This window comes from Grampus griseus (assembly GCF_964374135.1).
Source record: "Grampus griseus genome assembly, chromosome: 1".
Taxonomy (NCBI): Eukaryota; Metazoa; Chordata; class Mammalia; order Artiodactyla; family Delphinidae; genus Grampus; species Grampus griseus.
Genome location: NC_139017.1, coordinates 157,788,013 through 157,851,211, shown reverse-complemented (window position 1 = coordinate 157,851,211; position 63,199 = coordinate 157,788,013). Strand labels below are relative to the sequence as shown.

The 63,199-nt window shown below is 42.7% G+C and overlaps 1 protein-coding gene across 1 annotated transcript; it reads left to right on the top strand.

The window, feature by feature from the left end:
* Positions 1-11,403: 11,403 nt before the first annotated feature.
* ZBTB8B (zinc finger and BTB domain containing 8B) lies at positions 11,404-29,514 on the top strand (the record flags this gene model as incomplete). The annotated part of the gene is made up of 4 exons (XM_082679552.1): positions 11,404-11,465; positions 15,971-16,988; positions 25,821-25,999; positions 29,197-29,514. The coding sequence occupies exons 2-4, from the start codon at positions 16,010-16,012 to the stop codon at positions 29,512-29,514; spliced, it is 1,476 nt and encodes a 491-aa protein (XP_082535678.1). The 5' UTR covers positions 11,404-11,465; positions 15,971-16,009.
* Positions 29,515-63,199: the final 33,685 nt, after the last annotated feature.

Sequence of the window (63,199 nt, the reverse complement as noted above, 5' to 3'; positions counted from 1 at the left end):
TCTTTGTCGATATTGTTTTGACTATTCAGAGCCCCTTGCAGTTCTGCATGAATTTGAGAATCAGCTTTTCTATTTCTGTAAAAAAGGCCATTGGAATTTTAGTAGGGATTGTGTTGAATCTGTAGACTGCTGTGGGGAGTATTGTTATCATAATAATATTAAATCTTCTAATCTGTAAACATGGAATGTCTTTTGATTTATTTAGGTCTTCTTTTTTTAAAACATACAGCCACAATATGATTTTTAAAAATTTTTTATTAGAGTAGAGTTGACTTACAATGTTGTGTTACTTTCTGCTGTACTAGGTCTTCTTTAATTTCAGCAATATTTTATAGTTTTCAGGGTACAAGTTTTTCATCTTCTTGATTACATTTATTCTTAGGTATTTTATTCTTTTGAACGTTATTGTAAATGGAATTGTTTTCTTGATTTCCTTTCAGATTGTTCATTGCTGGTATATAGAATCAAAACTGATTTTTGTGGGGTGTCCATGCTTTCTTTAAACATACTTATTGATGCCCACAGCATGTGGGATGCTTGTAGCTTGTGGACTACGCTCTAGTATCCCCTGTCAATGCTGATCCCACCAGCTGAGATGTACTTACCAATATTCATTTCCCACTTTCTTTCTTACTAACACCATCCTGAGATAGCAATGTTCCCAGCTAAGAAATTATATTCTCCAGCCTCTCCTGGAGACGGGAGTGGGCATGTGACTATATTCTGGCTAACAAAATCTAAGTAGGAATTATTGGGTAGGGCTTCCAGGAAAACTCCTTTACAAGATGGGCTAGCTCAGTTAGTATATATCTTTTGCCCTTTTACATTCCCCTTCTTCCTTCCTGGAGGTTGGCTTTAATGACTGGAGCTCTCTTCAGTTATCCTATGGCCTCCGAGGGAATCTTAAATATGAAAGCTGTGTGCTAGATGACAGACAGAAGAACAGAAGGAACCTGAGTCCCTGATGATTTTATGGAACTGCACAGCCCTGGCTGCCTACCTCTGGACTTTTTTCATTAGAAAAATTAAATCCAGAATTTAAGTTATAGATTTTTCAGATCTCTATTACATAACAATTCCTACTTTAATCAGAATTTCATATCTGTTGTTTCAGGAAACAGAACCTAGAGAAGGTGGAATCAGGGAGGAGGTAGGGTCTGAGGCAGTGAAGAAACAGATTTTTGCAGGCTGGAAAATGTGATTTTTTTTTGGCCGCGTCGTGCGTTTGTGGGATCTTAGTTTCCCCATCAGGAATTGAACCCCGGGCCGTCAGCAGTGAAAGCGTGGAGTCCTAACCACTGGACTGTCAGGGAATTCCCAAGGTGAACTTTTTAATACAGAAGTGAAATATATATATATGTATAACTGAGTCATTTTGCTGTACAGAAGAAATTAACACAACATTGTAAATCAACTATACTTCAATAAAATTTAAAAAAAAATAAAGTGACAGAAGTGAAATATTTATTCCCAATGTTGCCTGTCTTATCTTGGAAAGCAGATCATAAACCAACTGAGGCAGTAGCTTTAGGGGCAGTGGTAGGAAAATTCAGATTGTTGGTGTGTTTCTTTGATGGAAAGAGGAACTCACAGTAGAGCCAGCCAGTTTGCAAGAAGAGATGATTGGAGCATAGCTTTACTAAGGAAGGAACTTTGCCTAAAAAGCCTGAAATCTAAATTGACTAGAACTCCATAATTGGGTCCCTTGCACAGCTGAAAAAGCCATCTGCTTCTGTATCCCAAATTGGACAGGCCATTGGTGGTGCCAGCAAAGTGCTTACCTTGGAAGGAGATAAGACTGTGGCTTTAAGGCCTTTTTAAAGCATCTTTCACCTGCCAGCCCTCGCGAATGAGCTCATCTATTGTTTCTATGACAGTGGCCATTAAGTTAAGAGAGGGGTTGATGGGCAGAGCTTAGAGGTCAGCAATAACAAGCCAACGACTCTAGAGGAGAGTTTCGGCTGTAGTTGTTTGTTTACATATGGAAGCAAATTTACCGGAAGCAAAGAGACTAGAAGCTACTAAGTTCTTGAGGGATTGTATTTGAGGCCATTCCTGGGTCCTGGAATCTACATCACCAGGAAGTGGGCTGCGCTGGTCTATCAGTTAGGATCCAATCTGGAGACAGAAAACATATCAGTTATTTTAAAAGAGAGCATTTTATATAAATAATTTTTAAGCAGATGTTAGAGAACCAAAAAGGCAAAAAGAAACTAAAGTATCATAAAAAGAGTAACTTCAAGAAGCAGTTACCGGGACTTCCCTGCTGGCGCAGTGGTTAAGAATCAGCCTGCCAATGCAGGGGACAAGGGTTCGAGCCCTGGTCCAGGAAGATCCCACATGCAGCGGAGCAACTAAGCCCGTGCGCCACAACGAGCGTGCGCTCTAGAGGCTGCGAGCCACAACTCCTGAGCCTGTGCACCACAACTACTGAAGCCCGCCCACCTAGAGCCTGTGCTCTGCAACAAGAGAAGCCACTGCAATGAGAAACCTGCGCACCGCAACGAAGAGTAGCCCCCGCTTGCCGCAACTAGAGAGAGCCCAGCCCGCGCACAGCAACGAAGACCCAACGTAGCCAAAAACAAATAAAATAGATAAACAAATTAAAAAAAAAAAAAGAAGAAGGAGTTACCACGCATACCGCTGTGGCATTACAGGGAAGAGTGTGGAATCATTTCAATTTAGAAGCTGGAAGTAGGGTGGCCAGATTTTGCAAAGAAAAACACCGAACACCAGTTAAATCTGAATTTCAAATAAACAATGAGTTATTTTATATGTAAATACGTCCCAGATATCACAGGGGACATACATATACTAAAAATTATTCATAGTTTATCGGAAATTCAAATTTCTCTGGTGGTCGGTGTTTTCTTTGTGAAGTCTGGCAACCATGGCTGGAACCTAGACCTCTGAGAAGAGGAAATTCAAATTTCTCTGGTGGTCGGTGTTTTCTTTGTGAAGTCTGGCAACCATGGCTGGAACCTAGACCTCTGAGAAGAGGAGCTGCTTGCAATCCTGGTATCTCTGAGAGGGGCACAATGAAATAGATTCCTGAATGTTAGAAAAGTACAAACCCAAATCAACCGCCGCTACTGGAACAAACTGCAGTGTCCAGAGTGAAAAATCATTGCTGAGGTGATGCTGGAGGGAATAAGAAGTAGACAGGAAGAAGGATACACCCTCACCCTGTTCCAGAACTGCAGTCTCCCTCTGGGATCCGCTATTGGCAGCTGGCAAAAAAGAACTGTGTTTTCCAGGAGTCTCAGCTCTGGCCTCACGAAGCAGAGCTTTGAGGGTGGGTTTGAAGCCGAGAGACTTCAAAAATAAAAGCTGGGCAGCTGCCAAGAAGGACATTTTCTCCAATGCCCACCTCAGATGTGGACACAGAAAACAATGGACTAAGAAGATCCTTCCAGAGAAGAGATCCAGGTGCTAGCTGGCTGATGAGCTCATCAAGAATTTACAATATCGACTGTGCAGGGAATCCTCACTATTCCTGCCCCAGAGCTCTTAATAAATGCCTTGGACAATTGCCATGACTTCTGGAGGTTCACAATCTCTTCTTTTTGAATGATAGTTGTTGTTTTTTTTTAATTGCAGGTTTCCTGTTTCTTCTCTATCATTGTATATTGGGAGTGTTGAATGACAGGCAGATCATGTTTTCTGCATCTGGACTTGATAGAGAAGACTGCACATCACACAGAGACTTTCAGTGAGATGCAATAACTGAATGGGACTTTAGGTGGTCTGTCAGGAAGGAGATGAGCATATTTGATGTTTGGGAAGAAGAATGAGTGTAGATGTTGGTATCTAAAAAGGTGGACTGTGCAGAGATGGAGTAATTACCATCCTACATAAGTTCTTCCAGAGAAGAGAAAAAGTGGGAACATTCTCCAAGGCATTTTATGAAGTTGACATTACCATGAAACCAAAACTGAGGATAGGACAAGAATAAAAATAAAAATTAAAATTAAAATTGAGATCCATCTCAATCATAAATATGAATGCAAAAATCCTAAACAAGGTATTAGCAAGTCAAGGGACTTCCCTGGTGGTCCAGTGGCTAAGACTCCATGCTCCCAACGCAGGGCTCCCAGGTTTCATCCCTGGTCAGGGAACTAAGTCCCACATGCCACAACTAAGAGTTTGCATGCCGCAACTAAAGATTCCGCATGCCGCAATGAAGATCCCACACGCGGCAGTGAAGATCCTGCATGCCGCAACTAAGACCCGGCACAGCCAAGTAAGTAAGTAAATAGGTAAATAAATATTTTTAAAGAAAAGATTAAAAAAAAAAGATACTAGCAAGTCAAGTCCAGCAATTTATGAAAAAGTAAATAAATCATGACCAAGTTAATTTTATCCCAGGAATGCAAGATGCATTTGACAATTTTAAAAATCAATTAATATAATTCATTTAATTTGCAAATTAAATGAGAAAAATCATACATTCACCTCAATAAAGGAAGAAGAAGTGTAAAGTTCAACATCTATTCATGATTTAAAAAAACAAACTGAAGAGTGGTAATAAGAGGAATTGAATTGTTGAATCAGACTCACATAAGTCATAGTTCTTACCCTATGCTAGACTAATGATCTAAAGGATAAAAACAATTACAAAGCATAGGCAAATTATTCTTCCCTTGGAGAAGTCCAATACTGTCAGATGCAGCTCCCCATTTAGAGAGAGTGTCCTTTCTCTCTAACAATAAGATGTGTCCTAGTTTCAGATTTGACAGGTGAGGTTTGTTCTGAGCAATGTGTAGGAAGCCATTGCTTACACAGAGGGGATTATTTTGGTTCTGGAACATCTCCATCTTACACCTGATTAATTACACTGCTTATATTCCCCATTCTCCATGCTCCCCATAAATTCATAAATTCCAGCGTTATATATGGTAAGCAGTTTAGACAGGGCAGGTATATCCTATTAAAAACATCTCATAGGGCTTCCCTGGTGTCGCAGTGGTTGAGAGTCCACTTGCCGATGCAGGGGACATGGGTTCGTGCCCCGGTCCGGTAAGATCCCACATGCCGCGGAGCGGCTGGGCCCGTGAGCCATGGCCGCTGAGCCTGCGCGTCCGGAGCCTGTGCTCCGCAACGGGAGAGGCCACAACAGTGAGAGGCCCGTGTACCGCAAAAAACAAACCAAACAAAAAACAAACCTTTTCATAGATAAGGATTCTCTGTTATTTTTCTGCTAGTAAGTACTATTAATGTGTTTACCAAGAGCATGAGTTATTAGCATTTTTACAAGATTTGACCAGAGACATTTCTTTCCCCCTAGATCCCAGGAGAAAGAGGGAATGGGTTGCAGGCCCTATTTCCTTCCCATTAGGGAACTTCCTTAATGCCATACAGGATATTTACAATAAATGTACTTTGTATATTAAAATTCTCCAGGAAATTCCCTGGTGGTCCAGTGGTTAGGATTCCATGCTTTAACTGCTCAGGGCCCAGGTTCAATCTCTGGTCAGAGAACTAAGATCCCACAAGCCCACGGTGCGGCCAAAAAAAAACCCCAAACAAAAAATCTCTGTAATAAAAAGTAACTAGCCTTTTTCCATCTTCCCAAAACAGAAATCAAATATAGTTAATGTATACAGTCTGGTAGTTGGGTATGTCCGTATGGACTCCATGGTCTTAAACATGCAGGCATGATTGTCATTCTTTATTCAGTCTGTGGAGAATATATATTGTCCTGTTGTGACTCTGTTCAGTGATTTCGTTGTACTCAAGCTCTGGGCATCAGTCTATTGGTCCTTGTACATCTCTGTCCACAATACATATGGCACCAAGTTGGGAAACTGAACACCTTGAAGATGAACATCCATAGAGAAGGCAAGCAACTTAAAGGGACCTGGGGAAGAAGCCAGCTGGGTATCATCATAGAATGCCACCTTTTTAGAAACCTCTTTTTCACAGCCTATGGATTGGGCCACCTAGGGTAGGAAAAGTGTTGTTTTTAGCCAGCTGATAATTCCTAACCAGGCATCATCTGAGGGATACTCACAGGTCAGAAAAGGAGGCATCACACATTTCTATCCTACTCTGTTTTTATGCAAAGCATTGACATGCGTTAAAAGGGAGTCTGCTCCTCACCCTACTTGGCACCCATCTGGGTAAAGCACAAGGTCCCTGGTGCTGTGCACGTATTAGTGGGAGGACTGTTGTGGTTCGGTGAGGACCGAACCTGGGTCAATGTCTACAATGTCTGATCTTGGGACATTGGGTCAAGTACTTGCCCCGCTGGGTACTTGCAACTGGCTGTCATCGTGACACTGGCCCTCCATCCAGATGGAGCAAGTGCTTCCACAGGGCACCATCAGGCCAGAATATGTCCTGATGTCAGGGGTAGGGGATTTGTTTTTTTCCTTTTTTACAGAGCAAAAGTTACCTTGTGGGTCTTCACAGTTTGTCCATAACCACTAGAGGTTTTCATGAAGGTATCCTTTGCAGCACTCCAGAAAGAGTGCTTCTTGACAGAAGCAGACTTGTAACATCAGACAGTAGTCAATAACTTGTTAGCTACCAGAAAGTGGGGGGTATACCCTGATACTTAAATCAATTGCTCTGGTGTGGCAGAAGCTAATAATCAGCAGCTCAAAATATCCTATTATATTTTTAATCAAAATGATTAAAATGGCAAGGGAAACAAATGGTACCTGTGGCATCAGTTTTTCATGTTTCTTTGGGAAGATAGAGTTGATTTTCTGTAGGAAATAGTTTTGCTTTGTAGCTCCCAGGTTTTATAATCAGTGTCACAGTGCTGTGCCATCCATGGTGTTTGGTGTACTGGATATTGTTGATCGGCACTCAGCATCCTTTCTTACCTCCCTCCAGTGTCCCTGTGCTGCAGAAACTGGAAAGCTAAAATGCCATGCCAAGATTTGGAAGGTGGAAGTGAGGTGGGGGCCATCTTCCTGCTGCTTGTTGCTGATGGCAAACATGGCAGTGGAGGTGTGAGGAGTTTCTGCAACTGGGTTCCAGGGTACCAGTCACTAGCCTTGTGGGTTGAGAGGCTGTTTTGGAGGTAGTGGTGGTACCTGGATTGCAGTGATCCCTGAATACAGTGATCCCTAGATTGCAGTCACAGAGGTGTGTTGTTAAACTCAACAGGTACAGTGGTGGCCTCCTGACTTCTCTCATTCCTGATTTCAGCAAAGGTAGCAGCTACCCTACTGGGATAGTTTGGAGATAGTCCACTTTTCTAGCCTTCTCAAGAATTGGTATCACCTAATTTCTTATATGAAACTTTTTGTGTTTAAACTAGCCAGGACGGTTTCTGCTTCCTACAACTAAACCCTGAATGATATACTGAGGTTCAGGGTATTTAATTCTGAAGGTTTTATTGGTCTGGAGATAATGAGCTCCACAGCAGACTATATCAAATCCAGGGATCGTAAGAATATCTCCTATACCTCATTGCTGCAAATATCCCCTTTTCAGGCCACCCTAAAAAACCCCTTTAAAAAAAGCTTTTTTCTGAAGCATAGTTGATTTACAATGTTTCAGGTATACAGCAAAGTGATTCATATATATATATATATATATATATATTCCTTTTCAGATTCTTTTCTTTTATAGGCTATTACAAGATATTGAATATAGTTCCCTGTGCTATACAGTAGGTCCTTGTTGTTTATCCATTGTATATATAATAGTTTGCATCTGCTAATCCCAAACTCCCATCCCTTCCCTCCCCCACCTCCCCTCCTCTTGGCAACCAGAAGTCTGCTCTTTATGTCTGTGAGTCTGGTTTTTTTTTCGTAGATAAGTTCATTTGTGTCATATTTTAGATTTCACATATAAATGATATCATATGGTATTTGTCTTTTTCCTTCTGACTTACTTCATTTAGTATGATAATCTCTAGGATCATCCATGTTGCTGCAAATGGCATTACTTCATTCTCTTTTATATATGTACCACAACTTCTTTATCCATTCATCTATCAAGGGACATTTAGTTTGTTTCCATGTCTTGGCTATTGTGAATAGTGCTGCTGTGAACATGCATGTATGTATCTTTTTGAATTATAGTTTTGTCTGGATATATGCCCAGGAGTGGGATCACTGGATCATATGGCAATTCTATTTTTAGTTTTTTTGAGGAAGCTCCATATGGTTTTCCATAGTAGCTGCACCAATTTACAATCCCACCAAGAATGTAAGAGGGTTCCCTTTTCTCCACACCCTCTCCAGCATTTATTTGTAGATTTTTAATGATGGCCATTCTGACTGGTGTGAGGTGATACCTCATTGCAGTTCTGATTTGCATTTCTCTAATAATTAGAGGTGTTGAGTATCTTTTCATGTGCCTGTTGCCCATCTGTATGTCTTCTTTGGAGAAATATCTATTTAGATCATCTGCCCTTTTTTTTTTTTTTTTTTTTGCGGTACACGGGCCTCTCACTGTTGTGGCCTCTCCTGTTGCGGAGCACAGGCTCCGGACGTGTAGGCTCCGCGGCCATGGCTCACGGGCCCAGCCGCTCCGCGGCATGTGGGATCTTCCAGGACCGGGGCACGAACCCGTGTCCCCTGCATCGGCAGGCGGACTCTCAACCACTGCACCACCAGGGAAGCCCCCATCTGCCCATTTTTTGATTGGGTTGTTTGTTTTTTTTGTTGTTGAGTTGTATGAGCTGTTTGTATATTTTGGATTAAGCCCTTGTCGGTCACATAATTTTCAAATATTTTCTCTTAGTTCGTAGGTTGTCTTTTCATTTTGTTTATCATTTCCTTTGCTGTACAAAAGCTTGTAACTTTGATTAGGTCCCATTTTAAAATTTTTGCTTTTATTTCTATTAGTAGTATGTATCTGTTAATTCCAAATTCCTAATTTATCCCTCCCCCCCTTTCCCCTTTGGTAACTGTAAGTTTGTTTTCTATGTCTGTAAGTCTCTTCCTGTTTTGTAAATAAGTTCATTTGTGTCATTTTTTTAGATTCCACATATAAGTGATGTCATATGATATTTGTCTTTCTCTGACTTACTTCACTTACTATGTTAATCTCTAGGTCCATCCATGTTGCTGCAAATGTCATTATTTCATTCTTTATTATGGCTGAGTAATATTTCATTGTATATATACCACATCTTCTTTATACATTCAACTGCCAATGAACATTTAGGTTGCTTCCATGTCTTAAAAGCCCCTTTATTTTAGTAGCCTGGACTATTATTAAGTTATCTAGCACAGGGCATATGTGTCACAGCCATAAAATTTGATACCTTAAATTTGGATACTGAATGCAGGAAATGTAGAATTACTAACACAGGGTGAGTTTCATATATGGTTGTAATTAAGGTTAAGGCACCAATTACATGACTTCCCAGGTTAGAAGATATGAGAGGCTGAGCTTGGAGATGCCTCCCTTCTGATGACTTCTCCACTGCCATGAGGATCAAGCATCCTTGGGTCCTGAGCTGGTCATTGGGAACTGGGTGACAAGGAGAGGCACCCTGAGAGTAAAGATGTAACTGCTGCTGTCCTTCTCTGGGTGTCTGCTTTTGCGAGGGATAAATAAACTGCTTTTCTCTGATGGATTGTACAATGATGTTTGGCTGACATTTTACCTCCTAAATTATCTTTATCTAAATTATCTAAGTTTTTTTTAGAGTGAGCTGCAGTTTAGTCGTTGACAAGCTCTAAAATATATTCTAAACCGGCCCTCTCCATCTCTACCACCTCTACCCTAACCTCACCGATTAGCATCTTTTACTGTGACCACTACTATCAGATCATATCTCTCCCTTGATTACGTTCCTTCAAAGGTATCTCATCCCATGTAAAACAGACAAAAAAATCCAAACCCCTTTACTTGGCCTACAAATCCCTAGGTGATCTGGCCTCTGCTTCTCTATCCATTCACATTTCCTGTCACCTGTACTGGCTACATAATTTGTGGGGCCCCGTACAAAGTGAAAATATAGTGGTCTTTGTTCAAAAATTATTAAGAATTGCAAAAGGGCAATTAAGGCAGCAGAACATTAAACCAAGCATGGGGCCTTTCTGAGAGTGGGGCTCCGTAGGATCGCACAGATTGCACGCCCATTAAGCTGGTCTGCCTGTCACTCCAGGGGTCACTCCAGGGGTCATCCTCTTGTTTCTATTTTAGAGCCTTTACTAACTCTTCCTCTGCCTGGAATGCACTTCTGTTTCACCTTAGCCTGGCTCACTTCTTCTAGTTAGGGTCTCAGCTGGAATGTTACCAACCGAGAGAGGCCATCCATGAACTTCAACCTAACCTAGCCACCGAATCATTCTTTGTTGCTTTACCACCTGTCTTAACTCTTTGGCATGTACTTTACCTATTTCCTTTTTTAAGTTGTCTATTTATTTATTGGCCATCTGTCCCTGATATGGGTTGAATTGTGTCCCCTTTCACTGCCCTAATTCCTATGTTGAAATCCTAACGACCCAGTACTGCAGCATGTGACCTTATTTGGAAATACGGCTGTTACAGATGTCATTAGTTAAGATGAGGTGGTTCTGGGGTACAGTGAACTCCTAATCCAATGTGGCTGGTGTCCTTATAAAAAGGGGAAGTCTGAACACAGAAGTGTATGAGCATGAAGATGGGCATCTACAAGCCAAAGAAAGAGGCCTGAAACAGATTCTTCCTTCAAAAGGAACCAACCCTGCCTACATCTGGATTTTGGATTTCTAGCCTCCAGATTAGTGAGCCAATAAATTTCTGTTGTTTAAGCCAGTTTGTGGTACTCTGTTACAGCAGCCCTAGCAAACGAATACACCCTTCATTAGAACTAAACTCTCTGAGAGCAGTAGCCTGGTTTGTCTATTTCACAACCGTCCCAGAACGTGCCTGTACTGTTACTTGGAACATGTCAGTACTGCTGTTTATCAGTTTCACTTGTATATATAAACCTGAAATCCTTTCAAGGGAAGAGAGTATTGCGGGTGTTGAAGAAAAACCTGTTGAGTACATTAAACCATTTCACTCATTTCCAGAACTTTTGCGGAGAGCGCTGGCGGTTGTAAAATGTGTGCGGACTGACAGGTCATAGCTCTTACTCTCCAGGCTGTATTAATATCCACGACGTGCTTTTAGCTCTTCGGACAAAGAGACCGTTACTTCGCAGGTCCCTCGAGTGGGACTCAGAAGACCGAACCGAGCTCCAGCCTTTTACAAGCGCTGGTCCTTGCCCCTTTTGGCATCTTGGTACTTGTAGTTTTGTCCACTGTATCTTTGCCCGAAAAATGAACGCTGAGACCACAACTCCCATCACCCCGCGAGAACTGGAGCCTTCAGAGCGCATCCTCTGGAGGGGGCACCAGAGCCATTGACCAACCTTCTGGCCCAAGGGCCCGCCTTCCTCAGCCCAGGAGCACCCATGATTAGTCGGCTGCCCAGCCTCTCACCGGAGGGGGCGACAGGTGAATGAAAGGGGGGCGTGCCGGTGCGCGTAGCTCGGCGGCGGCGGGGCTGCAACCCGCTGGAAGGTGAGAGCTGAGAAGAGGGTTTACGCTGCCGCTTTCATTGGCTTGGGGAGGATTCGGGGCGCGGGGAGGGGCCCGAGGTGGACAGCGGGCAGGGATGTTCCGCCTCGGTCGGCCTCTCTCGGACCGTCCTGCCCTGGCGAATCCCCGGACCCAGCCGGGCGAACCCTCACTCGATGACCGACCCCCTCCCTGCCCTCCTTCCCTGACATTGGGTTGCCCCCTACCCCGGGCGTCGTCCAGCGGGTGGTATGGGCACGCGCTCATTCTGATGGCGCCAGGTCGCTGGGGCAGTGACCGTCGCAGCGATGGTCACTTTGTCCGGGAGAGGCCATGGGAGGGGCAAGGCCTCGGTTCTCACCCTCAGGGGCCAAAGACCATGTACAGTAACGGGTTCTGGTGATTTCTGCAGGGTCGCCTGGCTCCGGACGGGGAAGGATCCCCTTGTCTTGCGATCAGTTTAGCTGGTGAATCAACGATAGTTGACCCAGAAATACTTTCTGTGAAAGTGGAAACTCTTCTTCCGAGTAGTTCCCCAGCACTCCGTGCGTTGGGGAAAGGAGTGAGTGAGTTCTCCAGCCCTTCTCGCGGTTTCCTGGAGGGTTTGGGAAATCAATTTGGCATAGTGGTTAAGGATGTCAACTCCGGGATTCAAACGAATCTCCGTCCCAATCCTAGCTTCAGCGTGTTATCTGTAAATCTGAACCTCAATTTCCTTCTCTGAAAAAGAGGATATAATGATTTTATCTACTGCACTGAGTTATTGTGAGATTAAAATTAATTAATGCTTGTGAAGTATTTCTTACAGTGCTTCATGAGGAGTAGCGCTCAGTACATGCTAACAATTGATGAGTGGGTTTCCATGATTCTCCTGTTGGTGATACTGGAGGAGTGTTGTCAGAAAGAGTGGGTGGAGTTCAAAGCTGCTTCTGGCACTGGAGTGAAGACAGTCTTGCGATCCCCTCGGGGGTATGTCGGAGTTGGTTGCAGGTACTAGTGTTGGCATCTGCCCTCTCCTGGAGGACATGAGCTGTACTTGGTTCATTTTTCTATTCCTAGCATCTTCCTTGTGTCAGGCATTGCTTGTAGCCAGTAACTGTTGAATTGGAACCGTGGGAAGGTTGGGAGTGTCACTGCCAGAATGTGGATGAATGTGCTTCTGGGAGCAGTGTGCCCTAAGAGCTTCCTTTCCAGGAGAAGTGGTGCTCCTCAGCATGTGCCAGGGATGCAGAGCACTGAAGGCAAGTGGGACTGATGTGAATAAATACTTCCACATTGTATGCCAAATGCAGGATTGGAGAAAGGTTTGAAGAAAGTATGTGGATAGAGTTTTGCAAAGTCAGGGGGTATTTATACGACCAGGTAGAATCTAGAATGTTTGCAGAGAGGAAGCCAGAGGAAATGGGTTTTGGGTATTATTGCTGGAAAGGAGCATCTTACAGTGAAAAAATGCAAGTACCTGGGAGGAGGCCCTGTAGATAAGACCATTCTACAAGTTAAGAAGTATTGGGCCCACTTAGGTATTTATCTCCCTGATTTACCAACTCCTTATCCCTCCGCGCCTCCTTCTTTTTCTTCTTTGCTAAGAAGGAAAGGAAAAAAAAAAAGCAATATATGCACACAGTAAAAGATCCTAACAGTACAGAAAGTTTATAAATGAAAAATGAAGGTCCTTCCACACACCTCTTACCCCTAGTCCCTCTCCTCAAAGATATCTGCTGTTAATTCTTGCTCATAAAACCTTCCAGAAAAAAATTCTTACATATACCAGCAAAAACATGTACATAGATTGGATCATACTGTACATTTTGTTTTGAATCTTGCCTTTTTCCTTAATATATCTTGGTGACTTTTTTGTATGAACACAGACAGCTCTAGCTCATTGAATGCATGGTTGCATAGTATTCCACTGTGTGAATGTACCTCGTTGATTTAATTTGTCCCCTACTGGTGGACATTCAGATTGTTTCTACTTTTGCACTTGAACAGAAACCTCATGCAATGGATATCTCTGTACTTTTGACTTGATGTACTTTTGGGAATACATTCAAAAGGGTAAGTTTTTAGCCATGAAATTTTGGGGACAAAAGATGTGTACATTTTAAGTTTTGATAAATATTGCCAAATTCCCCTCTAAAATGGTGTTCCAAAGGACAGTTCCATCAACAGTGGATATTATTACATTGAAAAATGTGATTTTACCAGTCTGATAGGTTTTCTTTCAGTTCTGAGGAAGAACAGAATGTGGTATTTACATGTAGCATTCTCTTGTGTCTTGTTTTCCCCTTAATATTTTGATTGCCAAAGCCAGGAAGGTTTGGAGTGGCTGGAAGAGGTGAGAATGACAGTGAAATCTTAGTCCTGTGAAAACTTTCAGAGCTGATTTATTTGGGAAGAGTAGAATTTTTCAGATATCTGACAGTTCTCTTCCTTTCTGAATGAAAATGTTAATTATAACTACTTTGGATGAAAAAAACAATTCCCCAAATTATAACTTCCTTGAGTCTAAAATGAATATAAAAAGAATCATCTTGATGACTTAGTCCCACCTATTATAGCCCTGGGCTATAATTTAGTGATGTCCTCAGGCCATTTTGAATATGTAGGAGCATTTAATACCCTTAGTCAAGTGGCCTCAGGCTGATATTTTGAAAAAATTTCTGGGTCTGTTTTTTATAACTTTTTTACCTTTTCCTAGCTGTCAGTTCTCACTTTTAAGTTTGTCGATTTACTTGCTTAGAGAGGCTCCTCTACTTCTTTCCCTAACTGGTTCTCTAGTTTCTAAACTTAATGCATCACTTGTTATAAATATGTGTAAAGTAGGTGTAAATTGGCATTTAACGAGGTTGTTGTTGGTCTTTTATGAGTAAAGTCTGTTCGGTTAACACATAGGCCTTGAGGGATCTATTTGGCCAGTGGAAAGAGTCTTTCTGGGGGGTGGAGGTGCCTCATTTCTGTTGGGTGAGGTAATTGTTGTGTTCCATTTGTAGAAAGAAAGAGTGCTGAAGAGTTGTTAGCTGTGGTTGGCAGCTCTAACTAGGCCTTTTGGGATTCCGATAGAGGGAGAAGATGTAGGAACTTCTCAGAGCTCAGTGGGTCAGTAAATAAAAGGGGTAAGTTGATGGATGGCTGCGTGCTTTGTGTGATGGGAAAAGATGGAGAGGAGAGCTCGGGGTAGGTCAGCTTCTGTCTTCCTCATTAGCAGACGGATTTTAAACTTGATTTATACTTGTTCTACTTAGCAGGTAAGAAAGGAGTATTCCTTTGTATTTAGCAAACCTACTTTGTACAAAGCACTCTGCCAGGGGCTGTGGGGGAAATCTATGAAGTAAGACACGGCTCATACCTTCAAAGGGCTTATAGTCCACTGACAGAGAAGGTCCAGGACATAAAAATACAGAGGAGAGAACCAAGGGTTGTGGAGTCAATCAATTAGGAGTGTCTCTGTTGTAAGAGATAGAAAATCCAACTCAGACCAGCTAAAGCAAAAAGGGACTCAATTGGCTTCTGGCACAGCATGAGCTGGGGCTCAGATGGTGTCCCTGGGCTCCATCTGTTGCTCCTGCTTGAGCTGGGCTGTCATCTGTGTTAGTCTGGTTCCCCTTGTGGTGTGGCAGCAGCATCCCTCACATCCCACATGCCCACAGAGTAGAGAGTGCTCTTTTTTGGAGACCCCAGCAAACATTTCATTGCTTTTCATTGGCTCTGACCAAGTCACATGGCCGTCTCTGAGCCAGTCACTGTGGTCAGAGAGTAAGATGTGTTGATGGTTTTAGCCTATGTTACCTCTTACACGTCCGGAGCCTGGGGATGGTGCCAGCGTTATGCAAAGCACGTTGGCTGTGGTTGGGGCCAAGAATGATTCCACCAAAGACAAAAAGGGCACTAAAACCATAAGAATGGAGAATGCACGCTGGCTAGCCCAAGCATCCACTAAATGTTTCCACAAACTTATGGTAATGGGTGTGAGCGGAGACTGTACTTGCCAGTCTCTAAGTTCTGTATTGGGACACTGGAGACTTCCCTGGAGACTGTAATTCTTAGATTCAGGTATTATCTATATTTTGAGCCTTGAAGAAAGTAGAATGTAATTTATAAGAGCATGAACTCTGGAGGTTTTGAGTCCTGGCTCTGTTGCAGCTGGATCATCTCCTATCCTCTCTGAGTCTCAAAAGTACAGTATTAATAAGTACAATATTGTAACGTATAATATTAGTACTTACTTGTAGGGTTTTTATAAAAATTCATTGAAAGAATCCATGTAAAATACTAAGTACTGCACCCACGTACAGTTAGGAATAGTTACTTTTCTTGTTTTCATCAGTTAACCCAGTTAGACAACCTTTGATTTTTGTTAGATCCCAAACAGCCCATATTATAAAGACATTACTCAACCAGGGTTTATGGAAGAATTAAAAGAAAAACAAAACAAAACAAACAAACAAAAAACGAACATCTTATTTATAAGGTTGGGATTTGTGAATTAACTGGAAAAAAAATCTTGGCAGAGATCCAGGTTACTCCAAGCGGCAGCAGCTGGTGGAGAAATGGAGATGCAATCCTATTACGCCAAGCTCTTGGGGGAATTGAATGAACAGCGGCAGAGGGACTTTTTCTGTGACTGCAGCATCATTGTGGAAGGGCGGATCTTCAAGGCCCACAGGAACATCTTGTTTGCCAACAGCGGCTATTTCCGAGCCCTGCTCATTCACTACATCCAGGATAGCGGGCGGCACAGCACCGCCTCCTTGGACATCGTCACCTCCGACGCCTTCTCCACCATCTTAGACTTCCTCTATTCTGGGAAGTTGGATTTGTGTGGAGAGAACGTGATTGAAGTTATGTCGGCTGCCAGCTACCTGCAGATGAACGACGTGGTGAACTTCTGCAAGACATACATCAGATCATCCCTAGACATCTGCGGAAAGATGGAGAAGGAGGCCGCTGTGGCTGCAGCGGTGGCAGCAGCGGCAGCGGCAGCGGCAGCAGCGCCTCATCGGGTGGACAGTGGAAGCCCCAGTTCAGGCAGGGAAGGGACCTCCTGTGAGACCAAGAGCTTGGTCTCTCCAGCCGAGGGGGAAGAGAGTGTGGATCGGCCCAGAGAGTCCCCCTGTGGTGATGGCAGAGGCTGCCACCCTCTGGCACTGGTGGGGAAAGACAGCCAGGGCAGTGGCTCAGTGGACAGTGACGGCTCCATTCGACCCAAACAGATGGAGCCCAAGGTGGAGTTCGATGCCGAGGAAGTGGAGGTGGAGGTGGGTGGACAGCTGCAGCAGCGTACTGCCCCGCTGAGCCTGGCCCACGGGGAGGAGGGTTTGCCCAGAGGCCAGGCGGTCGACTTGGCTTACAGTAACTACCATGTGAAGCAATTCCTGGAGGCGCTCCTGCGCCACAGTGCTGTCCAGAGCAAAGAGGACGCGGACCAACACTTTTCTCGGAGTTTGGAGGGAAGACCAGGTGGTGCAGAAGTAGCAGCCATGAGTTCCATGATGGATGTGCAGACTGACTGGTATGGAGAGGACTCAGGTGAGCTCCATGAGCCTCCATCGTCTGCCACTCATTTAGCACGCACTTGTGTGCCCTCTGGTCTCCCACTGTCATCCTCATCACTGGCACTGTCACTATTGTCATCCTCATCACCACCATCACCACTGTCAGTGTTATCACCATGTTATCACTGCCACCACCGCCAGTAGGTATTAATTGAGCACCTGCTGTGTGCAGGGCATTGCCTCTTCACGTATGTTTGTCTTTTACCTCTGCAACTAGAGTATAAGCATGTTGAGTGCAGTATGGAGACATGGAAAGAACCCATTCTCTTCCACTAACCAGCAGAGAGACTTTGGTTAAATCATGAAATTTCTTTGAACCCTTTTTGTTCAGGAGATAATCACCCCCACCTTGCCTTTCTCACAGGGTTGAGGACCAAATGAAAAGGTTTTCAGAATTTTTTCTCACATATGAGAACATGTTCTATACAGGTAGGAAATTTATCCTTCTTTGTGTCAATCATGGTGCCTGGCCCACGTAGACACTCAGTTAACATGTTGTAGTTGATGGTGTGATTTACTGGAGAATATTTTAGAGTTGAATTTGGTTTCATGTGAGTAAATTTCTTGTATCCTTTGGGAGACTTTTTAAACAGGAGAAAATCAAACAGAAATTTAATAACATGAACACATAGGAGAGACCCAGGAAAACTGAGTCTGTCTGGAGACTTTTAATTTCTTTCTTTTTTTCATTTTTACAGTTTTTAATGAAAGATTACTTCATTCCTGCATCTAAATTTCATTTTAAAAAAAATCAAGAATGCTCTGTATGTCTGATTAAAACTTGACTTGAAAAACTTGAAAGTACGGTTTCTGGTCCTCAGAGACAGTGGCTTAACCAGCATGTAAAAGGTAGTGGTTTTTTTCAGTGACTACACTGTGGGAACTTGTTGAAATCTAATTTCCGTGTATATAGTAGCACTTCACAGACTGTGTCCCCCTCTCCCATCCAGCAGCCCCTCATAATGCCACATGAGTTAGGTAGCAGAAGTGTGGAGAAACTGAGACCCAAGCGGGTTTAGTGAGTTTCTTAAGAATGCAGAGCTGGTAAATGTCACAGCTAATACTAGCAACCCTGGCTGGCTTCGTTTCACTCATAAAACAAACTGTGAAGGCAGTACAAGCGATTAGAGGATTTCAGTGCACTGGTTTAGTCTGTCAACCCCTCTGCCTGTAAGCACAAGTATCAAGAAATAGTAATTCAGCTGTACGTCACCCTCATTCAAGTCCATCTGTAGAGGCAGCTTTCCAGCTACAGGGATCTGTGGCAAGGCAGCCATCCCAGCCGCTTGCCATGCCTGTTGTCCGCCAGGTGTTGATTCGGTTCACCTGGCTCTGGGCTACATTTATTCCAAGCGCCAAGGCACAGAGTAGGACTGATTTGTTTGGTTATTCCTTTATTTGCTCAAATATCTGAGCACCTTCCTTGTGAAGATACAAAGATAAGTCAGATGTGGCTCCAGCTCTCAAAGAACTGATGGTGTCTTAGAGGAGTTAAGAGGTGTGTAAATGGCACTGTGTGGTCCAGAAGCAGAACTGGCTTCCTACTGGTAGGTCAGAGAGGCTTTATGAGAGTGGCATCTGAGTACTCACTACTATATATAAAAGAGATAAACAACAAGGACTTACCGTATAGCACAGGGAACTATATTCAGTATCTTGTTATACCTATAATGGAAAAGAATCTGAAAAAAATACATGTATATGTATAACAATCACTTTGCTTTACACCTGAAACTAACATAATATGGCAAATCACACTATATTTCAATTTAAAAAAAAGTGGCATCTGAAGGTAAGAAGAGAAGACATGGGGAGAAATTGTAGTCAGATCATGGAAAAACTCAAATGCTAAAATGTGGGTTTCTATCTGTAGGCACAGGAGAATTTTTAGTAGTTTCTGAGCTTGGGAGTGGACAGGAGAGATTAATTTGGCCTCAGCACAAGATGGTGCAGAGATGGGAGATGAGGGCAGGGAGACGGTCAGGAGGCTGTTACAGTAGTTCTGTGTTCACATTGCTCATCTCTGACACTAGCAGACACTGTCAAAGCACATGGTCCTCCTATAATCTTCTCCCCTGGACCTCCCATCCCCAGCTCCAGCACCTGCCATTGCTTCTTGAAAAGCTCATCTATATCAGCCACCTCCACTGTTTTACTTCCCAATCTTTTCTCAGCCCACTGTGCTCTGACACTACCACCAACTCCCCCTTCCCTGAAACCACTGTCATGAGGTCAGCTATACATTTCCAGGGCCGATCCAGGGAGTGATTTTCAGGTGTTATCTTTCTTGACTACTCTTGGTAGTTAACTCTGATCTTTCCTTCTTGAAATTCTTTCCTCCCCTGGCTTCTGACACTACAAGTACCGATTGCTCTTACCTCTGCCCATTCCTTTTTTTTTTTTTTGCGGTACGCGGGCCTCTCACTGTTGTGGCCTCTCCCGTTGCGAAGCACAGGCCCTGGACGCGCAGGATCAGCGGCCATGGCTCGCGGACCCAGCCGCTCCGCGGCATGTGGGATCTTCCCGAACCGGGGCACGAACCCGTGTCCCCTGCATCGGCAGGCGGACTCTCAACCACTGCGCCACCAGGGAAGCCCCTGCCTATTCCTTTTCAGCCTTATCATGGGGTCATTTAATGTAAGTGTGTCAGCATTCCACCATTGCCTTGCTTCTTCAACATCTTATTCCTGTTCATTCATTCATTTAACAGAGATTTACTGAGCACTTCCTATATTCCAGGCACTATTCATCGCAGTGAACAGAAGACAGTCTTTGTCCTCATGGAGCTGATATTCTAGTGTAGGGAGCCGGACAATAAACCAATAAGGACATTTATAGTATGAAGAAGAACTAAAGCAGGGACAAAGTTGATAGAAAGTGAAGGGGATGCTGTTTTATTTAGTGTTGACCAGGAAGGCCTTTCTAACAGGTTGCCTTTAAGTGAGCAAACTGTAGAGATATCAGGGAGAACATTCCAGGCAGAGGGAAGAGAAAGGTACAAAGGCCCAGGTGTAGGATTGCACTCAGCAAGTGAATGAAAGGAACAGCAAGGATGCTGGTGTGGCTGGAGTGGAGTGAGCAAGGCAGAGAGTTGTGGGGGATAAGGTCAGAGAGGTTGAGTGAGGGCGGACTGGGTAGGGTTTTGAAGGCCATGAGAAGGCCTTTGAATATTACTCTTAGAAGGAAATCCACTAGAGGATCTTGGCAGAGAGTGACTTGAGATGACATATATTAAAAGGATTCCTCTGGGTACTGTGTGCTGTCACCTCCTAAGTGGGCCTCTTCCTTCCGCTCTTGCTCTCCTGTTGACTAGAAGGGAGCATAGGTGGAAGCAGCAGGACCGTTTAGGAGGTGACTGCAATAACCCAGGTGATGGCTGTGCTCCTTGAATCAGTGTGGTAGCAGTAGAGAGGTGAGATGTGGTTGGATTAGGACTATACTGTCTCTGAAAGGTAGAGCTGACCAGATTTGCTAATGGCTTATATAAGTGGTATGAGAAAAAGAGGCATTAAAGGTGATCTTAAGGTTTTTAGCTTGAGTGATTGATTTAAATGTTATGTTTGTGGTGCCTTTTGGATATCCCATTGAAGACGTGCAGTAAGTAATTACATCTATATGTTCGGAGTTCTGGGGAGAAATCAGAGCCGAGATATAAATTTGGGAGTCATTAATGGGTCCATGAAATTTAAAATCTTTATGTTCCATGAACCTATAGATCTAGAAGGAGAAGACAAGAGATCTAAGGACTGAGCCCTGACCCAACATTTAGAGGTCAGGAAAATAGGGGAACAAGCTAAGGAAACAGAGAAGGGGCAGCCAGTGAGGTAGGAGGGAATCAAAAGAGTGATAGATGCCAAGAGGAGAAAATGTTTCAAGAAAAAGGGGAAATCAACTATGTCCGGTACTGTGTATAGGCAGATTGAGAACTGATCATTGGGTTTAGTAATGGAGAGGTCATTGATGAGCAGTATCAATGAAGTGGTGGACAAAAGACCAAACAGAGTAGCCTTAAAAGAGAACTCAGGGGTTCTGAGTTCTGGCTGAAAGGGCATATGAGGTTAAGGTTTTTATTAAGGTGGAGGATCTAAAAGCATTTCTTTACTGATGAGAATGATCCAGGAGAGAGGAAGATAAATGATAATGGAAGAGTGAGGGACAATGGATAGATCGAGGAGAGATGGGGGTCCCATGTATAAGTGGAGGGATGGTCTCGCCTTGGATGGGAGGGAGAACAATTGATTCATAGTAACAGGAGTGAAAGTGGATTAGATGTGTTCATATTGGAGGTTGGGGGGTGGCTGGGACCATGTAGACGTTCTCTTCTGCTTGCCCCTCCTTCTCAATGAAATAAGAAGCAAGGACAGCTGCTGACAGTGAGGAAGGGGTAGGAGGGGTGGGAGATTTGAGCAGTGGGAAGGTATGAAATAGTCACTGAGAAGAGTGGGAGAGTGAATGAACCAGGGAAATACTTAGGGTTCTTGGGCAGAACCAAGGGCTCTTTTTTTTTTTTTTTTTTTTGGTACGCGGGCCTCTCACTGTTGTGGCCTCTCCTGTTGCGGAGCACAGGCTCCGGACGCGCAGGCTCGGCGGCCATGGCTCACGGGCCCAGCCGCTCCGCGGCATGTGGGATCCTCCTGAACCGGGGCATGAACCCGTGTCCCCTGCATCAGCAAGCGGACTCTCAACCACTGCGCCACCAGGGAAGCCCCCCAAGGGCTCTTTTGATATTATAGTAGTCAGATGGTGATGGTTGGATTGATTTAAAGTGAGACCGGAACAGAGTTGTGCATTTTTTTCCAGTGACGTGAACTTGCCTTGTTTCACCTACAGAATAGGCAGAGAGTTATATTGAACTAGATGAATACGGATAGAGGGAGACAGTGGACCAAGGCAGCTGAGGGCATATGCAAAGGAGTGATTTCATTGATGGGCTATAGGCACTCAGCTGGGGAAGAAGGGGAGTGAGGACTTGAGGAGGAGAAGGGCAGTAAAATGGAAGTATAGTCCATGGCTTGGACGTCCCTGTAGAGAAGGAACACCTACGGGGTGAGCTGGAAAGATATAAAGCGGTGACTGGAAAGTGGAGCGCTTGAAATGTGGGTTATGGAGTGAGTACAGTTATTGGCAATATCTAGGCCTGGGGCCATGATTCTCATCCCTGTCTGTACATTAGACTGGGAAGGATGCTTTAAAAATATGATGCTTGGGTCCCACCCCACCCATTAGCTTGGGATGGGGATTGGATATCAGTATTTATTTTCATTTTAAGCTTCCCAGATGATTCTAATATGCAGGCAGAGTTGGGAGCTCTTTGTCTAGGATTGGGTGGCTGAGGTGGAGTGGAGGATAAGGACTTTGGAAGAAAGGAGGTCCAGGAACAGAGAGGCCAGGGTATGGCGAGGGTCATTTTCGGTATTCACACCAAGAATTATGCCAGGAGTTGAGCCTGAAGGCAATGTGATCAAATCTCCAAGGAGTGAGGGGATGATCTAGGGGCCCCTGGATGACTGTAACAAGGATGAGTAGCAGTATCATCTGATGGGATGAGCTCCAAAAGATCTTAGGCTTTTTAAGGAAGGAGGGAGGGACAGTGGTCTGGAGATGACAGTGAAGCACAAGGAAAACCACCCTCCCCTGATCCAGGGTGTCAAGGCAGTGGGTTAAGGGAAGCAGGGTGCTTAGGGGAGAGCCAGACCTCAGTTAAAGCAACCACTCCAATCTGCTGAGGACTCTCAAAACTGTATGCTTCTCTTCTTTCCCTGAGCTCCAGATGTATCTGTCTAATCCAGATATTCCCCCCTGGATGCTCTGAGCCTGCCTCAAACATCGTAAAACCCAAACAGACCTCCTCATCCATCCTGCACCTGCTTTTCCTCCTGTGTTCCCTGCCTCGGTTTATTCCACCGTCACCCACCAAGTCAGCTAACCCAGAATCAGTGTCATTTAGAATCTTCTCTTTCCCTGCTCTCTCCTCCCCAATGTGGTCATCGAGTGCTATTAATTTTACTTCTCAAACCTTTCTCCTTCTCTCCACCTCCACAGCCCTGGCTTTAATTCATGTCATCGCTCATCCCCTCCCACCTGGACTTCCTGCCTTTAATCTTGCCTCTCTTAAATCCTTCCCCTGCATTATCCCCAGAGGGATCCTTTAAAGGTCAAGTCTCACCTTGTACCTTCCCAGCTTAAAACCCCACCTGCTTAGAGAATAAAGTCCAAGTTCCTTAACATATCAGCTTTGCAGAGGCAGGGATTTTTGTCTTTTCTGTTCACTGCTGTATCCCCAGGGCTTAGAACACAGCCTGGCACATCATAGGTGCTCAGTATAAATTTGTTGAATAAATGCATGAATGTGACCTTCTTGACCTTTCCTTGCCCTTTCCTTGGCTTCATTCCTCATACCTCTCCACTCCACTTAATATTTCATATTCTCATTTACCTCTGTGCCTAAGCATGTGTTGTTCCCCTGCCTGAGATACCTTTCTCTTTCTCAAACTCCCAGTGAACTCCTATTCATCCTTTAAAACCTTGCTCAAAGGTCATCTCTCCTGTGAAATCTTCTCTGAACTCCAGGAGAGAATTCATTACTTTATTTTCTACATTTCTTCATCACTTTGAACTTTGCCTGTGTTATATTATATTGTATGAATTTGTTTCCATGTCTTTCTCTCTTGCTAGACTTAACTTCTTGAGGGAAGAAACAGGTATCTTGGTAAAGATGCACCTTGACACAGTGCCTCGCATGTAATAGGCATTCAGGTGAACTGTTTTTTTTTTTTTTTGGAGCAATCAGATCATAAGAGAGGAAGGAAAGTGTTGCAATAATTCATACTCTTCTGATGGAAAAATAGTTAACAGTTGTTTTTTTCCAAGGATTAACACTGGACCCATTTTACTGAATGTTTTTATAGTCGGAAAGAAGGTGATAGTACAATGCCAGGCTGATGGGGATAAATGACGGGAAGAGTCCACAGTACCAGAGGAGTGAGCAGGAAACTGGCATCTCAGCACCAGTGTGATCAGTGACAAATAAATAATCCAACATATATATGCAGTGTTGAGCCATGAGCTGCTGCTTTTATTCTGGGAAACAGATTTTGGAGTCACTATAGATTATGCAAAATGTTAAGCATTATCAGGATGGGAACTAGAAACTAAAGAGAATAATCTTCACCCGTACATAGAATGATGTTGGGTTCTCACTTGACATTCAGCTTGCCATACTTTTGGCAGGACCTCAGGAAAGGTAAAGCCCTATTAGGTGTCCTGAGAAGGTCCCAGAGAAAAGGAGTTACTCTCGTGTTGAGAGAGACCACAGGAGCCTGGCCAGCTTAATCAGAAAAGAAACACCGAGGTGATGATGATGTGACAAAAATGGTTAACATTTATGAGAGCTTACTATATGCCAACTGCTGTGCTTTAGGCATTACCTCATTTCATTTTTACTACAATCCTATGAGGTGGGAACTATTATCCTCCCTATGTTACAGATGAGTAAAGCACAGAGAAGTTAAGTGAGATGTGCAAGGTCACACAGCTGGTAAGTGGTAGAACCAGGACTTGAACTCAGGTTTCTGTGCCTGGAAAGCTTGAGTTACTAGTGCCTCCACATATAATATGATGTGATCAAAGTCTGTAAAATTCTGAAGGGCATGGATAGAGGAGACAAATCTTGGAATACTACAATAAGGGTAACTCAGGAAACTTGAAAGGAACAGTTTTTATACATGTGGGTGATAATCATGTTGTCACCTTAACGGGTGTATGAGCAAGGTGGAAAAAAAAGAGTTCTAAAATATTTAAGTGAATTTTTAAGATATTTGATGATTTCAGATATATAGAGTTAATATGAACTCCAAACAATGTAGGGTCTGCATCATAGCAAACCACTTCTACACATGCCTGGAAGCTATTATTAGGAGCTGCTGTCAAAGAAATCATGAATACTGACCCAGTGGTCTGTTCCATCATAATAGTTTTTTCAAACTTTTGAGGATCATTAAATCAACTCAGGAGGTTTGTATTAGCCAGCTCAGGCAACCATAACAGAATACCACAGACTGAGCAGTTTAAACAACAGAAATTTATTGTCTCACAGTTTTGGAGGTGCAGAGTCCAAGATCAAGGTGCCAGCAGGGTTGGTGTCTGGTGAGAGCTCTCTTTCTGGCTTGCAGACGACTGCCTTCTTGCTGGTCCTCACATGACCTTTCCTCTGTACAAGAGTAGGGAGAGGAAGCCATCTCTGGCATAGTTTCCTCTTCTTATAAGGACATCAGTTCTACCAGATTCGAGCTCTACCCTTACGACCTCATTTAACCTTAATTACCTCCTTAAAGGCCCTGTCTTCACATATAGTCACATTGGAGGTTATGGCTTCAATGTATGAATTTGAGGGGGATGAAATTCAGTCTAGAACAGGGTCTCAATCATTATTGTCCTAAAATGAAATCAAAGAGAATAGACATTATCAGAGTGAGTATTATTTTGGGAAGCTTTTCAAGTTGTCTACATGAAGATATATGTGTTCTAAGGTTGTAATATAAGCTGTGTTTTCTAACTGTGAGCCACAGAGAAGTTTCAAAGCTGAGGCCTTACAGCATTCCTTGCAATCTTATATCAGAAGCCCACCTTCTCCTCTGGCTGACTGGGAGCCAGAGTGGCAATTTGCAGACACTGTTTCGCTGTTAGCTGCTGGTGGAGTTGGGGTCCTTCTTCTCGACCTGGGCTGGTCGAACTCCCCTGCTCTGGATCCCATCCATCGGAGGGCGGCCAGTGTTGTTGCTGCTCACAGTACCATTTGGTTCCCCAGGTGGTGTGCTGGTGGTGCCCATCAAGCTGCACAAGTGTCCTTTCTGCCCCTACACGGCCAAACAGAAGGGCATCCTTAAGCGTCACATCCGCTCACACACAGGGGAGCGGCCCTACCCCTGTGAGACCTGCGGCAAGAGGTTCACCCGCCAGGAGCATCTGCGGGGCCACGCGCTCAGCGTAAGTGGAGGAGCTGGCGGTTCTCTCGGGACGGTGGGGTGGGAGTGGCGGTGGTTCATGACGTTCGTCTAATGTGAGGGCAAGGCCAGTCTGTATTTTTCTTCTCTGTCCACTGGGGTATTTCCAGAGAATTTTAAACATGTATTTCTGCTACTAAATTACACCTGGGTTGGTGGCACTTAGAGAAAGTTAAAACTTATATGGTAACAGACTAGTTTGCTTAGGAGGAAAGTTAAGAAAGTTTAGACTCTAGTCAGGAATGGTTGTCAAAAGGTAGAGAACACTGAGGCTTAGACAGGGGATTGTGGGTCTGTTCCCTGTGGTGTGATGCCAGAGGTAAGCTGCATTCTCGGTTTCCCACCCAACCTCAGCACCCCGGGCTGGGGAAGAGATATACTGCCACTTATAGGGCTACCTGTGAGCAGCAAAGAGGACCCAGCCCAAGCGGACCTCCCCTCCCACTGGCTGCCGCCTAGGATTCTGTCTCCCATGTGAGTGGGTGATTCCTACCTGCTAAAAAGCATTCAGGCCATTTAGAAAGGCATTGCATTTAAGATCGACTTTGAGCAAGGCAATCAGTCTTTGGAAAATCCAACATGAAAATGGTTTGGATTTCAAAAGACACTATCAAGAATGTGAAAAGACAACCCACAGAATGGGAGAAGAATCTTTGTGAATCATTTATCTGCTAAGGATCTAATAACCAGAATATATAAAGAATTCTTGGGCTTCCCTGGTGGCACAGTGGTTGAGAGTCCGCCTGCCGATGCAGGGCACACGGGTTCGTGCCCCGGTCCGGGAAGATCCCACATGCCACGGAGCGGCTGGGCCCGTGAGCCATGGCCGCTGAGCCTGCGCGTCCGGAGCCTGTGCTCCGCAACGGGAGGGGCCACAGCAGTGACAGGCCCGCGTACCGTAAAAAAAAAAAAAAAAAAAGCTTATAATTCAACAATAAAAGGACAACCCAATTAAACAATGGATGTGAATAGACGTTTCTCCAAAGAAGATAAACAAATGGCCAATAAGCACATGAAAAGATGCTCAACATGATTAGTCACTAGGAAAATATAAATCACAGCCACGATGAGATGCCACTTCACACAAACTAGGATTGCTATAATAATAATAAAAAAACCAAAAACAGATAGTAACAAAGTGTTGGCAAGGATGTGGAGACACTAGAACCCTCCTATTCTGCTAGTGGGCACATAAAATGGTGCAGCCCCTGTGGAAGAGAGTTTGGCGGTTCCTCAAAAGGTTAAGCATAAAGTTACCATTAGGACCCAGCAATTCTACACAAGAGAACTAAAACAGACATTCACACAAAAACTTGCATACAGATGTTCGTAGCAGCATTATTCATAATAGCCAAAAAGTAGAAACAACCCAAATGTCCATCAACTGATGAATGAATAAACAAAATGTGGCATATCTGTACGATGGATACATGTTATTCAGCCGTAAAATGAAATGAGTTCCTGATACATGCTACAACATGGAACAACCTTGAAAGCATTATGCTATGTGAAAGAAGCCAGTCACAAAAGGCCACCTATCATGTGATCTCATTTATATGAAATATAAAAAGTGGGCAGACCTATGGCGATAGAGAGTAGATTAGTGGTTGGGGCATGGGGGATGGGAGAGGCATGACGGTTAATGCGCACAGGCTTTCTTTATGGAGTGATGAAAATTTCTGGAATTAGATGGTGGTGATGGTTGTACAACCTTATGAGTATACTTAAAACCACTGAATTGTACACTTTAAAAGGGTGAATTTTATGGTATGTGAATTATGGTTTTGAAAGAATCCAGATTTAAGATAAATACAAGGTTACTGACTGCCTCTGCTCTCAGTGCTGGCCCTAGCATACTTGTCTGAGAGTGGCCTTACCCCAAGGCCTTAAGTTTTTGTTTGTCTTTTTTTTTTCTTCAAATTATATCTCCAGTCCATCTTGACAACAATAGGTCCCTGGGTACCTTTAAGATGTTTCATTGGTTGGAATCCTCATTCCTTCTATTTTTCCACCTTGTACGAGGCCCAGTCTACTGCAGCCCAAAGACGTAGTCTTCAAAGGCTCCATCAGGTTGCAAGGGTCACATACACACTCGGGTTGGCTCAGGCATTGGGGGTTTAGCATAGGAAGCCCAGGAAACCTCAGGGGAAGCAGGGACATAGGTCAGGATGTAACGGCAACTCCAGCAACCTGGGTATTGTTGTTGACCCTTCTTCTGCATCAGCCTCTCTCTGTCACTGCCTCTTGTGTGTATCCTGCATCCAGAGCTCTCTAAAAGAGAGGCTCTGATTGATTCACAGATCCCCTATTGGCTGGAGTTCCTGAAAAGTGCATGCATTAGAAAGATAGCTCCTTATACAGAGGGGACCCCTGGGACTGCTGCCCTCATAAGGAGCTGCACGGAGTAGGAGATCAGGTTCTCTTTTCTAGTATGCAAAGCTCTTTTCATAAGTAAGGAATGCATTTATCAATGAAAAAATCAAGGGTGAAGCATCTGCTGACACTTTTAGAGAATACCCTGTCTGGCAAATCTGCCTTCCTAATGGCTAAACAATCCAAGGTACGTAAGAGACCATGCCTAAAATCCTAATCGGTTCACTGAGTGCCCTTTATGTGCCAGGCACTAGGGATATAGTAACAAATGTGACAGAGGACAGAGAACATGAATGAGGATAGTCCGTGACCTCCTGGAGCTTAGAGTCTAGTGAATTTTACCAATGATTTGTTAGAAATAAAATAAAGGGAGAAGTATAGGTGAGACTGTATAGCTGGGGGACCTAATCTGGCCTGGAGTATCAGAGAAGACTTCCTTGAAAGTCATTAGTGGGAATTCCCTGGCAGTCCAGTGATTAGGACTCTGAGCTTTCACTGCCGAGGACGCGGGTTCCATCCCTGGTTGGGGAACTAAGATCCCCGTAAACTGCGCGGCACAGCTAGGGGGGGATAAAAAAGGCATTAGTAAGGAGGGAGGGGTGACCGTGGGGAGGAGGGCACACTCCACGCATGTCCGATGGCCCTGGGGTGGAAAGGACCTTGGTGAGGCTGAGACTGGCAGAGAGAGCAAGAGGGAGAGTGGTGAGAAATGAGACTGGAGGGTCAGCCAGGGGCCATGTCTCATGGGGCCCTGAAGGCCATGACTCAACCCCTTTTCTGTGACATTTACTGTGCTGGTGATTTTAGGTCCATAGGTCCAACCGTCCAATTATCTGCAAGGGCTGCAGAAGAACCTTCACAAGTCACCTGTCGCAGGGGATGCGGCGCTTCGGGCTGTGTGACAGCTGCACCTGCGTTACAGACACACATGATGATGATGACGAATTGATGCCCATCAACCTTAGCCTCGTGGAGGCTTCGTCCGAGAGCCAAGAAAAGAGTGACACAGACAATGACTGGCCAATCTACGTGGAGTCTGGTGAGGAAAACGACCCCGGCGGAGAGGATTCAGATGATAGACCCCAAATTCAGCCCAGCTTACCAGATGGAGAGATGCTTACGTAGCAATAAATTAGTGGAGAAGAGGGTTTAGAATTTGTTCTTGCCAGTCCTGTGGTTGAAAGCCACCCTTTGTCCAATTTTGTGGAACCCTGAGAAGAACATTTTTTCACTGTTATTTGCATTTCTGTTAGACTACATAGTGGAGGTTGGATTCTGTGACTCAAAGGACTTTTTAGTGCCGCCCTTGATTTCTGAAAGCTTTCTGAGTGAATCAAGGTTGGCTCTGAGGTGTCCCGTTTTTCCTGCCATGCATCCAAACTCTGGTTTGAAGGAAGATAACAAAATCTCCATACTTTTTTCATAGTGTCTCAATCTTTCTGCATTCCTGTGTCGTCATCCTCTTGCTCTGAAAAGGTGGGCAAGAATATATTAAGTTTTGAGATCAATCTTACTTCTGCCAAGCCTCTTCTAATGAATTCCATACTTTAATTTTCTGGTGAAGTATTAAGGAGAAAGTTTCCTTGATATAAGGCAGACACGGTCGTCTGGCTATATGACTGTAAAAATTACTTTCTAAATCTAAGATTGCAGTGTTAAAGGCTGGGGGTGTTTATGTGCAGACAAGCATGGAAATGAGCTGAAAGTTTCCTTATGGCACTGTGACTTGCCCCGTTGAATTAAATGTTAAGTTAGCCCCGGGAAGGGAGCCTGAGAGCCCAGGTCTGGGTGGTTTCCCTGTCTGGCTTGGGATTTAACAATTCTGTGCACACAAATAACCTGTTTTATGATCATAAAACAAGGCATTTGGGCAAAACTCAAAATGCTCCTATGCGTTTTCCAGCCATTTCCAAGAAGCCACTACTGTGTAACCTGGAAATGCAGCCACCACTGACATTTCTTTACTTCGTTTATGAATAGAACTCTAATTGGAGGGAAAGGGTAAGCCAGTATAAGCAAGTTATATGTCTAAATTGTTTACCTTTTGAAAGATCCTTTGGAGGGAAAGGGAAGGTTACTAGAAGAACAGGTTTTTAAAACGAGTCTGCTTTTCACCCACTTTGCAGCCATGCAATTATTCTAACAAAAGAGACTGTACTTCTTTAAAAGTCGAAAGAGCAGGAAATATTAGGGATTAAAGATATTTAAGGCACTTTCATAATTTTGTCTTATGTTAAAGTATCCAAAATGAATTTTCTTCCTTTAATTTTACTATAGTTGTATTTCAAAAGACAGTAAAAAAAAAAAAAAAAAAAAACCACTTTCCTTTCTGCCTCTTGAACAAAAAGAGATAATCAAAAAATTGTAAATTGGCTTGTAAATAAATGTTAGCATTGAAGGGTTCAGAGGTGTTTAAACTGTACTTCTCAATAGAAGTTAGAACCCTAGGATGGTGCTAGCCCCAGACAGCAGCTGAATTCTTGGACCCCAGTCCACACAGTAGGACCACACATTGGCCTGAAGTAGACTGGAAGTTTAAAAACCGGTCTATTAACAGAGATAGTCGGAAAATTATTGTTCTAGATCAAGAATTCCACATTGAAAATTTTCAAGGACCAGAAACACTTCTTACCAGAAATGAAAATATTAGCGTTGTTTTAAAAGCAGGACCTTAGCAAAAGGGAAACCTAAAAGGAGGTGTAGAAGATATACTTTGCAGGGAGTTATGTTTGATATTTTCGTTCTCTCCGTTCAAAGCATTTCTGATGTTTTCATATGACTTTTCTACCTCACAGTTCAACGCTCTGCCTGCTTTCTCTGGCAGAGCAGGGATCCTCTCTGGTGACCCCATAACCTATTCACATCACTGGGTGCCAAATAAAAAATTTTACATTAGAGATTACACTCTAAGACAGTGATTTTCAACTGGGGGTGATTTTGCCCCCCAGAGTACCTATATCTGGCAATGTCTGGAGACATTGGCTGTTTGCGTGTTGGCATTGGGAATAGCTGAATTCGGTCACTGAATTCTATCACTTTTAAAGGAGATAATTCCTCTGTGTGGACTATCAGATAATAAACTGTCCTCAGTTTTAAATTTATGTTCCCATTTGGTGGTCAGTATTTATAATCTACACAGTGTCTTTGAGGTTTAATTTGTGGAGTTGGTGATATTTTTATAAGTAAATTTACAATTGGGCCCAACGCAGACCATTAGTGATTTAGTTTATATTTGGCATCTTTCTGGCATATTCACTCCAAGTTTGCAAAGGAATTTTTTTTCTAATATTACATATACTGCATGGATGGGAACAGGATTTTTACTTGTAATGGGATTGAAAAGCGGCACCCTTGGGAAGTTGTTTCTTTTGGGAGAAGGAAACAGGCTTTCACAGGGGTTGGAAAGGAATATAAATAAGGCCTGGATCTGTAATACTTCTAGAAATGACATAGAGCATCATGGCTTCTGGTCATTTGGCAGAAAGATGCCAGTCTGATGTAAATATTTTGGTGGTCACTATACTTTGAATATTCCTTAAGAAAGCTATTGACTCAGTGGTCTGCAGAATGTTGTGAAATAGAGTATCCTGGAGGTTCAGAATATTATGAAGTGTTTTTTTATTTTGTTGTTGTTGTTAATTGATGTTGTAATAAACCCCACGTAGAGAAAGGCAACAGGCAGGGCTGCATGCACTGATTCTGAGGGCGGTGGGGAGACTGGAGTGGCCTTTGGTCACTTGAATTCTTACTGTTTCATTTGGACGTCTAGGTTTTTCTTGTGTGTCCTTTGTGCATTGACAATAGAATTATCTCTGTGAAGTGTAATGTAATAGGGTAGAGAGGGGCAAGGGGATGGGGTGGGTGAGAAGTTCCTGTTACGCTCTGTTTTGAGCATTACCACTGTACTTCCTGTCATTGTTGGTCCTTTGTAACTTGCTTTGTGCTTTCATGTGTTCGTGCTGTCTTTTAACCCCAAAAGGGGGGTGCTTTATTCAGTTGCTTATGATAGGCAATGTTTTCATTGATTTTTGCTCAATATTTCCACCAAATATTGCTGTGTTCCTCAAACGTTTCATTAAAGCTATGAAAATTTGAATTCTTTTCTTCAAATAATGCTTCTATAGAGTTAAATGAAAAGTTGTTTGTTTGGCAAGGGTAGTTTGGTTGGTTTCTACTACGTCCTAGTTTTCAAAGGTGACACTAACTCACACCATTGTGATCAGATGATATGGAAGCTTCATAACTTGAGGAGGACATTTAGCATCTGTTCTGACCCTCCAGATGGATAATTTTACTACTGCCAATGCTTCATTGACAGCTGTGGTTTGGGGAAACTATTTTTATATCCATCATTTGATACTTTGGCCCTCTGTCAGTAGCATATTAAAAATTATTGGGGGTTAGGATTGGGATTATGTGTTCAGATGAAGAAGGTTCAGCAGTAACAAGCTTGGGGATTTTAAGGGAAGGCATCAATTTGACATATATGTCTTGATCACGTGTAATGGATATGGATTATCTGTCATGCAGACTGTGAAGGGTATGATTAGGATTTTTTTGGAAGCAGAAGAATGTGCCAGACAGTTTCACTTCTTTCTATTATCCATAGTCTCTGAGGAGCTTCTCCTGCCACCAGAAAAAGCAAGCAAATAGTAATACAGTGCCCTCCAGGGGTCTACTTAGGCACAATCGAATGTTTAGAAACATTCAAACTCATAAACTACCACAGCAGATTCACTTAGAAGGACATAGGATGGGAAGCACGGGTCACCAGCAGGGCAGAGCCAGTCGTTGCTCCTCCGTCGGAGTCCCTGCCTCTGTCCCTGTGGTTCAGGTGCAAGGAGACAGACACACATCAGGCAAGTATGGAAGCTATTCTGGCTTAAAAGCCTCTTGTCCCATGGGGGCAAGTATCTCTTATAACAACTCCATAGAAATAACTTCCAGGGTCCCCACAAGAGACATGTCTCTTCCAAGAGTCACTGTGGTTCAGGAAGCCCAGAGGTGTGGCTTCCTATCAGGCATTTGTAGTTCTCCCAGTCTGGATACAGTTCACCAGTTCGGGGTCATTTCTACCATATGTAATGTTGCCTAGCAACATGGTTGATATACTACTGTTTATTAGGTTGACAGGGGAACAGAGCTAGAAAGTTAACCCAAGGTTAAATTCTCACACAGAAGGGGAAAAGGTTTTGTTAATCCTTTACCAAACGGTATGCTGAGCAATTACATAAGAGTTACTGCACCTAGTTCCTATGAAATATAGCCAGAGGAATTTCCTGTTAAAATGTAGCCCACATCAACTCACTTTTCCTTGAAGAGTATTCATTCTTTGTGCTTAGCTACTCATGATTAATACACTGCAAATTTTGCTGAGGTATGTGTAAGAGTTGGATAAATGGTCCCGTCAAAATTATCCCATCAAAATGTCTTGTATCCTTTGGTGCTACTCAGAGTAGGCAGGTATAGTATAACATACTATAGGGACATCATTGAATGGAAATTTCTGGGGATCCTATCAATCACACTTTGATAGGAACCTATATCCACCTGGCAACCACCAAACACTAGGCTCTTGATAATGGTGCCTCTTATTACTGTATCATGTGATGCTACCCTTGCCTGCTTCTGTTGCTCCTGGAAGAGCAATAAGTGAGGACAGCCAGTTATTTATTCAAGGGTTATTCAATAATTATTTATGGAGTCCTTATTATGTGTCAGGCACTGTACCCCTGATGTACTGTCAAGGGTACATCAATGAACAATTCCTGTCCTCGCAGAACTTGCACTGTGTAATCAGGGGGGCCAACAAACAACACAGTTTGGGGTGTGACAATAGGGGCAAGGACAGGGTGCCCTGAAAGTGCTTGGGTAGAGCAACCAGCCCAGTCTTAAAGCCTCAGAGAAGTCTTTCTTGTCTAAGCTACTGTTGTGGTGGTCCTTCCCGTCCAGTAAACTTCGTGCTTTGGGATACAATTTATAAGCAACTTAAATAGTTTCTGACATTTCCTGCCTTTTCCAAACATGGTGGCTTTGGACATTAACAGTGTTTAAATTACATGCTTTATTCAGGTATATAAAAATATTACAAAAATTCAGAATATCCTAGTCGTTAGAAAATATGCATCAGATGCTGTGGGATTTTGTGTGTGTGTGTGTGGTACGCGGACCTCTCACTGTTGTGGCCTCTCCCATTGCAGAGGACAGGCTCCGGACGCGCAGGCCCAGCAGCCATGGCTCACCGGCCCAGCCGCTCCGCGGCATATGGGATCCTCCCGGACCGGGGCACGAACTCATGTCACATGCATCGGCAGGCGGACCCTCAACCACTGCGCCACCAGGGAAGCCCAGATGCTGTGGTTTTCTTATTCAAGAAACAACAACAACAGGGACTTCCCTGGCGATCCAGTGGTTGAGACTTCACCTTCCAATGCAAAGGGGTTCGGGTTCGATATGTGGTCGGGGAGCTAAGATCGCACATGCCTCACATCCAAAAAAACCAAAACATAAAAAAACCCCATAAAACCCCCCAAAAACAGAAGCAATATTGTAACAAATTCAAAAAAGACTTTAAAAATTGTCCACATAAAAAAAAAAGAAAAGAAACAGCAACAAATAATCTACCAACAAATAACTTCTCCACCCCCTGTAATACGTTAGAAGAAAGGTATTGTTACTGTGACAGATGTGGAGGAGCCCTATTGCATATGGATCGGGTCTTGGTTGACCATGTAAACCAGTTAATTCCCAGACCAGATAGATATGGAACAGAACCATTAAATCAAAGGATTTGAGAAATAGAAAGGACTTTGAGGATAGTCTCCTCCAGAGAGATTTTACAGAGAAATGACTAGTTTTTAGTTCCCACACAGCTAGTTAGCATCAGAAACCAGATCCTGTCAGGCCAACGCTGATAACAAACATGTTTGGGCGGGCAGCAAAGACCATCTGTAGACAGCATTTGTTTCCTCGGGTACCCATCAAACTAAAACTACAGAAGAGGAAATGGCTATTTTAGCCTCATGTGGCTTTGTGTGATCCTGGCCTGAATTCTTGTAATGCTTAGACAGGGAGGGGGAAAATCACATGTTGAACATGAGGGAGTTAATTTAATTTCTTTTCCTATAATACCCACATATATATATATATATATATATTTTTTTTTTTTTTCTTTCTTTCTTTCTTTTTTTCCGGTACGCGGGCCTCTCACCGCTGCGGCCTCTCCCGCCGCGGAGCACAGGCTCCGGACACGCAGGCTCAGCGGCCATGGCTCACGGGCCCAGCCGCTCCGCGGCATGTGGGATCTTCCCGGACCGGGGCACAAACCCGTGTTCTCTGCATCAGCAGGCGGACCCCCAACCACTGCGCCACCAGGGAAGCCCCTATATATATTTTTTTGATTAATTAATTAATTTATTTATTTTTGGCTGTGTTAGGTCTTCGTTTCTGTGCGAGGGCTTTCTCTAGTTGCGATAAGCGGGGGCCACTCTTCATCGCGGTGCGCGGGCCTCTCACTGTTGCGGCCTCTCTTGTTGCGGAGCACAGGCTCCAGACGCGCAGGCTCAGTAGTTGTGACTCACGGGCTTAGCTGCTCTGCGGCATGTGGGATCTTCCAGACTAGGGCTCGAACCCGTGTTCCCTGCACTGGCAGGCGGATTCTCAACCACTGCGCCACCAGGGAAGCCCCCCACACATATTTGAAACAGCATAACCACCATCAACACACACACACACACACACACACACACACACACACACACACACACACACACACACACACACACACACACACACACACACACACACACACGGCAAATTGAAATTTTATTGTCCACTTATCTAATATGTATCAGGTATTTGATATTAATGTATTCACTTTGTAAAAACTTTCAAATTAAAAAATTTACATTATCTTGAAATTACTTTTGCCAACTTCTCTAGCAGATATTTTGAAATATAAATTGGGTATGATTCTGGGAAGGTGACAAGGACAATCATATTTGAAACAAAAACCCACATATTTTTAAGACAGTAACCCATATAATATTATGGTATTGAGTGAAAATGTATTTTAGGTATTTCTTGACTCAGTGGATTTTTACAAAGCTACTGCAAAAGCTATTTTTACTTAAAGTTCTGTGATAATATATAAAAGTTAAAAGATTAGTGACTTGACAATCTAAAAATATGTAGAAGCAGTGATCCTGATTGTTAATGATCTCAAGATTGGGATTAAAATTAATGTAAATCATCTTTAATTTGGTTAAATAAACCTGGGGGTAAAGAGGGAATAATCTCAAACTAAATTTTTGTTTTGATTTATAAAAAGTCAGATTAAGACACCTAGTGACAAATTTAGAATAGGAACAGCCTCCTCTGGGTTCAAGGAAAAGTCTTTTGTTCCTTTATTGCTCATTTTGTCTTCAGAAACAAATGTAATTTAACTATTTTCTGTACCTCCCAGATTTAAAATTGACCCAAATTAGATAACTGCAAGTTTTACAACGGCTAAGGTCAAAATGGTCAAAATAATTTCTTTAGAATGAATGAAATATATTGAGGGTTGAGCTTCTCACATGAATGAGTTAATAATCCTTCATCATTTAAACTTAGTTAACTGGTTTTCTCAGGGCAATTATTTTACATGAAATTTTATGAATATAATATTAGTTAAGAAAAACCTCCCACAAAACAATGAGAGCTATTAAATAGAGCTCTAAACAGAAGCTTCTTCCGTCAGCATCCTTTCCCACCTCTGTCCACTGGTATTGGGACCAATTACTTCCTTATATTAAACAGTTTCCGGGCAGAGTATTCCAAGCCAGGACGTTTTAGATTCTGTGAAAGAAGACTGACCACCCCTTGATGAGTGGGTGATGTGGGATGCAATATAAGCAAAAGCAATGGCAGATAACACAAAAATCAGAAAAGGTGCAGCCTTTCTAAGTGCTTAGGTCTACAGGAATACACTTTCCAACAACTCTTAGAAGAAAAATAGAAACTGACTTTATCTTTGGCTGCCAAGTTACCAAGTGGATTAGTTCCTCTAACAAAGGCACTTGTCAAAACTATCAGGAAAAAAAAAAAAAAAAAGACAACGTTGGAAGTGATCCTGACCATTAAAACAATAGCAACTGATACTTTTTTTAAGGAGTGGGAAATTTTCTGCTTTTTAGAACTGAATTGGTCTTGATGTTATAGTGGTTATGTACCAGATCTGTTTATATGATTCAATGTTGTCCCCAAGTGTGTTGCTTTGCCATTTTTACTCTTTATATATAAAGAACTACAAATAAGACAGAATGAAGTAATAAATTGGTGGATATAATCTATATAATTTAGATGTGACTTCTCATTTCTGTTGTTTTGGCATTCCATTTTTAACATAAATCTTTAAGTCGTGTTTTAAATATTATTTCTGCTTAAACAGTTTCAAATATTTATCTTCTGAAGACAGGAAGTTGGTTCAGTTTTAGCAATGTACTGATATAATTTTACATTTTAAAAAATGTTGAGGCAGGTTTATTTAAGATTGGCTGGGCTCACTGCCAGCTCTTGAGAAAAGCATTTACAGCCTATAGATTTTAAAAAGATTCCCTCATAACAATATAGAACTGCTAACACTATATACACTTTCCATCTGTTTGAAGACTCATTTTCACTTAGTAATAAGCAAAAAAAGTTACTGTCTAGAGCAGAGGTTGGGTCAGAACTGCTTGCTGCCTGTTTTTGGCAAATAAAGTTTTCTTAGAACACAAGCTCACCCATTCCTTTCCGTATTGTATATGCCAGCTTTTGCGCTACAGGGGCAAAGTTGAGTGGTTGCAACAGACACCTTTCGTCTACAAAGCTCAAAATATTTACTATCAGAACTTTATAGCTTGCCCACTTGTGATCTAGAATGTTGGATGGGACGTGAGATCTGTTATTCCTTATGTGGAGATGATGGAGATGAGGTAGGTTCCACCAATATGGTGAGCATCACAAGCATTTAAACCAATCTGGGTATGTATGAACCAATCTGTGAACATCACTAGGATTTAAACATGCCTTGTATGTATGAGAGTCAGTGAAAGGGCACAGCTGATGTGTATGAAGTTTTGGGGGGAAGTCGCTGGAAGGATCTGACCAGGAGAAAAGAGAGTGATTTGTCTCAGCTCCAATGAAGTACGCCTGAGCCTTCAGTGTGAGAGCTACAGGCAGAAACTCAGTGAGTATGATTCAAGATCTTGGTGAGATGCTGGGAGCTCAAACTTCACTGCTTTGAACATCTGATGCCAAAGCTTGAGACGGAGTGGGAGGGCAAGAGCACTGACTGCCCTGCACTTCTGTAACTCTGCACTTCCTTGATGTATTCTTAGCACAGCTGTGGCTCACAGGCAGTAGCAAGAGAGGTTAAATCCAGATGGACAGGGAATTCCCTGGCAGTCCAGTGGTCAGGACTCCGCGCTTCCACTGTAGGGGGCACGGGCACTAAGATCCTGCAAGCTGCGTGGTGTAGCCAAATAAATAAATAAATCCAGCTGGACAGCCTCTAATGGTGAGCACTGGAGGCAGCTGGGATGTCAGCTTTCCCAGGCACCCCTGAATTCAGCAGCAGCAGACATCCAAGTGCCCCTCTTTGTCAGGGCACTTTTGGTTTCAAGGAACAGGCACTCAAGCAAGCTTAAGACAATGGTTCTCAAAGTATGGTTCTAGGACCAGCAACATCAGCATCATCCCTAGAAGCATTCTGCTTCAAGCTAAAGTTTGAGAACAGTTTTAAGAGGATTTATTTCAAGAGTAAAATGAGCGACATTATGAGTGTTCTAGGAGAGGAAGTCAGCCCATCACCCAGAATTAGAAAGTCAGGACTGAGGCTGTTATGGTCCTTGTCTGCCTTGCTGTGCCTGTGTGAGGCTCCCCAGCCATTCTCAGACTAGCTTTTTTTCTGCCCATTTATCAATTCTAAATGACTGCCCCAGCCCCTACCTGTCCTTCAGTTAAAATCCTCCAAAGGAAAACACCTCAGTTTCTGCCCAGCAAAGGATGGGTTCCCTTGGGTCACATGGTAACTTGGGCAGAGGAGGGCTCTGGCTGGAGATGAGGGTTGGGGGTCAAGGCGTCAGGGGATATTATTTGGATGTTACTTGGGTGGGTGATGACAGTATGAGAGGCAGAGCCCCTGAGAAGGGGCCTTAGAGAGGGCAACTATATTGACATATATGTCTCCTATACCAAGAAAGTCAAGGCAGACAGGAAATTTGGGCGCATGCCTCATACAGCTCCAAGAATTCCGAGAATCAATGGGAGGAAAGCTGCAGATGGCTGTTGTGTTTTTGATTAGAAGGGGAGCAAAAGTCTATTTAGTTATATACCCAAAAGAATTGAATTTGAAAACAGGTGTTCGAACAAAAACTTGTACGCAAACATTCTTAGCAGTTCTATTCATAATAGGCAAAAGGTGGGAACACCTAAATATCCATCAACTGATGAAAGGATAAAACCAAAATGTGTTGTATGCATACAGCAGAATATTATTCATCCATTAAAAGGAATGAGGTTCTGATACATGCTACAACATGGACAAACCTTGAAAACATTATGCTGAGAGAAGTCACAAAGGATATCGTACTGTATTATTCCATTTATAGAAAATACTAGGCAAACCCATAGGGACAAAAAGCAGAGTAGTGGTTGCCAGCAGCTGGTTGGGGAGGGATATAACCACTCAGATGTAATGGGTGGTTTCCCTTTGAGAGGATGAAAAAGTTCCGGAACTAGATAGTGGTGATGATTGTACAACACTGTGAATATACTTGATGCCACTGAATTGTACTTTAAAATGATAAATTTTATATGCATTTTACAAAAAAAAAAGTCTATTTAGTAGGACTCCCGTTAGGTATTCCCGGGAGGGCGTCGGGGCAGCCCCGGGACTGGCCCGCGAGCCTCTCTGCTGGCCCAGGCGCGGGCGGAGGCGCCGCGGGCTCTGGCCCTGGGCGGCTGCGGCGGCGGTGGCGGCGGGATGCGGCCCGGGTGCGGCGCCCCCCAGAAGTCCCCGGGGCCCGAGAGCGGCGAAAGGCGCAGAGGCGAGCGGGCACCATTTGCAGCCTCGGGCACGGGGGCGGCGGCACGCCGGCACGACGGCTCGGAGGGGCTGGAGACGGTCACAAAGGAGACGCGGCCGTCCGGCTCCGAGGACCCGGCCTCGGGGCGGCGGCAAGGCGGGTGGTAGCTGGGCGCACCGGTTCCCGGATTGCGCGGCCGCCACGCCCTCCCGGCCCGGCCCGGCCCGCCTGCGCGCTTCAGAGGGTGTGCGGCACAATGGCCGCGCCCTCCGGGGCCCTCGCCGAGCGCCGCGCCCCCCTGGCCGCTCGGCCCAGCTCGGCCGCGGCGCCAGGAAAGGCGGGAAGGCGCGCGGAGCCTCCTGGCGGCGGCGGCGGCGGCGGGAAGGCGGCGCGGAGCCGGTGCCGAGGACTGTAGCCGTTGGGCGCCGAGGACTCCCGGAGGGTCGGCGTCTGGCCGGGCTCAGGCTGCGTGGCGAGTGACGAGCGGCCCGTCGGATGGAGCAGCGGAGGTGGTGGCGGGTGGGAGGACAGGCCAGCTAATCTGTAGCATCTCCCTCTCTTGGTTTTGTGTGTCTCATCTCGACTAGATTCAGGCTATGCATTTAGGCAGGACTCTCACAGGACTTTCAATGCGTTCTTCTCAAAGCATCACATCAGTGGCCCACTTTGTCAATTTGTTTCATTACTGATGACGTTCATTTTGATCCTTGATTAAAATTATGTCTGCTGAGCTTCTCCACTGTAAAGGTACACTTTTCCCATTTGTAGCGAGATACTTTGAAACTATATACATCACGCATTTCTCATCAAACCGCTAAAATTTTATTCATTAATTTTTCCTTCCAGTTTTTTTTTTTTTTTTTTTTTTGCGGTACCGGGCCTCTCACTGTTGTGGCCTCTCCCGTTGGGGAGCACAGGCTCCGGACGCGCAGGCTCAGCGGCCATGGCTCACGGGCCCAGCCGCTCCGCGGCATATGGGATCTTCCCGGACCGGGGCACGAACCCGTGTCCCCTGCATCGGCAGGCGGACTCTCAACCACTGCACCACCAGGGAAGCCCTCCTTCCAGTTTTATTCAGATATAATTGACATACAGCACTGCATAAGTTTAAGGTGTACAGCATAATGATTTGAGTAATATACATCATGAAATGGTTATCACAATAAGTTTAATGAACATCCATCACCTCATATAGATATAAAATTAAAGAAATAGAAAATATATTTTTCTTTGTGATGAGAACTCAGGATTTACTCTCAACAACTTTCATATATAACATACAGCAGTGTTAGTTATATTTATCATGTTGTACATTACATCCCTAGTACTTATAACTGGAAGTTTGTCTGTTTTGACTGCCTTCATCCAATTCCCACCTCCCCCCCACCCTCTCAAACTCCCCCTCCCCTTCCGATAACCGCAAATCTGATCACTTTTTCTGTGAGTTTGTTTGTTTGTTTTTGACATATAATTGACCTACAACACTATGTTAGCTCCTGTTACACAACACAGTGATTAGATATTTCCATACATTTCAAAAATGACCACCAGGATAGGTCTGGTTATGATCTCTCACCACACAAAGGCATTACATAATTCTTGCCTGTATTCCCCACACTGTAACTTTCATACCCGTGACTCATTTATTTTGCAACTGGAAGTTTGTACTTCTTAATCTCCCTCAACTATTTATTTTATTAAGTCATATGGACTCATGGATTCCTGCTTATTCATTGGGCTGTAATCTGTTGCAATCATTTATTTTAATACTCAAAGTATCCCAGATTTGGCCAGTGGAAGCCCATTGAAGCCAACTTTTGTGTCCATTTGATGTGTCCCTATAGTTATTTGAACACTTTATTCCTTTCTTACACAAGATGTTCCAGGCTCATCGTGTCCTTTTTTCCTGCCCCAGCCCCAGAATCAGATACTTCTCCAAGGAGCTTTGGTTCTTTTTAGTGGAGAACAGTTATTTAGAAACCAAAATCTGTATGCATGGTGTGTTCCTTGCTTATGAAGAGTTACTGTTTTCAGGCCCTCTCAGCGGATATTTCCATAGATACACAGATAAACAGAGAGATAGATTGACATACAGACAGGTAAACCCAATTCCAGCCCAACAGCACATAATTCATTCTAATTTTCTCCCTCTTACTGATTTTTGGTGTATGTGGTGTTAAGGGGAATACTACTACATTTATCCTTTCAAAAACTTTTATTTCCATCCTTAAAGTATTCCTATCAATAAAATCTGAAACTACCAAAAACTGCATGGAGGAAAATCAACCATCTTAGCATTAAAATGAAAAACAAAACCCACATTTTGTAAATTTACTTTCAGCTTTTCCTTTATGTGTAAGTGTCCTCTTTAAAGTTATAGGAAATCATACCGTGAATACAATTCTGTACCCTGCTTTTTCATTTAAGTTTGCAGGGATAGGCAAATTACAGCCCACAGGCCAAACCTGACTCACTGCCTGTATTTTTCCATGAACTAAAATTGGTTTTTAAATTTTAAGTGATTGAAACAAAATCAAAAGAGGAATACTATTTTGTGCCATGTGAAAATTGGATGAAATTCAAACGTAAGTGTCCATAAATTGTTTCATTGGAGCACGGTCATGCATATTTATCTATAAATTGTCCATGGCTGCTTTTCCCTATGACAGCAGAGCTGAATCATTGTAGAAGAGCTGTGTTGCCCGCAAAGTATAAAATACTATTTGGCCCTTTACAGAAAAGTTTGCTAACCCCTGAAATGTTGTATTTTAATCACATTACTGAATTAGCTGCTAAATCTGTGCTTTGAAGCATTATTTGAGTGACAAAAATAACACTTAGCACATTTTAGGTGCTTAATAAAGGAATTTCTTCCAAATAATTCAGGAAGAGAAGGGAATAGGAGGAAGAAAAGGACGAGGAATAATGGCTGTTAGACTTGTCTCTTTGCAGGTGTTTGCTGAACTTATTATTCCCAACTAGAGGAAAAGATGTCTTTTCACTAGTCATTAAAAGGAAAGATGTCTGTCATCAGTCTTTCATGACTGAAATAATAGCTTCTTAAAGTCCTTTGAAAAAATTATTTGGGCCCCAGATAATCTTGTTGTTACCAAGTTAGTAATATGTCTAATTTTAGCTAGCTTTTCCCCTTAGTTTTGCAGCTTTGGTGAGTTGTAAAAATGTCTTTATAAGACTCACAGATGTAGAGACGAAACTAGTGGTTACCAGCGGGGAGAGGGAAGAGAGGAGGGGCAAGATAGGGGTAGGGGAAAAAAAAGGTGATTATGGGATTATATGAAATCATGTGTGTAAAACTTTTGAAAATGGTAAAGCACTGTAGAGTTTTTTTTTTTTTTTTTTTTGCGGTACGAAGGCCTCTCACTGTTGTGGCCTCTCCCGTTGCGGAGCACAGGCTCCGGACGCTCAGGCTCAGCGGCCATGGCTCACGGGCCCAGCCACTCCGCGGCATGTGGGATCTTCCCGGACCGGGGCACAAACCCGTGTCCCCTGCATCGGCAGGCGGACTCTCAACCACTGTGCTACCAGGGAAGCCCAGCATTGTAGAATTTAAAGAATCTTTCATTCAATAAAAAAAATTAATTAATTCGGGAGATTGGGATTGACATATACACACTACTATATATAAAATAGATAACTAATAAGGACCTACTGTATACCACAGAAACTCTTCTCAATACCCTGTAATGACTTATATGGAAAAAGAATCTAAAAAAGAGTGGATATATGTATATGTATAACTGATTCACTTTGCTGTACAGCAGAAACTAACACAACACTAAATCAACTCTACTCCAATAAAATTTTTTTTTAAAAGTCAAAAAAAGAAAATGGCTCTATAACAGACGTGGGAAGATGGTAGGGAGCTGAAGAGGCCTCTCCTACCTTGTGTCTCCCCCATCTCTAGCCATGTGGTCTGAGCAGGGATAAATGCTGAGACACCTTCTATTTAGATCTCTTTAACTGAAGATCAGCCATGAGTTTATTATTTGTATTATTTATGTCTGTAGTTTTGAAAGTGACATTTAATTTTTTCAATACTTATATTATTGAGAGGTGGGGTTTTTATACTCTCCTCTTGAATCTGGATGGGCTTATGATGGCTCTACCACGTCGTGTATGGCAGAAGTGATGCTCGGAGACTAGGAAAGGCCATGTGCCTTCCACCTAGCTCTCTTGGAATGCTGGCTCTTGGGACACTCCCTCTAGGTTTGCTGCCCCATGGAAGCCAGCCACCGTGCAGTGAAAAGCCAAGCCATGTGGCGAGGCCATGTACATAGCCTCTCCAGCCCAGGCTCAGCCATGTGAGTGAAGAAGCCGTTTTGGAGTGACTCCTGAAACTAACATTCTAACTCCTAGCTGTCAGCCACCAGTTGAGGCCCGGGATGGGGTGGAGCACAGAAGAGCAGCCCCCACTGTACCCTTTCAGAATTCATAACCCACAGAATCAATATGCCCAATAAAATGATTCTTTTGTAATTATAATTATTATTATTAGCCATACCGCATGGCTTGTGGGATCTTAGTTCCCAGATCAGGGATTGAACCTGGCCCACAGCAGTGAAAGTGCTGAGTCCTAACCACTGGACCGCCAGGGAAGTTCCAAGTGGTTGTTGTTTTATACCACCAAGTTTGGGATGGATGCTGTACGGCAAAAGTAACTGGAACAATACTGTCTCAATACAGGACCAGTGAAAAGCCATGGAGAGCAAAAGGATAATTAAAGCTAAAGGTCGTTAGTATAACTGAATATTAAATATAAGTCTGAGTTTTCTAGCAGCCAAAAATATAAGCAGAAAGGTGGCTAAATGTAATAGTTCTCGTTGTATAATAATAGGAAAATGGCTATTTGTCAGGAGAAAGGTAGTTTTTCTGTCACTAAACTCTAAAAGGAATTTATTAAACAGTTCCCTCTAAAAAGGATATTGAGGGACTTCCCTGGTGACACAATGGTTAAGAATCCGCCTGCCAATGCAGAGGACACAGGTTTAAGCCCTGGTCTGGGAAGATCCCACATGCCACGGAGCAACTAAGTCTGTGCGCCACAACTACTGTGCCTGCGCTCTAGAACCCACGAGCCACAACTACTGAGCCCACGCACCTAGAGCCCATGCTCTGCAGCAAGAGAAGACACCGCAGTGAAAAGCCTGCGCACTGCAACGAAGAGTAGCCCCCCCTCACCGCAACTAGAAAAACCTTGCGAGCAGCAATGAAGACCCAACGCAGCCAGAAATAAATAAATAAATAATGAAATAAAATAAAAATAAAAGGGATATTGAAAAAATATTATGGGCAAATTCTTTATCAGCAGTTTTATAGAATTCATAAGCGCTATTTCTAATATGGACCATCAATAAACCTCAAGTACACAACACTAAATAATAAACTCATATTGTCTAAGTGTGTAGCTTGATGCAGAGACAGAGCTCATAAAATTTAGAGGAAAAAAAGCACATTCCTTTGACCCTCTGAGCAACCATACACACCAGGCTTTTGGCAAGGGCTTGTCAGCAGCCAATCATTAAAAGATAACTTTTCTGGTGGATGTCTGGATTGCAGGAATTCTGTGATGTTGAGTGAAGGTCCCTTACACGCTTTAAAACACAAGAAGACAAAGTGGCAAGGTCTACAACACCTCAGCATGAAGGCGGGACTACAGACTGGAGGCAGGGCTGAAGCTTTCTTTAAAAAATAATCTTGAAACACATCGAAACAACTCAATTTTTAAAAAATGAGCAAAAGATTTGAACTACACCAAAGAAGATATATGGATGGCAAATAAGCACATGGAAAGATGGTCAATGGCGTTAGTCATTGGGGAAATACAAATTAAAACCACAATGCGAAGCAAAACCACCACACACCTACTAGAGGCTAAAAACAAAAACAAAACCTGACAATACCAAGCACTGGCGAGGATGTAGAGCACAGGAACTCTCATATGTTGCTGGTGGGAATGAAAAAAGAATACAGCTACTTTGGAAAGAAATGTGGCAGTTTTTAATCAAGTTAAATGCACACCTAGTGTATGCCCTGGAAACCCTCCTAAGTATTTACTCCTAAGAAGTAAATACTTTTAAGTATTTACCCAAGAGAAATGAAAACTTAGGTTCACACAAAAAAATCCAATGTGAATGTTTATAGCAGCTTTTTTGTTTTTCATAAATGTCCCAAGCCGGAAACAATCCAAAAGTTCTTCAACTAGTGAATAGATAAATGGGTGTTACATCTGCACAATGGAATATTACTTAGCAATAAAGAAGGGAGGAACTAGTGTTACATGCAACAACATGGATGAATCTCAAATAAATTATGTGAAGGGAGAGAAATCAGACTCAAAAAACTACCACTTGGGGCGTCCCTGGTGGCGCAGTGGTTGGGGGTCCGCCTACCGATGCAGGGGATGCGGGTTCATGCCCCGGTTCGGGAGGGTCCCGCATGCTGCGGAGCGGCTGGGCCCGTGGGCCATGGCCGCTGGGCCTGCGCGTCCGGAGCCTGTGCTCCGCAGCGGGAGAGGCCACGGCAGTGAGAGGTCCGCGTACCGCAAAACAAAACAAAACAAAAAAACTACCACTTAATGTTTAAAATGGCAAATATTAACCATATATATCTCTCTATATATGGATAGATATCTATCTATCCAGATATATAGATAAATATCTATATATCTATCTCACAATTTACAAAAAGACTATGTGCTGTAGGATTTCATTTATATGCCATTCTGGAAAAAGCAAAGCTATAGGGACAGAGAACAGATCAGTGGTTGCCAGGAGATGGGGGGGATGGAAGGGTGTTAACTACTAAGGTTCAGCATAAGGGAGGTTTTTTAGGGGGTGACAGAGAATTGTTCTGCATCTTGATTGTGGTACTAGTTATGTGACTCTATGCCTTTGTCAAAACTCAGAATTGTGCACCAAAAAGGGTGAATTTTACTGTATGTTAATTAAAAAATAAAAAAATTAAATTTCTAGTGGCCACATTTAAAAAGAAAAGAGATTACATAACATTAATGTTAAAATTATTTGTTTAATATATTTTGTTTAACTCATACTCAAAATATTATCATTTCAGCATGTAATCAATGTAAGAGATTATTAATGAGATATTTTACATTCTTCATACTAAGTCTCAGGAATTTGTAGCTTCCACTTACAGGACAACTTAATTTGTAAGGGCCACAGTTCTAGCGCTCAGTAGCCACCTGTGGCTAGAGACTACCATATCGGACAGTACAGGCCTAGATCATGATCTGAAAAAAAGGTAAGCATAAGAAAGTAGGATATTTCCACCGAGTAGAATATACTACTTAAAATGATCAGGCTTAGGGACTTCCCTGGACAGCGGTTAAGAATCTGCTTTCCAAGGCAGGGGATGCAGGTTCGATCCCTGGTCAGGGAATTAAGATCCCACAGGCCACAGAGCAACTAAGCCCACGACTACTGAGCACATGGGCCCCAGTGAGGAGCCAGTGCAGCACAGCCCGCATGCCGCAGCAAAGATCCCGCCTACGGAAACTAAGACCCGACGCAGCCAAAAATAAATAAATAAATAAATATTTAAAAAAACTGATCAGACTTTAAAAAAACCTTAAAACAATCATAGTGAAAAATTATAAAATATTAACTCAAGGGAGTCATATTTTTGCTAATGCAGCCAAACTGGCATCATCTTCAAAGATGACATCACTCTCCCACTTGCATCATCTGCAGTACTCCCTGAAAACATCACTCCCTTTCATGTTGCTTTTGCTCTTGTTTTCTTCTGCTCTCTTATCTCTTCCTCACTCCACACACCCATATACACTTCACCCTGGTGAAAACTTACTTCTCCTTTTAGACCTAGTCCCAGTGGGCTTCCTTTTCTCCCAAATGCCTGCTCCGGGAGGGCAGGAACCATGCCTTGTTCTTTGCAATTCTGATACCAATTCAGATGTGTGGGGTTTCCAGCCCCATCAAGCAATTCTCCACCACCAGCTGGGTGTCCTACAATTCAACTCAGTTCTGACACTACCTGGAGATAGAATCAGATCAGTCCTCCAAGATTAAGTTTTTCTTGTCTTGTCATAAAATATGAATTTTATTTCACAATTTCCCCCTGTTGATCATTAATATTTCAATAGAAAGCATTAGGTGATCAAATATTAGGTCCCTTGAAGCTAGGGTGGCTGCTTGCCTGCCCCAGTGTCCATCATGTCCCTCGATGCTGGGTCCTAATAGCCCGGTTTCTCTCTTTTGGTGGTTATACTAGCAGAATGTCTGGCAAGGGCTGACAGCCAATTTTAGGTTGTCTGATAAGGGACTTAAGCCATTAAGCCAATTTTCCTTGCATGTGCATTGTGTATGCCCATTATTTTACAGAGAACGATAGAGGTGATCTGTAGTTTCAAGTTTAGACATCATTATCCTAGTACCAGCTGATGACACACAGCGTGAAAAGCAAGAAACTATCACTTTATAAGTTCCACAAACTGTAATTTAAATTGGTAGTAGGAGCAACAATGTCATTAGCACGGATTTAAACCAAAATCCTCCTGAATCAAATCATTTCCCTAGATTCCCCCTAAACTGGGAAGAGAATTGTTCAGAGCAGAAATTTGACACCTTAGGGGTCATAAGATGAATTAACAAATATTGTGACCAAATGGGCATACCATTGGAAAACTGATAGAAACCAGCATGCCTGCACTAAAGACAGATTGACAGATTGGCAGGGGCTGTTTCCAAAGCTGCTTGTGAGTGACTTTGAGCGCAAGGGAAACCAACTGTGCCTCTCCCTAACCAACCTGGGGAGAGCCAAGGTCATAAACTTGTTCCATAAATCCATTGGGTCCTGTTAGGAGCTACCCAACATTCAATATCTTATAAAAAGGATTATTTATGGCCAGAACCAACATCATTAACTGGCCGGGTAAAGGGGTCTCACTTAGTCATATTGGCGGTAACATTATCTTGCAGGGTGCTAGACTTTCTTTCCCTTAAAATAAAATTTCTCAAGACCATTCAATTAGAGTCTTGGAGAGGTGAAATCCACCAAGGCAACCTGGGTGTACTGGACATAGGTAATTGGCCATAAGCCCAGCAATTGGATTGATTTTTTTAAGACTTTATTATTTAATTTTATTTTCATTATTACTATTATTTTGGCTGCATCAGGTCTTAGTTGTGGCACGCGGGATCTTCGTTGAGGCGTGCAGGATCGTTCTCATTGTGGTGCATGGGCTCTTCCTTGCAGCACGCAGGCTTCTCTCTAGTTGTGGCACGCGGGCTCCAGGGCGCATGGGCTATGTCGATGTGGCACGTGGGTTCCAGAGCGCGTGGGCTCTGTAGTTTGCAGCTCGCGGGCTCTCTAATTGAGGCGCGGGAGCTCAGTAGTTGTGGTGTACGGGCTTCGTTGCTCCACGGCATGTGGGATCTTAGTTCCCCAACCAGGGAAGTTTTTAGGATCATCACCCAAACAATGAGATCTGAATACCAGAACTCACTGGCACACCTGAGGAGTACCGAGAAGCCGGTGGGACACAATGCACCCATGCTGGTACCAAGCACCAGTTCTGGGTAGACTCCAGGTGTCCTCTGGTGGGTGTCTCTGATATCCTGCCTTGACTATGCCAGGTACATATCAATGAAAAATTAATCAGTCGATCTAAGAAAGAATTGGGAAATTTTATTCAAGCCAAATTTGAGGATTATAACACAGGAAGAGCATCTCAGGAAGCTCTGAGAACTGTTCCACCCATTAGAAGTCAAGACATAGTTTATATAAGTTTTTTGAGACAGAGGGCTATATATTAAATGACGTATTATTGACAGTTTACATAATACAGATTTAAGCGCCATGTGGGTCCTGGTGGGTCATGTGACCCTTTATAAGATCAAGAAGGAATGGTATCTTTTAAGGAGCTGTCTTGTTGATCCTGGAAGAATGTTGCTATTTATAGTTGAACAGGTATTCCTGCTGATGGAGGAGGTTTGGTCAATGCATAATGCAGATACACAATGCACAGTGAGGGGAGAGGGGAGGCCAAAGGGCAAACAAGAATTTTTATGTTTAAATTTTTCTTGTCTTGCCATAAATTTGAATTTTATTTCACACCTGGAAGGTCTCCAAACCCCGTTCTTTTGGGTTTTTATGGAGGCTTCATTATATAGGTATGATCGATTAGATCATTGGTCTTTGTCAAATGAGTCAATCTCCAGCCTCTCTTCCCTCCCCTGAGGTCAGGGTGGGGTGGGACTAAAAGTTCCAACCCTCTAATCACATGGTTATTTCCCCTGGTAACCAGCCCCCACCTTTAGGTGCTTTCCAAAGTCACCTCATTAAGATAAACTCAGGTGCAGTTGAAAAGGTTTGTTATAAATATCAAGACACTTTTTAGGTCTTATCACTTAGGAAATTCCAATGGTTTTAGGGGCTCTGTGCCAGAAAGAATCACAATATAGCACACACAATATAATGGCCCTCACCATTGTCCTTTCTTCTAATGTTTATTGAGTACCTCTAGGTGCTGGGGATACTGAAGCTGAATCTGGCCTCTGTACCGTGAAACTGTATTAATCTCAGAGACAGAGTTTTGGGTGAAGTAGAAAAGAATAGCTTTATTGCTTTGCCAGGCAAAGGGGGGCACAGCCAGCTAATGCCTTCAAAACTGTGTGTCCCAACCCCAGGTTGGGGGGTGGGAGGGTGTTATGAGGAGTTTTATAGTCAAAGGCTGCGGATAAGGATCAGGGTGCGCGCAGGGCCCACATTCCTTCAATTCAGAGATCATCTGGCACAGGTGATAATGGGTGAACTGTGACCTTCTCTGGAATGAAAAGTGCTTCATCAAATAGTTAACATCTTCCATTTGGTGGGGGTTTTAGTTCTGCAGAAGAGCTCAAAGATATTATTATGTGTATCCTTTGAGGTGGAACCAGGACCCTGCCCCCAAGTCTGCACTATTGTTTCTTGACTGCTCCTCCCTTGTCTCTGCATCCCCTCCCTTCCCTAATTAGCAATTGTTCTAATCTGCCCTTTGGAACTCAGGGAAGGGGACACGAAAAGGCTTTTGTGCCCTGGAGCCCCACAGGGTCCTGCTTGGTTTCAATACCTGGGTGAATGAGACACAGCCCTGTCCGCAAATACCTTGTGGTTGGTGGGGATGACCAACAAATTAAAGAAGCACTTTTGGATAGCCTCATCCACCAGAGGGCAGACAGCAGAAGCAAGAAGAACTGTAATCCTGCAGCCTGTGGGACGAAAACCACATTCACAGAAAGACAGACAAAATGAAAAGGCAGAGGACTATGTACCAGATGAAGGAACAAGATAAAACCCCAGGAAAACAATTAAATGAAGTGGAGATAAGCAACCTTCCAGAAAAAGAATTCAGAATAATGATAGTGAAGATGTCCAGGACTAGGACCTCGGAAAAAGAATGGAAGCAAAGACTGAGAAGATGCAAGAAATGTTTAACAAAGACCTAGAAGAAAGAAAGAAGAAACACCTAGAAGAATTAAAGAACAAATAAACAGAGATGAACAATACAATAACTGAAATGAAAAATGCACTAGAAGGAATCAGTAGCAGAACGACTGAGGCAGAAAAATGGATAAGCGACCTGGAAGACAGAATGGTGGAATTCACTGCCACAGAACAGAATAAAGAAAAAAGAATGAAAAGAAATGAAGACAGCCTAAGAGACCTCTGGGACAACATTAAATGCACCAACATTCACATTATAGGGGCCCCAGAAGGAGGAGAGAGATAAAGGACCCAAGAAAATATTTGAAGAGATTATAGTTCAAAACTTCCCTAACATGGGAAAGGAAATAGCCACCCAAGTCCAGGAAGCACAGAAAGTCCCAGGCAGGATAAACCCAAGGAGAAACATGCCGAGACACATAGTAATCAAATTGACAAAGATTAAAGACAAAGAAAAATTATTAAAAGCAACAAGGGAAAAACAACAAATAACATACAAGGGAACTCCCATAAGGCTAACAGCTGATTTTTCAGCAGAAATTCTACAAGCCAGAAGGGAGTGGCATGATATACTTAAAGTGATGAAAGGGAAGAAACTACAACCAAGATTACTCTACCCAGCAAGGATCTCATTCAGATTTGACGGAGAAATCAAAAGCTTTACAGACAAGCAAAAGCTACGAGAATTCAGCACCACCAGACCAGCTCTACAACAAATGCTAAAGGAACTTCTCTAAGTGGGAAACACAAGAGAAGAAAAGGACCTACATAAACAAACCCATAACAATTAAGAAAATGGTAATAGGAACATACATGTCGATAATTACCTTAAATGTGAATGGATTAAATGCTCCAACCAAAAGACACAGGCTTGCTGAATGGATACAAAAACAAGACCCATATATATGCTGTCTACAAGAGACCCATTTCAGACCTAGGGACACATACAGACTGAAAGTGAGGGGATGGAAAAAGAATTGCATGCAAATGGAAATCAAAAGAAAGCTGGAGTAGCAATACTCATATCAGGTAAAATAGACTTTAAAATAAAAAATGTGGGCTTCCCTGGTGGCGCAGTGGTTGAGAGTCCGCCTGCTGATGCAGGGGATGCGGGTTCGTGCCCCGGTCCGGGAGGATCCCATATGCCACGGAGCAGCTGGGCCCGTGGGCCATGGCCGCTGAGCCTGCACGTCTGGAGCCTGTGCTCTGCAGCGGGAGAGGCCACAGCAGTGAGAGGCCTGCGTACAGCAAAAAAATAAAATAAAATAAAGAATGTTACAAGAGACAAAGGACACTACATAACGATCAAGGGATCAATCCAAGAAGAAGATATAACAATTATAAATATATATGCACCCAACATAGAAGCACCTCAATACATAAGGCAACTGCTAACAGCTATAAAAGAAGAAATTGATAGTAACACAATAATAGTGGGGGACTTTAACACCTCACTTACACCAATGGACAGGTCATCCAAACAGAAAATTAATAAGGAAACACAAGCTTTAAATGACACAATAGACCAGATAGATTTAATTGACATTTATAGGACATCCCATCCAAAAACAGCAGATTACACTTTCTTCTCAAATGCACACAGAACATTCTCCAGGATAGATCACATCTTGGGTCACAAATCAAGCCTCGGTAAATTTAAGAAAACTGAAATCATATCAAGCATCTTTTCCGACCACAATGTTATGAAATCAGAAATAAATTACAGGGAGAAAAACGTAAAAAACACAAACACATGGAGGTTTAACAATATGTTACTAAATAACCAAGGGGTCACTGAAGAAATCAGAGAGGAAATCAAAAAATACCTAGAGATAAATGACAATGAAAACACAACGATCCAAAACCTATGGGATGCAGCAGAAACAGTTCTAAGAGGGAAGTTTATAGCAATATAAGCCTACCTCAAGAAACAAGAAAAATCTTAAATAAATAATCTAACCTTACACCTAAAAGAACTAGAAGGAAAGAAATCATAAAGATCAGAGCAGAAATAAATGAAATAGAAACAAAGAAAACAATCATAAAGATCAATAAAACTAAAAGCTGGTTCTTTGAGAAGATAAACAAAATTGATAAACCTTTAGCCAGAACTCATCAAGGAAAAAAAAACACTTTTTTTTTTTGGCTGCACTGCGCAGCTTGTGGGATCTCAGTTCCCTGACTGGGGACAGAACCTCCATCCCCTGCATTGGAAGCCTGGAGTCCCTGTGTCCACTCAACCTCAGCCAGGCATTGGCCGAGCTGTATTTGGGTGGGGGACACTTAAGTGGAGGTCCCTGGGAGAGTGACCACAGATGTTAGACACCCTTCTCTATTTTCCCCTATACCAATATCATAATGTGAGTGCCTCCACAGCAGGGAAAACTCCCCAGTAGTCTCCTCCCCTGGAAACCCCTGCCTGCACCAATCTAAAGAAACAATTCTCCCACAGTAGCAATCCTGGGGCCAGGTCCAAGGGCGAACAGCCTCCTCTTGAGGCCTGAGCCATCAAATGACAATGACACACCGAAGCCAGCTGTCACAAACCCCAGGGAGCCCCAGATTTGTCACTTATAATATCTTCTGAATTTTGCTTTCAAAGTGGGGAGGAGCAAAGAGGTGAGGCTGCAAGGCTAACTGCCCATACTTTATTTCTAACATCTAAGGAAGAAAGGATGGTTCTAAAGAAGGGAGGAAGTGGTGTTGGTGACAGCACTGGTGGTTGGAAACAGTTTTGATCCCACTTCTCTGCCACAGAATGATTGTGTTTAAACACCTCCTCTTTCTAAATGCAAGTATATTTGTGAAATTTAAACATCATTCTTAAATTGTCATGAGGCATGATAGTAAAATAACCAAACTGACACACAACAGAGTTAGGGGATGAAAGTTTTAATTATGATTGGGAGGAAGAAAAGACAATTATGGTTGGGAGAAGGGCTCGAGGGAGGCAGGAGGATGGGAGAATTATAAAGACAAACTTTGTCTACTTTGTGAGTTTTATTTGAATTCTGCATCAGCTGAATAGATTGTAACTGATTTTTAAAAAAAATTTTACTGTTGACTGATTGGTAGGTGACAAACAAATCTTCTCCTCAGAACAAAATAATTCTTCTCTCCTCCAATTCTCATATCCTCTCGGTCAACAATGCTTATTCAATGCCTACTATTTGCAAATCCTGCGTTAGGTTCTAGAGCTTTTGAATCTTTTGCATTTAGCATATTTCATCTTGTATTATGGATAAGGAAAAGTTCATGCATTTAAAAACTACCCCGCAAATAGTGCTGGCTTTTCTCCCCCTGCGTGGTGAGTTCCTATCCTACCTTGGCAAGGACTGAGACTTATTTAGAAAAGGAGCTTGCTGAAAATATTCCAGTCATCTTCGTAGCACTAGTATCTAGCTCAATAACTGATATATAAGAACTGCTTAATAAGTGTTTGTTGAATGACTAAAAGACCTCCCTGTGCTCACCAGCACAGAGCTAAGAGGAGTGATGTGGCAGACATGGAGAGATGTGCCTCTGAGACCTCCCTTAATGAAAGAACTTGCTGAAAGCCTCCAGCTGTTAGTGCCTTTGACTGTTTCAGCTTTCCACAAGCCCAGCCAAAATTTTGGAGTCTTCCACCCAGCAAAGTTCGCTCTGGAGATTCCCAATGGGCTGGCAGAGACTGTCACTACTGAAGTCTTTTTTCAATCCTGCTTCTGCTCCCTTTCCTTCACAGGTGTTACTCCCCATTAATCCTTTTATACTCCCAACTCTAACTCAACATCTACTTCCCAGAAAACCCAACCTGTGACAAGGGACTTTGGTCTTAAACTCACTCACTCTAGACTAGTATGAAAAGCCCACACAATGGTAGCAATAAGCCAAAGTTGATTGACTGCATAGGAGGTAATGACAATAGTAAACATTTTCTTAGTGCTTTTGTACAAGGTTACTTGCCGAAATTATACACTTAAAAATGTTTTAATTTTATATTGGAGTATAGTTGATTTACGATGTTGTATTAGTTTTAGGTGTACAGCAAAGTGATTTAGTTATACATATACAAATATCTATTCTTTTTCAGATTCTTTTCCCAATAGTTTATTACAGAGTATTGAGTAGAGTTCCCTGTGCTATACAGTAGGTCCTTATTGATTATCTATTATATATAGTTGTGTGTAGATGTTAATTTTATTTTTAGTGTAAAAATGAATACTAAAATGGTCAGAAAAGGAAATTTACCTTATTAAGCCTTAATAAAAAAGTTATTCCACTTAAAATTAGTGTTGTAAAATATAATACAAAGCTACAGTAATCAAACCAGTATGGTATTAGTACATCAATGGATAATAGATGAATGGAACAGAATAACACATCCAGAAAAAGATTCTTGAATATATGTAAATTTAATATCTGATAAAAGTGACTTTTTAAACGCATAAGAAAAGGATGACTTATTATATAAATACCATTGGGACAATTGGATAAGTATATTGGAAAAAAAATTAGATCCTATACATCAAAATAGAATTTAGATGGATCAGAGTTCTAAACATAAAAAGACAAAGTTATAAAAGTATTAAAGGAAAGTAAAGCATAATATTTTATAATCTTTATGTGAGAAAATTGTTCCTAAGGAAGACTAGAAAACACAAAGACAATAAAAGAAAAGGATGAACAGGTTTTACTACATCAAAATATTTTGTAGAGTGAAAGATATTACAAGCAAGATTAAAAGATAAGAAAGATTGCAGTCATATATTTGCCAAACATGTAACAGAAAAAGGATTAATAACAATAATACATAAAGAACTCCTTAAGAAAAAGCCCAAATATCTCAATAGGAAAAAAGACAAGAATTTACAGAAGAAGAAAGATAATACCCAATATCATATGAAAAGATGTTCAGCCTTACTGATCAGCAGGGATGAAAATTAAAACAGTAGTTATTCTTAAATTTATTTATTTATTGGCTGCACTTGCGTGGCTTGTGGGATCTTAGTTCCCCAATCAGGGATTGAACCCGGGCCCTCGGCAGTGAAACTTGTGGTCCTAATCACTGGACCACTAGGGAATTTTCCATAGTTATTATTTTTAACCAATCAAATTGTCAGCAATTAAAGTGATTCATAATAATCCAGTTTGATGAAGTTGCAGGAGAATGAGCATCCTGATACACCATTTGTGAGAGGGCAAATTGGTAGCATCTTTTGAAGGGCAATTTGTCAGTACGTCAAAATTTTAAATAGGCATACCCTTTGACCTAGCGATTCTAATTCTAGGGAAACTCTTTTGCAGACACTCAGGCAGGCAATGTGTAAGGGAAGATGGAGGTAAATGGGGAGATCAGAAGCAGACTGGACCCACAAGCAAGAGCTAGCACACCACAGGGATGGAATGGAACCCATGTTAGTTTTCACTGCTTCCATTCTTGCTGATATGGGCATCCTGCAGAAGCCAGAGCCCTTTGTCACAGAGCAAAATATGTGTAACTGGCCCAGGAGTTGGAGAAGCTGAAGGAGGATCCAGGGGAAGGTAGAGAAGTTGCAGGTCCATCTGTTGCTTTACCTCTAAGGAGGTTAGTCAGCAGATCACCAACAAGGTGTATGAACTATACAATGCCTGCTGCTTTCCTTCTGTCCTCCAAATCTCCCTTGTGGCCCACACTAAATGAAATATACAAGAGAGGAAATTCTGGGAAATGTAGTTTAGCCCAACCAAGTTGACACATTACAAATCAGACACATGAGTGGATACATGTCTGTGCATCATTGTTTGTAAGGCATATCTCATTTTATTGCACTTGGCTTTATTGTGCTTCACAGATACTGAGTTTTTAACAAATTGAAGGTCCGCGGCAACCCTGTGTCGAACAAGTCTATTGGTACCATTTTTCCAACAGCATTTGCTCACTTCATGTCTCTGTGTCACATTTTGGCGATTCTCCCAATATTTCAAACTTTTCATTATTACTATATTTGTTAGGGGGATCTTTGATCAGTGATCTTCGATGTTACTACTATGACTTGTTGAAGGCTCAGATGATGGTTAGCAATTTTTAGCAATAAAGTATTTTTAAATTAAAGTATTTCAATTAAGGTATGTACATTTTTTAGACATAATGCTATCACACACTTAGTAAACTATAGTATAGTGTAAATATAACTTTTATATGCACTGGGAAACTTCAAAAATGCATGTGACTCACTTTATTGCAATATTTGCTTTATGGTGGTGGTCTAGAACTGAACCCAAAATATCTCCAAGGTATGCCTGTAATAGGAAAAGTTGAAAATAACTCTAATGTCCATTGATAGGGAATAGTCAAGAAAGTTATGATATATATATACCACGCAATACTATGCAGCCCTTAAAGATAATACCATCACAATGCTATTTCACTACACACCCACCAGAATGTCTAACATGAATAAAACTGACACCACCAAATGTTGGCATGGGTGTGCAGTAACTGGTTCTCACATACTTTGTTTTTGGAGGTGTAAAATGGTATAGCCACTTTGGAAAAAAGAAGGCAGTTTTTTATAAAACTAAACAAATACCTACCCTATAAATCAGCAATTCCACTCCTCGGTGTTTTCTCAAGAGAAATGAAAACTTTTGTGCATAGAAAGACTTGTACAAGAATGTGCAGAGCAGCTCTATTCATAATGGCCCAAAACCTGGAAACAGACCGGGATCCATAAGTAGGGGAATAGATACATAAACACTTATAAGTTCATACAGTGGAGTACTACTCAATTATGTAAGGAACAACAGTGAATCTCAAAAACATTATGCTGAGTGACATAACTCTTACACAAAAGAGCACGTATTTTGTAATTCCATTTATATGAAGTTCTAGAACAGGTAAAACTAAACTTTGATGAAATAAAATTGGAACAATTGTTGACAATGGGGGATTAAGGGCAGAAATTGACCTAAGGGAATTTACTGGGGTGATGATAATGTTCTATGTATTTATATGGGTTTTGATTACACAGGTGTATGAATTTTTTATAACTCAGCAAAAGCAGCCTTAAGATTTGTGCATTCCATTGTATATACATTTTACCTGGAACAAAAAATATATATAAACATTATACTGTAATTAATGATATTCATACTGATTTTTTAAGGGGGAGGTGTACTGATGCCTGCAATTTACTTAGGAATGCATCAAAAGGGAAAATGAATGGATGAATGGAGGGATGGATAGATACAAGTCTAGTAAAATGTTAATGGAAGGGTCTAGGTGGTGAGTATATGGGTATTCATTGTAAAATTCTTTCAACTTTGCTGTATGATTGAAAATTTTCAAAACAAAATATTGGGAAAAAAGAATGAGATCAATTTTTTGTGTACTGACATGGGAAGATATCCAAAACATATTGTTAAAAACGAACCTCAGGGCTTCCCTGGTGGCGCAGTGGTTGAGAGTCCGCCTGCCGATGCAGGGGACACGGGTTCGTGCCCCGGTCCGGGAAGATCCCACACGCCGCGGAGCGGCTGAGCCCGTGAGCCATGGCCGCTGAGCCTGCGCGTCCGGAGCCTGTGCTCCGCAACGGGAGAGGCCACAGCAGTGAGAGGCCCGCGTACCGCAAAACAAACAAACAAACAAAAAAAAACGAACCTCAGGGGAAAAGTGTAGTTTGATATCATGGACATAAAACAAACTACACAATACTTAATACAAGTAAACCTCATTTATGTGAGTCAATTAATAGAGGATCCATATTAAACTGTTAATAATGGTAACCTTTGGGGGAAGAAAGTAGAATGAGAACACTGGTGTCTTAGCCTAGTTCCCTAGAGAGCAAAGCCTGAGGCAAAAGCTTATGTGCTAACACTCTGGGGGATAGTGCAGTCCCAGGGAAGCAGGAGTGAGGGAGAAAGGGGAGTAAAGCAGGAAAGGAATTCAATAAAGATATACATGCCTTACTGAGCTGGCCACAGCTTCATAACAAGTACAGGTGATTGGTCTCCGGGGATGTCATCAGCAAGGCTGTATGAAATTACTGCATCCCCTAACTGTCCATGGTGGGGAAGAAGGGAGAAGGTATCCGCTGCTTCCTGTATCTCACCAAAGTGTACGCCAAAAGGCATCAACTCCCTCACATTTCTGGAACCAGCCTAGCCAGCCAGTCTGGAAGCATGCGTGCTGAGTGGGTCTTGTAGAACATTTTGTCTCAGCAGCAACAGATAAGCCCCAGAGGTAGTTCTGAGGCTTAAGAGTGGGTTGTGCCTGTGAGCAACTTGGGGGGCCAAGAGTAGTCCCCACAATAGGTCCTCCTGGACAAGGTTGGGGAGCACCAAGACAGTATCACTTCTGCCTTAGGAACTTAGCAAGCCTCCCTCCTGCCGCCTAGAGGAATGTGCTTACTACCAGGCAGTCCTTCTGGGGGAGTCTTCAACAGCAGTGAGAGAAAAGGGGACTGAGCAAATCTGGGTCTAGCACAATTTATCTTGATAAACGAGGACTTTCCCTTTTTGGGGTAACATTTTGTAGCCAATAGAGTAGGGAGATAAACAGAATGAATTATGGAAATGCTAGCCTAATATTACATTAACGAATAACTTTAAATAAGATATCATTTTGGGGCTTCCCTGGTGGCGCAGTGGTTGAGAATCTGCTTGCTAATGCAGGAGACACGGGTTCGAGCCCTGGTCTGGGAAGATCCCACATGCCGCGGAGCAAGTAGGCCCGTGAGCCACAACTACTGAGCCTGCGCGTCTGGAGCCTGTGCTCCGCAACAAGAGAGGCCGCAATAGTGAGAGGCCTGTGCACCGCGATGAAGAGTGGCCCCCGCTTGCCACAACTAGAGAAAGCCCTCGCACAGAAACGAAGACCCAACACAGCCAAAAAATAAATAAATAAGCAAATGTGGGTTTTTTTAAAAAAAAAGAATTAAAAAAAAGAAAAACTGAAATTATAATGATTTGAAATATATATATTTTAAAAAAAGATATTATTTTGGATAAAGCAATACATTTTTTTGTTTGTTTTTGGCCACACTGCGCAGCTTGTGGGATCTTAGTTCCCTGACCAAGGATTGAACCCAGGCCCTAGGCATTGAGAGCACAGAGTCCTAACCACTGGACTTAAAGGAAAACATTAAATGAAATGAAGTGAGATTTAATTTTTATTCCCTTTGTAAATGTTTTCATGAAAATAAATTCAAAAATTGGAAAATAGTTTATTCTGATAATGTGTTTTGAGCTGTGGCATGGGAATGAATTTATGGTCACTGGAATAACAAGCATACAAAGTACAAAGGTTTCTAATTCTGGGATAAGGGTAAGATAATTACATTTGTTAAAGAGCTGGTACAGCTTCACAGGTATCTGGCCCATCTTGTTGTCCTCATAGTGCTTTATTATTCTCTATCTCCCTGGTCACCATGATCCTGTCTTATAGCCTATTTCCCCCTTTCCTTCCTATGAAGAGCCCCACTCCCTTCATTAAATTTAAAATTTTTCTCATTTGAATATCTCAGACAACACATGACCTTCCTAATTAGTTACAGTTTTTGGTGATAAAGACATTTATTTATTTATTTATTTATTGTTTATTATTTATTTATTCCTCAACTGTAGCAAGTTATCAATTTATTGTCACTTAGCTCTAAATCTACCCTTCTTTTTTTTTAATTAATTAATTTATTTTTATTTTTGGCTGCATTTGTTCTTTGTTGCTGCACACAGGCTTTTCTGCAGTTGCGGCAAGCAGGGGTTACTCTTCATTGCAGTGTGCAGGCTTCTCATTGGGTGGCTTCTCTTGTTGCAGAGCATGGGCTCTAGGCACATGGGCTTCAGTAGTTGTGGCACTCAGGCTCAGTAGTTGTGGCTCACAGACTCTAGAGCGCAGGCTCAGTAGTTGTGGCACACGGGCTTAGTTTCTCTGCGGCATGAGGAATATTCCCGGAGCAGGGCTCGAACCCGTGTCCCCTGCATTGGCAGGCGGATTCTTAACCACTGCACCACCAGGGAAGCCCAATCTACCCTTCTTTGCCCGGCTTCATGAAATGAGCTGGACCCTATAGACAAGTCTTCTTCGTCAGCTGGGGCAATCCTAAGCCTAGTTAACAGAGGACACTGGAGGGATATTACAAAAGCAGAGACAGGGGTTTCTTGTCCTGGACCTAGTGGGCCTGTCTTCTTGATCCTTCATGGCAGCTGCCAATGTAGTAGTGTTCACTTAGCAAGATATACTGGCATCCTTGTGGCTGTCCTCTGATCCTCCAGTCCAGGTCTGCGGCACTTCAGTGAACTTCACCATCCAGTGGGCTGCAAATACATTCTCCACAGTTGTCTGAATCTCAGTCTTGTCAAGAGCTGAAGAAGGTTGGGGAGTCTTGCAAACCTGTTCCCTCCTTCAGTACTTTCCTTCAACCCTAGAGGTGTTAGCTTCTCCTGTTTTCTTTGCCATTTGCTACATTTGCTATTCCTGTTTTCTTTTACCCTTTTAGTAGATAACCACCTGTGATGATCAATTTTATGTGTCAACTTAGAGGGTGTTTTTGGATGAGATTAACATTTAAATTGATGAACTTTGGGTAAAGCAGATTGCCCTCCATAATGTGGGTGGGCTTTGTCCAATCAGTTGAAGGACTGAATAGAACAAAAAGACTGGCCTCTGTGAGAAACAGGGAACTCACCAGCAGACTGCCTTTGGACTGAACTGGAACATTGGCTCTTTCAGGTCTTGAGCCCTCTGGCCCACACTGCAGCTTTGGACTTGCCTGGCTCCATAATTGTATAATCTTTATAATCTATCTATCTGTCTATCTCGTTTACTAGTTAATAATTTTTTATACTAAATTCGTGGTGTGGTTTCTGTCTCCTGACCAGGCACTGATTGATATCAGCAGTATATCTGATACAGGGCACATACATGGAGATTACACAGTGAAATAAGATAAAATGCCTGCCCTCAGTAGTTGAAAGAAATGGACCAAGGAAAAGTTATGAAAACTTTTCATAAGGACAGTAATGGAGATGTTTGTTTAGGGCCACAGGGAAGCAGAGAAGAGGGAGCACTTACCTCTAGGGATTTCACAGGGTGATGTCTGAACTGAATCTTGAAGGAAATTAAGAGTTTTCAAGGCAAATGGGGGTGGAGCGTAATAAAATCCAGATGGAGGGAAGAAAGTATATGCAGAGGCAAGAGGAAGCACATGACATTTTGGGGATTGTAAGTGAGGTTGCTCCACAGGCTGGGGGAGAGGAGGCTGGAGGGGATGGTAAGGACTGTGAAAGATCCCGTGAACCACTGTAAGTAGTTTGGATTT